This window comes from Mytilus trossulus, chromosome 13 (genome assembly GCF_036588685.1).
Source record: "Mytilus trossulus isolate FHL-02 chromosome 13, PNRI_Mtr1.1.1.hap1, whole genome shotgun sequence".
In the NCBI taxonomy this organism is placed as follows: domain Eukaryota; kingdom Metazoa; phylum Mollusca; class Bivalvia; order Mytilida; family Mytilidae; genus Mytilus; species Mytilus trossulus.
In genome coordinates, this window is record NC_086385.1 from 14850088 (window position 1) to 14922176 (window position 72089).

Below are 72089 nucleotides of genomic sequence, written 5' to 3' on the forward strand. Positions count from 1 at the left end.
TGTATGGTTAATGAGTTATATCACTATAGGCATGATTTTAAATATAAGATGGGCGAAAACTCTCATTTATTGTTTACGCACCCTTCCAACCAAAATTTATAAGTTACAACATGTCGCAACTCACAATTTAGTAAAAGGAATTTGTCGATATCTTTCACGGTTGTTGAAAATAAGAGAAAATAAGCCAAAATCAAAATTTAGAATATGACCTTGACCTTTGACCTTGACCTTATTTTCATTTTTTTGGACCAAGGACCTCAAATCTAAAGACCCTAGGCCTATATCACTGATGGTTTACCAGTAAGAAACACATATCACTTATATCAAATGCATAAGGGGGAATAACTCTCATATGGAGTCTCCGGATAGCTTCAGTCCAAAGGAATATTCTAATCCTGAAGACGTAACGAGCAATTTGGTAAAATAAATTTGTCATAATCTTTGACGGTTGCGAAGGAGTAGTGGCCACAAGAAAAACAGTGTTTAGGGAGATAACTCTTACAATGTTAAGTATTTTGTTACGCAGTTGTAAATTTTAAAGCGTATAAACTATACGATACCATATTCCAAATATCTAAGCGACATCTTTTGAAACATCAATACTACGCAAGAAAAAAAATTAGGCGGAAGAAAAAAAAAAAAAATAATAATAATAATAATCAGAACAAATTCAATAGGTCTTTCCACGGAAAGGTGGAAAGACCTAAAAATAATAATAATAATAATCAGAACAAATTCAATAGGTCTTTCCACGGAAAGGTGGAAAGACCTAATAATAATCAGAACAAATACAATAGGTCTTTCCACGGAAAGGTGGAAAGACCTAATAATCAGAACAAATACAATAGGTCTTTCCACGGAAAGGTGGAAAGACCTAATAATAATAATAATTAAAAACCAATTGTTCAGAGAACAATTGCAGGTCTTTCCACTAATAAAGATCTATTTTGATATTGAAATATGAAAAATCAGTTTAAAATGTTAGTTCCTATGTCTTTATGATGTATTTATATGAATTTAAAGCAAAGGTCAAAATCTGAAACGTCGTATTAACCTATGACATTGACCTCAATTTCAAGGTCACCAACCAAGGACCTCAAACAAAAAGACCCTAGGTCTGTAATATGTATGGTTACTGAGTAATACCACTTTACGCGTAATTCTAAATGTAAGATGGGCGAAAACTCTCATTTATTGTTTACGCACCCTTCTAACCAAAATTTACAAGTTACAACACGTCACAACTCACAATTTAGTAAAAAGAATTTGTCAATATCTTTCACGGTTGTTGAAAATAAGAGAAAATAAACCAAAATCAAAATTTAGAATATGACCTTGACATTTGACCTTGACCTTATTTTCATTTTTTGGGACCAAGGACCTCAAATCTAAAGACCCTAGGCCTATATCACTGATGGTTTACCAGTAAGAAACGCATATCACTTATATCAAATGCATAAGGGGAAATAACTCTCATATGGAGTCTCCGGATAGCTTCGGTCCAATTGAATATTCTAATCCTGGAGACGTAACGAGCAATTTGGTAAAATAAATTTGTCGTAATCTTTTAAGGTTGCGAAGGAGTAGTGGCCACAAGAATAACAGTGTTCGGGGAGATAACTCTTACAACGTAAAGTATTTTGTTACGCAGTTGTAAATTTTTAAAGCATATAAACTATACGACATCATATTCCAAATATCTAAGCGACATCTTTTGAAACATCAATATTACGCAAGAAAAAATTTTAGGCGGAAGAAAAAAAAAAAAAATAATAATAATAATAATAATTAAAAACCAATTGTTCAGAGAACAATTGTAGGTCTTTCCACTAGTAAAGATCTATTTTGATATTGAAATATGAAAAATCAGTTTAAAATGTTAGTTCCTATGGCTCTATGATGTATTTATATGAATTTAAAGCAAAGGTCAAAATCTAGAACGTCATCTTAACCTATGACCTTGACCTCAATGTCAAGTTCACAAACCAAGGACCTTAAATCAAAAGACCCTAGGTCTTTAATATGTTTGGTTTATTAGTAATATCACTTTACGAGTAATTCTAAATGTAAGATGGGCAAAAACTCCCATTTATTGTCTGCGCACCCTTTCAACCAAAATATACAAGTAAGGACATGTCGCAACTAACAATTTATTAAAAATTATTTGTTGATATGTCAAAAGGTATTTGAAAATAATGAAAATAAGCCAAAATCAAAATTTAGAATATGACCTTGACCTTTGACCTTGACCTCATTTTCATTTTTTTGGACCAAGGACCTCGAATCAAAAGACCCTATGTCTTTATCACTTATCGTTTACCATTTAGAAATGCATATCACTTAATTTAATGGAAAAGGGGGAATAACTCTCATATGGAGTCTCCGTAAAGCTTCGGTCCAAATGAATATCCTAATCCTGAAGATGTAACGAGCAATTTGGTAAAATAAATTTGACGTAATCTTTAATGGGTGCGAAGGAGTAGTGGCCACAAGAAAAACAGTGTTTGGGGAGATAACTCTTACAACGTAAAGTATTTTGTTACGCAGTTGTAAATTTTTAAAGGGTATAAACTATACGATACCATATTCCAAATATCTAAGCGACATCTTTTGAAACATCAATAATACGCAAGAAAAAAAATTTGGCGGAAGAAAAAAAAAAAAAATAATAATAATAATAATCAGAACAAATTCAATAGGTCTTTCCACGGAAAGGTGGAAAGACCTAATAATAATAATAATAATAATCAGAACAAATACAATAGGTCTTTCCACGGAAAGGTGGAAAGACCTAATAATAATAATAATTAAAAACCAATTGTTCAGAGAACAATTGAAGGTCTTTCCACTAGTAAAGTTCTATTTTGATATTGAAATATGAAAAATCAGTTTAAAATGTTAGTTCCTATGGCTTTAGGATGTATTAATATGAATTTAAAGCAAAGGTCAAAATCTAGAACGTGCTTTAACCTATGACCTTGACCTCAGTTTTAAGGTCACAAACCTAGGACCTTAAATCAAAAGACCCTAGGTCTTTAATATGTTTGGTTAATGAGTAATATCACTTGACGCGTTATTTTAAATGGAAGATGGGCAAAAATTCCCATTTATTGTCTGCGCACCCTTTCAACCAGAATATACAAGTAAGGACATGTTGCAACTAACAATTTATGAAAAATTATTTGTCGATATGTCATAACGTATTTGAAAATAAGTGAAAATAAGCCAAAATCAATATTTAGAATATGACCTTGACCTTTGACCTTGACCTCATTTTCATTTTTTTGGACCAAGGACCTCAAATCTGAGGACCCTAGGTCTCTATCACTTATGGTTTACCAGTTAGAAATGCATATCACTTGAATCAAATGAAAGAGGGGGAATAACTCTCATATGGAGTCTCCGTAAAGCTTCGGTCCAAATGAATATCCTAATCCCTAAGATGTAACGAGCAATTTGGTAAAATAAATTTGTCGTAATCTTTTACGGTTGCGAAGGAGTAGTGGCCACAAGAAAAACAGTGTTTGGGGAGATAACTCTTACAACATAAAGTATTTGGTTACGCAGTTGTCAGTTTTAAAAGCGCATACGCATTACAATATCATATTCCAAATATCTAAGCGACATCTTTTGAAACATCAATACTACGCAAGAAAAAATTTAGGCGGAAGAAAAAAAAAAAAAATTAAAAACCAATTGTTCAGAGAACAATTGTAGGTCTTTCCACTAGTAAAGATCTATTTTGATATTGAAATATGAAAAATCAGTTTAAAATGCTAGTTCCTATGGCTTTATGATGTATTTATATGAATTTAAAGCAAAGGTGAAAATTTAGAACGTCCTATTAACCTATGACCTTGACCTCAATTTCAAGGTCACAAACCAAGGACCTTAAATCAAAAGACCCTAGGTCTTTAATATGTTTGGTTAATGAGTAATATCACTTTACGCGTAATTCTAAATGTAAAATGGGGAGAATCTCCCATTTATTGTCTGCGCACCCTTTTAACCAAAATATACAAGTAAGGACATGTCACAACTAACAATTTATGAAAAATTATTTGTCGATATATCATACGGTATTTGAAAATAAGTGAAAATAAGCCAAAATCAAAATTTAGAATATGACCTTGACCTTTGACCTTGACCTCATTTTCATTTTTTTGGACCAAGGACCTCAAATCTGAAGACCCTAGGTCTCTATCACTTATGGTTTACCATTTAGAAATGCATATCACTTAATTCAATGGAAAAGGGGGAATAACTCTCATATGGAGTCTCCGTAAAGCTTCGGTCCAAATGAATATCCTAATCCTTAAGATATAACGAGCAATTTGGTAAAATAAATTTGTCGTAATCTTTTACGGTTGCGAAGGAGTAGTGGCCACAAGAAAAACAGTGTTTGGGGAGATAACTCTTACAATGTTAAGTATTTTGTTACGCAGTTGTAAATTTTAAAGCGTATAAACTATACGATACCATATTCCAAATATCTAAGCGACATCTTTTGAAACATCAATACTACGCAAGAAAAAAAATTAGGCGGAAGAAAAAAAAAAAAAATAATAATAATAATAATCAGAACAAATTCAATAGGTCTTTCCACGGAAAGGTGGAAAGACCTAAAAAATAATAATAATTAAAAACCAATTGTTCAAAGAACAATTGAAGGTCTTTCCACAAGTAGAGATCTAATTTATTATCAAAATATTAAAAATCAATCTAAAATGTCAGTTCCTATAACTTTATAATGTATAAATATGAATTTAAAGCAAAGGTCAAAATCTAGAACGTCCTATTAACCTTTGACCTTGACCTCACTTTCAAGGTCACCAACCAAGGACCTCAAACAAAAAGACCCTAGGTCTGTAATATGTATGGTTAATGAGTTATATCACTATAGGCATGATTTTAAATATAAGATGGGCGAAAACTCTCATTTATTGTTTACGCACCCTTCCAACCAAAATTTATAAGTTACAACATGTCGCAACTCACAATTTAGTAAAAGGAAATTGTCGATATCTTTCACGGTTGTTGAAAATAAGAGAAAATAAGCCAAAATCAAAATTTAGAATATGACCTTGACCTTTAACCTTGACCTTATTTTCATTTTTTTGGACCAAGGACCTCAAATCTAAATACCCTAGGCCTATATCACTGATGGTTTACCAGTAAGAAACACATATCACTTATATCAAATGCATAAGGGGAAATAACTCTCATATGGAGTCTCCTGATATCTTCGATCCAAATGAATATCCTAATCCTGAAGAAGTAATGAGCAATTTGGTAAAAATAAATTTATCGTAATCTTTTACGGTTGCGAAGGAGTAGTGGCCACAAGAAAAACAGTGTTTGGGGAGATAACTCTTACAACGTAAATTATTTTGTTACGCAGTTGTAAATTTTTAAAGCGTATAAACTATACGACATCATATTCCAAATATCTAAGCGACATCTTTTGAAACATCAATACTACGCAAGAAAAAAATTTAGGCGGAAAAAAAAAAAAAAAAAAATAATAATAATCAGAACAAATTCAATAGGTCTTTCCACGGAAAAGTGGAAAGACCTAATAATCAGAACAAATTCAATAGGTCTTTCCACGGAAAGGTGGAAAGACCTAATAATAATAATAATAATTAAAAACCAATTGTTCAAAGAACAATTGAAGGTCTTTCCACAAGTAAAGATCTAATTTATTATCAAAATATTAAAAATCAATCACGGAAAAGTGGAAAGACCTAATAATAATCAGAACAAATTCAATAGGTCTTTCCACGGAAAGGTGGAAAGACCTAATAATCAGAACAAATACAATATGTCTTTCCACGGAAAGGTGGAAAGACCTAATTATTACTGGTAGCTTATTAAAGGATATTGTTACCACACATTACTTCAAACCTGTACTAAGTTCGTCCATATATACAAAGATCTGGTTTGCAAGTTTGGTAATTATACGTTTAAATGACTTATTTTGGACGAAAAAGCACATCTTAATTTTAGTGTGATGTTGTTTACCAAGCCCTAAAATTCATCTACGATCCATGTAAACATATTAACTCTTGAAAATAGTTGATATACGTTTAAAATATTAATGAATATTACATGTAACTCACAACTACCAACTACCATGATCGCCATACTTCCGAATCATACATAAGCAAGTGAAATTCTTTAATATCGTTATTTTTTATGCTGGACTTTTAGAGGCAGAAATACAAAAACTGAATAATACCATCATCTCTTCAGTAAAAGAATTCTTAAATATAAAATCGTTGACACACCAAATACGTTCAGGTACTTCAAATACCAGCTATTATAGTGATACTATTTGTTTATAATATATATATACATTTCGGCATGACAATGATTACTCTTAAATATTCAATTCACAGATTGAAATGTTTATTTGTAGTTATAAAAATTCAAAGTTCAAAAATAAAAAAATGGCCATCATACTATTCAATGCTGTGATAAAGAAGTTATATAACAAATATGCAAAGTCCTTGTTGAAGGCTACTACAATATTGTTTATCTACTGATTTAATTTTAATCACAGGTTTGAAGTTTCAGGCTATAAGATGGATGTCTGTAATTACGACCTTCAAACAGCTCTTCATATTGCAGTCATGGAAAACCAAGAGCATATTGTTGAATTTCTTCTTACAAAATGTAAACAAACAAAACTTGCTGACACAGCGAAAGACAGGTGAGTTAAAAACAATCTCCTTGTTTCAACTTTGATGTACTGTCACAGCGCAAAACGATTGTTTAATATACAATCTTAGATGTAGGTTTTTTGAGCTAACAGATAAATATCTGTCTCTATCATACAGGTTAAACCAGTAAAAGTCTGAAATGTCCTATATCTGAACCCGACTGTATTGATTTTTACTCAACCAGTCTGAATTTGGTTAAAATTTACCTGGTTTATGGCTGTCAATTTTTAGGATTTTATCAAAAGGTAAAACAAAGCTTAAATTGTTTAGTCGGGCTGAATACAGATTTTTTAGTCCAAATTTAAAATTCTAGCTTATTTAATTACCTATCGATTAAAACATCATTTGACAGCAACAAATCTACAAAATAACCTGTCAGTCTATAAAATCAATTTATAATAAAGATAGCTGAATAGTTTTATGAAATTCCAAGTTAATTTGAAAATATTAAAAAAATTAATTAAAGGTGGCTAACTGAATTTAATCAAATTCTTGTATTTTTTTTTACCTAAGTGGTCAATTGACCCCTTAAAGAATTATTCGCCTTTATAGTAAATTTTTTACAATTTTCATAAATTTTGTAAATGTAGGTAATTTTTTACAAATATTTTCCAGTCACTTCTGAATCAAGTTCATTATAGATAATGATAATTTTAAGCAGCAAGAATGTTCAGTAAATTAAGATCTACAAACACAACACCAACACCCAAACACAATTTTGTCATGAATATATCTGTGTTGTTTGTTTAATAGAGCGACACATACTCTTTAGAGCTTCTAGTTGTGTTTCTTTGTTAAATATGTAGGACTCTAAAGTGCGATGGGGACGCTAAAGTGCGATTGTCCGCGAAAGTATAGACATACGAGACGTAGTTGGATTTTCACGTTAACAGTAGTTTATAATACGAACCAAAAATGAACATGCCGGAAGATGAAATAAAAAACGGAAGCGAACAGAAGCATTTAATGTTTACGTTAAGATATTAATGATTTTATTGAGAGTCGGTTTAAAAAGGTACACGTTTTCACGCGTAAATCATAAATTGTCCATTAATTAAAATATCATGTGTACATTCTCGCATTTTAATTAAAGCTTGTACAAATATATTTTATTTATTCCGACAATGACCAAATTTGGTATTTGCAACTGACAACTTAAAAGGGTGTGTTTACATTAATAGGCTACATGTATGTAAACCATGTAAACGGCAAGCTACACCCAAAACGCCCCTCGTTCTGAAAATGCATGAACTATTTGCCACTGATCCCGTGTTTGTTCTTATTTTGTCTATTGTCGTCTTGGTTTTCGTTTCTTAGCACCATGTGATTTTTAGCGAGATCCTCTATCAGTCTTTGTGTGAAGGATAGTCTCGACAATTTCGGATTATCGGAAGTGTTTTCTTTATAAATAATGTATGCATTTATCACCATACGGTGCATAAGATTAAAAACAACCTTTTTCCAAACCTTTAACGTTTTTCGTCCATCATTGTAACTCTCTGTCATCATGTCAGCCAAATCTACGCCCCACCCCCCATAAATTTATTATACGAGCAAATCATAGCCGGTTTATCATTTTCTTGTGCTGCTTTAGAAAAAGAGGATATGATTCTAACTGGTTTTCGACCATTCCTTCCTTTATATGCACATAACAGAATTCTTCTAATATAAGTGCTCTCCTTTTCCTGCAAAACAGGATTCTTGATTGTGTTTAGCATTTCCCGATTAGCGCGTAATGTTACAGTGAACAATGTACCTTTAGTTTAAACATATTTTATTTGCTGAATTAAAGCAAAATGGAATAGACACAAGTAAATCATACTTATGAAGTCTTTTCCATAATACAATATACGGAGTGGCTATATGTCCGGCTAGCCGGACGAATAGTGCCAGGCCTATTTGTCCGGCCATGGAAATGCGCATGTCATATCATGTGCGTTCGGACGCGGGTGTAATAATATCTTCAGTAGCACCAAGGAGGCGCGTGTAATCACTGATCTTCAATTTTAAGATGGCTGAAAACGGTGATATCAATATTTGTATTAAATATTTTTTGCAGTTTTCGGAATTTGACATGGAAAACGATAGTATGAACTTCCAAGAATGATATAATCTTAAAAGTGACTCTAAAAAATTGAAATCACAAGGAAAATGGAAAATAAAAGATAATTGATCGGTTTTACAAAATTATTCGACTCGCTACAGCTATGTAAATGGTGGAAAATATGTTCAAAGCAAGAGTAGTTGAGAAAGGCCTTTACAATTTTGCATGTCTAACTGAATGAAATTTAGCTTATAGTTTCAAGTTATTCCAAAAATGAGTCTTGCAAGTAGCCTTCAAAGTAGTACATTAGGGAAAGGGGGGGGTGTTGAGGCTACAAACTTGAAGTGGGGATGTTGGAAATATGATTATAAAAAGTGGGGTATTGAAATACACGGGACAAAAAAGATTGGATCAGGAGAAAAAATAGAAAAGAGAAATTTGGGAAAAGGAGCACACCGTGTCACCCAACCCCCTCACGTAAACAAAAAAAAAAAATGTTTTGGGGGTGGGGCATTATAGAAAAATATCTCACCTTTCACTCAAAATACGGATAACTGTATGGCAAGGGGTCTATAATTCTCTTTGACAGCTACAGACATAATAATTTTGTACCTTTTTCAGCTAGACAAAATCCTTTACGTCAACTTAAAATGCACGAGTCAAACACTTCCCAAATTTGTTTTACAAGTTATTTCTTCTCTCTTCTTATAATAAAAATATAGGATATTTTATGATTTTTTTCGATGTATTGTTTATCCACATTGGACTATATAGTATGAAGAAAAACAATTCAATTACTAGTAACAAGATTAGGCCCTAACACTTAAGATTACAAACATGTGTTACCCCCCTGGTGCTGCTGAAGATAATATTACACGCACATACTAATAGTATAGTGACATGCGCATTGTTTTGGCCGGACAAATAGTCCTGGTACTATTCGTCCGGCTAGCCGGACAAATAGCAACTGCCTACAATATAAAGTTACAATAACAGTATAATATAATGGACATGCATATAAAACAAACAGTTTATACAATATAATACTAGCTTTCATAGGTGAACAAAGAGGAGACAAAGTAAAAAAGGAAAAAGAAAGTTTGAAAAATCGCATACTTCTGTGACGATGACTTGTGGATTGATGACAACGATGACGTCCTGTGACAGCAATAATAATAACGCTCTATCAAGGCATAAGAAATCTGTTTGACCTTTTTATGTAATTCTGAACTTGTTTGAAAATTTGAATATTTTGTTCGTTCGAAAGTTCCAAGTGTCCGCAAGTTAATAGTTTTGTATCTAAAACAAAGTTTTCAGATAGCCAGTTAAGGTTATCGAATAAGTTTTTCCTACATAATGTGTATTTTGGGCAAACGAAGAAGTAATGGTAGACATCCTCAATATCGGACCCACAACGACAAGAAGGATCATTTATAATGTTAGCTCTAAATAGGTCATTGTTCAATGGTGAAGCGGAACATCGCAATTGCGTTAAGATAATATTTAATTTCCTTGGGCCGTACAAATAAAACGTTTCAATTTTACATACTAGACTATCGTTTTTTAATTCTTTCTTAAATTTAGAAATAGAGTCGACACTGCGAATTTTTGGATCAAGTTTATTCCATTCACGTATAGTAGAGGGAATAAACGATTCAGTAGTAAGGGAAAGTCTACAAAATGGAACAATAATATCATGACCATTTCGCAACGGGTAGTTGGTTGTACTTTGTACACAAGGAGGTACAAGATTACAATGTACCTTTTGCTAAAAGCTCTTCCGCCAGATTAATTGAGGAGAAAAAACTGTCAGTAAATAAATGATAAGCTTTGTTAAACAATCCTGCGGCATCTAACAGTTTGTTGACTACGTAAGCACCCTGTAACATTCCTTGTGGTGTTGGGTCATAGTGTTTGCCTTTTTAGACACTGATTTGACAAATATAGACACTGACGGCCCCGGCTTATACCCAAAGCTTGAAACCAAATATCGCCGCTTTTGAAGGAATATATTGTATTATTGATGACCGGCCTTTAGATGCGATTAAGCTTTTGTCAATACTTAGGTTCTGTTTTGGAATGTAATGTTGTTTCGACTGTCGATTAAAAAGATCAACGAAGCACTGAAATTTTGATGAAGGTGAATAATTATCGTCGTTCCGATTCGGTATTGTAGTATTATCTACGATATGAAAAAAATTCAAAATGCTCTGAAATCGATTTCTAGAAAACATGTTACGAAACCAAACAGTATCTTGACTTTGAAATTTGGTGTTCAAATATTCTGTAATGGATGGTTTACGTATGAGGCCCATGTTAAGTATTACTGATATAAATCCTGTCATCTCATCTAAAGTTACAGCACCAACTTTAAACCAGAAATGAAGACGCGAAAATCTTCTTATCCTCTGCTGACTAGTGATGAAGTCTTGTGCATACCTGTAAAAAAAATTGACAGTATAATTGATATGAAATATACAAATAGTAACAATAATCTTAGAATTAAAACATGTTAACATTCTCAATGCGTGACTTAATAAATTATTAATTCACGAATGCTCGTAGCCCATTCGCTAATTTTTAGTGCTTTTTTGTTTAACGTCCAGCGTCAAATTAATGTGTATATTTAGGACGAGAACATATTCTCATACTAGCGTAAACAAAAAAATCCTCTGCTTTGTACTAGTTCAGAAGTATTTATTAATGATATATATTACAAGGTTACATAAAGTTCAAATGAATGATTCGGAAACAAGTGTGAAAAAAAACTTATATAAATCCGTCTCCCTAAACTTACTTTTGCCCATGGGATTTTTAAAAGTCATTTTTCATAAAAGTATTACCGAAAAAGAAAATAATATTTCTACGCATAGAGAAGCAAGAGGTCTCAAAATTGTCAATCAATCACTGAAAGACGTCATACCCTTTTACTCAAAATCTTATGACGCGACGTTATTGTTAACGTCACTGACGGCAAATATTATTGTGTACTTTAGAAAAAAACAAGCTTGGCAGTAAACAGAAAGTTGCGGATTTTTTCGTTGCACTGAAAGGGTTAAGGTTTATTTTCAATCCTAATACATAAAACGTACTCGATTATCGGAGAAGTACAAAAGTATCAAATAAAAAAGAAAAAATTGTCACTTTTAATTGTTATTAGGTCTTTCCACTTTTCTGTGGAAAGACCTATTGTTTTTCTTCTGATTATTTTTTTTTTTTTTTTTTTCTTCCGCCTAATTTTGTTCTTGCGATAAACATTTGTTTCGCAATATGTCGCTTAGATATTTGGTATATGATATCGAACAGTTTATGCGCTTTTGAAATTTACCCTGCGTAAACGAATACTTTTCTTTGTAGGAGTTATCTCCCCAAATACTGTTTTCCTTGTTAGCGCAACTCCTTCGCAACTGTAAAATATTATGACAAATTTATTTTACAAAATTGCTCGTTATATCCTTCGCATGATTTGTCCTATTTTGACCGAAGTGATATGAACGCTCCATATGAGAGTTATTTCCCCTTATGCATTTGATATAAGTGATATGCATCTATCTTGTGAACCATAAGTGCTAGAGACCAAGGATCTTTTGATTTGAGGTCCTTGGTCCAAAAAAATAAAAAATAGGTCAAGGTCAAAGGTCAAGGTCATATTCTAATTTTTGAATTTGGCTTATTTCCACTAATTTCCAGAAACCGTATCAGATATCGACAAATTATTTTTTCTAAATTGTTAGTTGCGACATGTCGTAACACGTAAATTTTGATTGCAAGGGTACGTTGAACGTAAAAGTGAGTTTTCTCCACTCTTGTATTTTAAAATACGCGTATGGTGATATAACTGATTAACCAAATATAATTAAGACCTATGGTCTTTTGATTTTAGGTCCTTGGTTTATGACCTTGAAATTGATCTCAAGGTCATAGATTAATTTGACGTTCTAGTTTTTGACCTTTGCTTTCAGCTCATATGTATACATGATATAGCCATGAGACTTTTGGCGAAAGGTATCAAAGCATTTAACCTTGAAAAAATAACCGGAAGTGACCTTGTGTAAACCGGAAGTAGCTTTTTTTTGTACTTTATTAATAAAAAAGTATATAGAACCAGATCTTTTTGGAATCACTGTCAATTAAATATTCAAATATTATCGGAAGTAACATTTTTCAAACCGGAAGTAACAAATTATCTCCCTTATTTAAAGAAAAATGTATATAAACCATATATTTCTGGAATCAGCGTACAATAATCTATCAGTTGACGATTGAAATGACATTTTAAACTTAATTTTACAACTTTCATATTAAAATACATTGTTTTCAGTGGAAAGACCTTCAATTGTTCTCTGAACAATTGGTTTTTAATTGTTATTTTTATTTTATTTTTAAATATTGGAAACTGTATATTACAGAGCTCTCAATTTCTGTAAAAGTATGCATCATTATGAGACAACAAATTTTGTAAATTCAGATATTTATTTCTTTACTTATATGTCCTGCAATTCATTCGGAGCCTGTAACTAAGTGGTTAATTATCGTTTGTTGTTGTGTTACATATTTGTTTTTCCGGCATTTTTATATATGAATATTTATTATGTTTTTCAGACAATTACTTTTCTCTGTTGAATTATTTCACATTAGTAATTTCTGGGCCTTTTATAGATAGCTATGCCGTATAGACTTGTCTCACTGAAGACTGTATGGTGTAATTTATCCGTTAATGGCTTAATCATTTGGTCCATTGTGCAGAGTTTTCTCATTCGTAATCCTACCACTTATTATTTTTTTTATCCGAATATGAGAGTCAACTAAACAGATCAGATTTTCTTCTCCGATTTTCGTGCAGTAAAAGGTTCATTTGAGCCAAACCGCTTGTCTAATATACACTAATCGTAAGTGCGTTGATATTGAAACCAAATTTGATACATAAAATTATTTCAATTTTCGTAAAATAGTCATTAAAAGATTCGAGCATGATGATCGTAACATTAAATGTGTGATAGTCGTTACGTCAACGAATAGTATTTTGGATCATGGTCGTACCCGACACAAGATGGTCGTAGCTTTGAAAGATGACCGTAAATCGAGTTTTAGACGAACTTTATCAAAGTCTTTTAAAAGTTCTGTGCACATAAACATGTTAACAATCTCAGTTGTAATATATGGTTTACTACCACAAACAATATATTGTGTTACTCTCAAAATTCTATGAAGAAATTCAGTTAAAGAATTATTTAACAAACAGAGTTCTAGTGTATTCTAAACGATCAGCATTTCGGAGTAACAAAGAAACTAAGCCGAATAGGATGTTAGGTTTGAGTATTAATATATTTTTCATTGTACGTTTTGGCATCACATTGTTGAATGCACGTGTATGCCATCATATTTAGGTCTTTCCACTTTTCTGTGGAAAGACCTATTGTTTTTCTTCTGATTATTTTTTTTTTTTTTTTTTTTTTCTTCCGCCTAATTTTGTTCTTGCGATAAACATTTGTTTCGCAATATGTCGCTTAGATATTTGGTATATAATATCGAACAGTGTATGCGCTTTTGAAATTTACCCTGCGTAAACGAATACTTTTCTTTGTAGGAGTTATCTCCCCAAACACTGTTTTCCTTGTTAGCGCATCTCCTTCGCAACCGTAAAAGATTATGACAAATTTATTTTACAAAATTGCTCGTTATATCCTTCCCATGATTTGTCCTATTTTGACCGAAGCGATATGACCGCTCCATATGAGAGTTATTTCCCCTTATGCATCTGATATAAGTGATATGAATTTCTATCTTATAAATCATAAGTGATAGAGACCTAGGATCTTTTGATTTGAGGTCCTTGGTCCCAAAAAATGAAAATTAGGTCAAGGTCAAAGGTCAAGGTCATATTCTACTATTTGAATTTGGCTTATTTTCACTTATATCCAAAGACTGTATAAGATATCAACAAATTATTTTTACTAAATTGTGAGTTGCGACATGTCGTAAGATGTAAATTTTGATTGCAAGCGTACGTTGAATGTAAAAGGGAGTTTTCTCCCCTCTTGTATTTAAAAATACGCGTTTGGTGATATAACTCATTAACTAAATATAATAAAGACCTATGGTCTTTTGATTTGAGGTCCTTGGTTTATGACCTTGAAATTGATCTCAAGGTCATAGCTTAATTTGACGTTCTAGATTTTGACCTTTGCTTTTATTCTATATGTATACATGATAAAGATATACAACTTTTAGAAAAAGGTATCAAACCATTTAATCTTGTAAAAAACAACCGGAAGTGACCTTTTGTAAACCGGAAATAGCTATTTTTTTGTACTTTATTAATATAAAAGTATATAGAACCAGATATTTTTGGAATCAGTGTCAAGTAAATATTCAAATATAATCGGAAGTAACATTTTTCAAACCGGAAGTAACAAATTATCTCCCTTATTTAAAAAAAAGGTATGGAAACAATATATTTTTGGAATCAGCTTACTAGGAGCTATCATTTGACGATTGAAATGACATTTTAAACTTAGTTTCACAACTTTTCATATCAAAATACATTGTTTTGATGGAAAGACCTTCAATTGTTCTCTGAACAATTGGTTTTGAATTTTTTCTTTTTTTTTTCTTTTGCCTAATTTTGTTCTTGCAATAAACATTTGTTTCACAATATGTCGCTTAGATATTTTGTATATAATATCGAACAGTTTATGCGCTTTTGAAATTTACCCTGCGTAAATGAATACTTTTCTTTGTAGGAGTTATCTCCCCAAACACTGTTTTCCTTGTTAGCGCATCTCCTTCGCAACCGTAAAAGATTATGACAAATTTATTTTACAAAATTGCTCGTTATATCCTTCGCATGATTTGTCCTATTTTGACCGAAGCGATATGACCGCTCCATATGAGAATTATTTCCCCTTATGCATCTGATTTAAGTGATATGAATTTCTATCTTATAAATCATAAGTGATAGAGACCTAGGATCTTTTGATTTGAGGTCCTTGGTCCCAAACAATGAAAATTAGGTCAAGGTCAAAGGTCAAGGTCATATTCTGATATTTAAATTTGGCTTATTTTCACTTATATCCAAAGACTGTATAAGATATCAACAAATTATTTTTACTAAATTGTTAGTTGCGACATGTCGTAAGATGTAAATTTTGATTGCAAGCGTACGTTGAATGTAAAAGGGAGTTTTCTCCCCTCTTGTATGTAAAAATACGCGTTTGGTGATATAACTCATTAAGACCTATGGTCTTTTGATTTGAGGTCCTTGGTTTATGACCTTGAAATTGATCTCAAGGTCATAGCTTAATTTGACGGTCTAGATTTTGACCTTTGCTTTTATTCTATATGTATATGTATACGATATCACAGTAGCATGGGTTCGAATCCCGGCGAGGGAAGAACCAAAAATTTGCGAAAGCAAATTTACAGATCTAACATTGTTGGGTTGATGTTTAGACGAGTTGTATACATGATAAAGATATACAACTTTTAGAAAAAGGTATCAAACCATTTAACCTTGAAAAAAAACAACCGGAAGTGACCTTTTGTAAACCGGAAGTAGCCATTTTTTGTACTTTATTAATATAAAAGTATATAGAACCAGATATTTTTGGAATCAGTGTCAAGTAAATATTCAAATATAATCGGAAGTAACATTTTTCAAACCGGAAGTAACAAATTATCTCCCTTATTTAAAAAAAATGTATGGAAACAATATATTTTTGGAATCAGTTTACTAGGAGCTATCATTTGACGATTGAAATGACATTTTAAACTTAGTTTCACAACTTTTCATATCAAAATACATTGTTTTGATGGAAAGACCTTCAATTGTTCTCTGAACAATTGGTTTTTAATTGTTTTTATATTTGTTCTATTAACGACTTTTTATTACCTGCAATCATATCGGCAGGTGAAAAGAATAAATGTACAATTTTGAACAATCATATTTAATTTTTTATCAGCTATTGAAGCTCTTACAAACCACGGCCTTCAAATATTCGGCTTTTGGTCGTTCATGATGAAGATAATTCCACAAATGCGCTTCGGTGTCTTAACGTGCTGTCTTTATTTTTTATCGATTGCATGACGATCATGTATTGCGGTATATAATTGATAGTAGTTCTAAGTATTGATTCAGAATGAAAACTGAATCCATGGTGTCGAAATGAACAAGGTGTTAAACTCGAAAGTAGGAATATTTTTGATATATATTTTACACTGATACACGCGCTGAACTTAAAAGTGAAATCAAATATTAGTAGTTCGTAGCCTGGATAATATCACAATGTAGAACTAAATTTCCTTCGGCAACTATAAAATACACATGTTGGTTGGTAATAACTGTTATGTTAAATAAACTTAAGGTGACTCGTGGGTACAAAAATTTTAGCAAAAAATTAAACCTTTATTTTTTCATTACAAATTTTATTTATCACAGTATTAGTTGTAACTTTATGATATGTTACAAAAACAACCCAAAAAATTAATTTGGTTTGGCCCAAGATGACTTTAAAAATTGAAAAAGCTCCAAATTATCTCCCTTTGGTGCAAAAATGCCATATTTTGGCCTTAAATTTGAAATATCTCTTTTAACTCATCGGTGACCTATATTTTTTATTATTGTTTTCAAATAAGCTGTACATAAACTAAATAATTGTAAAATTTAAGCGATTTCTTATATTAGGTTATTTTTTTATTTCGATATTTCCTCTTTTTCTCCTATTAGTTCAACAGAAAAAAAGGACATTAACAAAAATGTATGCTTCTTCCAGAGGCAGATTTTAGCTTAAATGAACGGTGACCCCATTTTTTTATTTCATTTTTCTTTCAAGTATATGATAAAGTTCATTTATGACAGAATATATCGAAATCCTATATAAGGAAAAAAAATCATTTATACCCAGGAGCCCCTTTAAGAATGGAAAGGAGGAATATGTCAAAGAGTCAACAACCCAATCATAGAACAGACAACAGCAGAAGTTTGCCAAAATGTCTTCAATGCAGCGACAATATCCCGCACCCGGAGGCGTCCTTCAGCTTGCTCCTTAACAAATATAAATGTTCTTTGTTTATATTGTATGAATTTATTAAGCTTAATAAGACCAACACGCAAAGTTGAAGCATAAAGTTCTATCTTTTATATATTGAATATTATCCTGGCTCCAAGCTTTTCATACATGTATTTTATTCCATTCTTAAGTTCGTGATAGCTGAGTAAAATTTATATTAACAACCTTCTACGTTCGAAGCCAACACCAGGTTCATTGGGACCCCATGGATTTAGTATTTCAACCCTTGCCAGGAGATCATCGCTTAAAACTGCTGTTGACCTTCTACAGCACCATCATAGAAACCGATTTGATTTCATTCAAAAATTAATTTATGTACTGCATATGAGTGTCGCTTATATCACTGTTATGGTATTAATCATCCATTTTATTTGCTCTGTAGGATGTTTGCATAATTTCAACATAGGCAATTTGGCATGGTACCAATAACCGTATTAATGATTTGCTATAACCACGGATAATTTTCATTAGTGAAATAAGCGACATAGTACAGAGAATAACTATGCACCTAATAATCAGCTTGACTTTACCAAATGGCAATACGACTTCTCTAAATCCAGGCTAAAAATAAGGCTTAAGTTCTGTAATTCAGGTACGGACCTGTGTATTTACAGGTATAGTCTACGGCGTATTCTTTGTTCTTCTTTTTTGATCCAGAAGAGGTACGTTTCTATTTTTTATATTGGGAAGATCTTCTGGCTGTCTTCCACCTCCTATTTTCAAATAGGTGGTTTAGACAACAGAGGAACAAAACAATCATGGCATCGTTTAGTCTTATTTATCAGTTGCTATATTTGATGGCAAATTATTTTTTTTAATTGATCTTCTGCAGAATATCTCCAGAAGAGGTCAAAATTATTTTTTTAGGACTCAGAAGACATCCTGGAGATGTGCAAAAGAGACCAATAAACCACGCCCCTATTCTCGATAACGACCGCCGTACCCTATCAATAATTCAGCTTATTTTGATTCCTTACTAATGCATTTTCGAGTTGAAGTATAACATTTAAACTGTATTTTATTCAAAATTCACCTAGTAGGTACATAATATTTCTTTTTTTTAATTTTCAAAATCTCAAGAAAAACATCCGGATACTTTTATTTCATGTGATGTCCAATTTGTAGAAACACCTTTTCTTAAAAAAACATTTTTTCTTGTAATTAAAAATGATTTGATTTCGCACTATTCCTTTTTGCTTCTTGTTTTTTTTTATACATTATATTTTAAGTAACAGCGACTGTTTATTTCTTTTTGTATTGTTTCGTTATATTTGTTCCAAATGTTTTCCGTTTCGTACCTTACAGGTACATTCTCTTCACCCCTTTAAGGCTTTTTATCATTTGGTGAAATCAACTTCACAAATATATCATATGATATATTCATCATGTTCATATATTAAAAGTATAAAACAGAAGATGTAGTATGATTGCAATGAGACAACTATCCACAAAAGACCAAAATGACACAGACATTAACAACTATAGGTCACCGTATGGCCTTCAACAATAAGCAAAGCCTATACATCATAGTCGGCTTTAACAAGCCCCGATAAGACAATGTAAAACAATTCAAATTAGAAAACTAGCGGCCTTATTTATGTAAAAAAAATTACGAAAAAACAAATATGTAACATTTAGATATATGAAGGTGTGGTGTGATTGCCAATGAGACAGCTCTCCATCCAAATAACAATTTAAAAAGTAAACCATCATAGGTTAAAGTACGGCCTTCATCACGGAGCCTTTGCTCACACCGAACAACAAGCTATAAAGGGCCCAAAATTAAAAAAAAAGAAAAAAAAAGTATAAAACCATTCAAACGGGAAAAACCAACGGTCTAATCTATTTAAATATATTAACAAAACGAGAAACGAGAAACACGTATATATTACATAAACAAACGACAACTACTGTACATCAGATTCCTGACTTAGGACAGGTGCAAACATTTGCAGCGGGATTAAACGTTTTAACGGATCCAAACCTTTTCCCTTTTGTCTGAAACAATAGCATAATATCACAACATAGAACAACACGATAAAATATCAATTGGCAGACTTAGCTCATTAAAAAAAGTATGATTACATACATACATAAACAAACGACAACCACTGAATTAACAGGCTCCTGACTTGGGACAGGCACATACAAAAATAATGTAGCGGGGTTAAAGATGTTAGCAGGATCCCAACCCTCCCCTAACCTGCGACAGAGGTACAACAGTACAACATAATAATATATTAAAAAACACTTTAAAACTTTTGACTTGCCTTAGTTGTCCTATTTAATTAAGAGTTACGACCATCCTCAACATTTTTGTTGTTTAAGGTACGACCAAATTGCTAGAATTTTTTTTTTTTTTTTTTGAAAACTTGAATATTTTTATGTATCAAATTTTGTTTCAACATCAATACACTGACGATTTGTATGCATGAGACAAGCGGTTTGGATCAAATAAACCTTTTACTGCATGCAAATTAGATAAGAAAAACTTGAGAGAAAAAAAGTGTTGTCTCCCATTTTCGGATTGTCGTAACTTTACGTTACGACCATCCGCTCACTACTAATGCAAATGCTCAAAACAGTCGTCTTCAAACAATAAATGTGTAGATATAAAGGTTATGCTAAAGACCATCTGTATTTGCAACGAGTTACACGGATACAATAACAAATCTTTAAAACAAAAAAATTACACTACTATAGAAATGAGTCTCTTTGAAAAAAAAATACACTTTGATAATTCGTTTTATGATAATACGAATTATTATTTGGGAAACACATGCGTAAAAATCAAAGATCGTGGAAAATAGAGGAGTTAAAATTTGAATGCTTAAACACGATTTTTGAGAAGTTGTGCCGTATATTATCATGCATTAAGCGTAAGCAGAAAGAGCAATTGTCGTCATGACTCTTAGTATAAAAGTGCTTATCCTTACACGATTGACAAACAAAACTAACATAGCACAATACATATTAGCTGTAATTTTGGAAGTCAAACTCTAAATCACAAGTTATTGGATTTACTGATTGATTGGTGTTTGACGCCGCTTTCAACACTACTGTACTGTGACGTTGTGGTCCGATTTTATTTATTCTTGAGTGTGCGGACAGTACGACCTTCGGTACGTAAACTAAGAAGCCTAGTCAATTAAGATTATAGCTGAGTGCACCTGTTCTATGCAGGATTCGACCTTCAGTTTTTGCTGGCTAGTATAACAGTAGTTTTGCCACTTAGAACACGCGTCCACCGAGGCCCCTCAAAGTAATGTGGATCGCTAATTAAATTAGATGAACAGCTGTGTAATGTTTAATTGATGCAAAGTTCGTATTGGTTAGTAAAGTATTGATGTGATCATATAATGTTTGTTACTCCTAAATTGCAACAACAAAAGAAAAAAACTAGCATAAAAGGAAAAAGCAAGTGCTTCTGATACAGTCATAATCATTTTTCTATTTCATAACTGATATATAACATTCGGTTTTTACTTCCAAAGTTAGAGAGAACATAAGACGTGATGGTGTTAAACATTTTTTCACAGGCCTAATATTTATGCAACTTTTATTTGCTTACAGATGGAATGTAACTCCATGGGAATATGCAAAAATGTCAGCTCTGCAAAGTGTGAAATATGTATTTTTTGACAATTGCCCGGTAAGTAATGTTCCTCTTAAGCTTTATTGACTCAAAAATAAATGATCAAACGTGTTAAAAAATTTGCCAAGAACTGAGGAATCACTTTTTCTTCGAACTCATACGTCATTTACAAAGCCAAGTCTCATCAATCATCATTGTGCAAAACTACCGGTAAATGCATGTACAGCCACGTAGATTTAAACATTTGAAATGAAAAAAACCTAAACAACCAACTGAATCTAACCGAGAAAAAAAATGTGTATTCTCGCCTTTCTGTTAGTAGTTTGTGGATTTCCGACGGTTTGCTGCTTTACAATCAAAGATGTAACGCTGTCTTCATGCACAAAGTTAATGGCAAATAAACAAAACGTCTTTATCTGATGTATTTGACAAAATGTTATGTCACTTACTGTTACATTGGCAATATTCTAATACATATTTTTTTTTATTATACTGAAGGAAATTTTCAATGATGGTTCTTCTTCATTTTGATACTACGTGTTACACTGGAAACTCAATTAAATTCATTATTTATGGTATTTGCTTGATCATTATGGAATGCAGGTGGTTTAAGAGAAATTGAAAAAATATTGATACCACAACCCCTTTTTCTTTTCTTTTTTTTATGAAAAGGGCTTTTTTAATTTTTTATATGATACAAATATTCTTTCTTTTATATTTACTTTAAATAAAATTGAGAATGGAAATGGGGAATGTGTCAAAGAGACAACGTGGAAACCTTTTATAACGGAGGAAAATTCAATCAAAAGGGATTTTAAAGAAGTAGCCTGTGTCATACTAAAAAGTCCATACAGTAGACAATACATTGTTATGTCGAACCGCCTCAGACTGTACATTTTGAAATATTATGGACCATATAGTCTATATATGTATATAAGTATAGAGGGTAAAAGACACTAATGGAACATTTGAATCTATAAGTCTTCGAAGAATTTCAAGAACATGATTGAGAAATACTTTTTTTTAAAATTTATGATAAAGTGACCGTGAAAGTAACATAACGTATATCTATATGATTAAAGATAATCTGCTACTGCGACTACATTTTGCCTATATTTGTTTTGTCTTAGGAAACATTAGAAAAGGAAAACGATGACATGAAAACATTTAATTTGTTCAATGCAGCGACAAGAGGAGATCTCTCAACACTTAAAAGGTAGTATTACTTGTCGTTTTGATAATTATTTTTTGATAAAACATATCGTAGTCGCACACATCAAATGTTATTCGTACTAGAAATTTTCGAAAACTGTTGAAAACTTGTATGTTTATATTGATAATGACATTTACATTTTATCATATATGGGCCATCTCAAAGTTCACAATGTTGACGAATTGAAAGCGAATATCGCATTCATAAGATTTATTTCAAATGAAATCAACAGAACAAGTCTCAAACCCTGAAGACAAAAGCAGCACGAACATATTCAATTTGATAGAATTTTCTGTTGGAATGTTTGCAAACTTTATCCATAACTCTATAATTCTGCAATTTCTTTCTCAATAGTAACTCTGTTTTTATGAAATATTAGTTTTTGGATACCTCTCTTTAAATTGTCCTGCCACAGTATCAGTTTTTGTTCATAGAGTGCTACAAATGGATATCTATTAGGGAAAAAAATATTATAAACTATCCCTTGAAGATAGTCAAACTACCAGTTGATCACAGTATTGCAATGTCTCGAAAATTGAGGCTTCTTGGCACCAACTAGTGGCCTGCACATTTTTATTGAAATTTAGTCAAAAGCATCCACTTCAGTACAGTTTTTGCACACATGTGCTCTTAATTAATTGAGAGATGGTAAGTATATCAGATTACGAAAATGTTGATAAAAAACACGGATACTCCCTCATTAACTTCATTCAACTTACATAAAAAAAATACGTTAATCATTTGAAATCACGGATATGATCGAACGCAAAGTCTAAAGCATGAAAAGTTTTATTACTAGGTTTAGTCCTTGAGACCTATCAGTTATACTAAGAACGTATCATTACAATTTGTTACAAAATGTCTCTAAGGGGTTTTGGCTATTTCTCCTGTTTTTTTTTATGTATATGTGACAGGAAAACAGTTTAGAACATCGTTCTCCAATCAAGTACCTACAGCATCGTAGCAAGTATTAGATAACTGTATTGTATTTTCAGCTCCAACAGCCTCAATTTATGATTTGATGGTCGCATTTTTTTTGGAGTTTTGGATACGTCAGCCAACACACGTATTTGCGACCATCAAATCACCAATTGATACCGTCGGAGCTTAAAATACAGTATTTTCATTTCTCCATTCTAAGATAACTTATATACACATGGAAAAAAGTATTGAAACACCTTGATTTTTTTAACTTGAAAAATCAGTCTCTTATTATGGATTGAATATTATAAAATATTTGTAAAATAATATTGAAACGTAGTTAATGATAACATTGGCTTTAAAACGAAAAAAAAATGTATGAAAAAAAAGGATTTATCGAACCGAAAGTTTTATAACAAAATGAAGGTATTTTTTGTACAAAAAAAATGCATTTTACAAGTTTTAATATAGTCGAATTTTACAATGTCAGACATTTCAAAATTAATCTTTAAATGATTGTTCACATCATGGTTGATCGTTATACGCCAAAGAATTAGTACATTATTCGCATCATCCATTCAAACGGACAACAACATCTTAACGACTTCTGATTCCTGCCATAAGTCTACTAATTTGTTGCTAAGCTAGCAGCAACTATTTTTGACGAAGGGTAGTGTTCATTTCATGACCTGTTTGAACTGGGGTGTCCTTTGGTGCACTTTACACCCAATAGTGTCCCATATATGCTCGATATGGTTCAAAATATGGGCTACGATAGGTCCAAGGAAGATAAATCGAATTCCATTGGAACAATGGACCTTCCTCAATGACGTTAATTTCCAACTTTGGCAAGCTCTGCATTATATTGGATACGGGCATCTGTGTGTCTGTTCGTAGGCAAAGGTCCTCGAAATGGTATCATCGCACGATAACCAGTAGCGATGAGCCGATCTTGAACAGTTCTTGTTTAAAGGCTCCTGAATGGTCATTATTCTCTTTTTAGGATTGTATTGTTTGCAATGGGTTTCCTTCTGACCAACCTTCATTATGCTTAATTTTCCCTAGCAGATGTTATAGGGGGTCTTTTCGACCTCGGAAGATCTTTAACATCGTTTCTCGCCTGATTTTTATTCTCAAAACGACTTATAGTGGAATGGAGATGACCAACAATACGTGCAATTGTCACAGCGACACACTTGCTTCCCTCATGCTGGATATCTGCCATCTTGCTGCAGTTATGAGTTGTGGATGACCAATTACAAGGTGTAGATAACATAAATTTATAAACTTGATTATTCTAAGTGTTGAAAACAATGAGGATTAAAACATCTGTTTTGCTGTTTACGAGTACAATAGGTGCACGTGTCCAGATAAGAACTGATAGAGTCGATATTTTTTTTTTATTAAACTCAGGTGGTATTTAAATAATGTTTAATTAGTTCTATTTCAACTAATTATTTAACAAAAAAATAAAAAGTATTTTTTTAATTTGGTGTTGCAATACTTTTTCCCAGGTGTGTAGAAAACAACGTCAAATCATAAATTTTAAATATGACATATGTCGTCTGCGGTTGCGCGTATTTTTCATAGCATCAATTGTGAATTGATTCCATGAAAAGAGTGACGTTATCCAATCAAAATGAACGTTACAAACGATGTATAATTCTATATCTAAATAATGGTTCCGAGAAAAAAATACTATTTTGGAACTGTTATCCTTGGTTGAAAAACATATTTTGAAGAACAAAAGAAGCCCTGCATTGTAAAAAAGGGCGATAAACTAATTAACGAGCAACAGACCGAACCCTTTGCTCTAACGACAAAAAACTGATAAAAAACCATATCACTGATGCAGCTTGTAAAAAGGAAACTATTGATATATGAGAAGTTCATGACTAAGCAAATTGTAAAATATTTTCCGTTTTGCCAATTAATTAACCCGAAAATACTTCCTCTTCGTCAACTGTATGTATTGCAATAAGTTGTTGATGACGGCGCATCACATAAAATAATAAAAATTGTTTGAATAAGGTTGATTCTTAAACTTTCTACTTTAATTCGATTTGAAAAAAAATTTCACAATGCATTAAAAAGAAAAAAGAAATAAAATAATTTAAACATCGAAAAATCTTCAACTTGTGACCAAACAACACAAATAATTAACGCACGCGCATTCATAGATTTATGAGTTCCCTTTTCACTAGTTGATTATTTTCTATATTTGAATCATTCAACTAGCTATTGCATAATTAATCATGGTTAAGAAGTAGATGATTTTATTCGGAATACAAAATCTTTTATCTTGTAATTTTCGTTTGTTCAGCATGAAATATTATCAAGATGCTTGAATTCTCTAAAACTGATGTTATCAAAAAATGGAAAACAAAACGTTTTGTAATTTATTGCGTCCGAAGCTCTTTTATGGATTTACCTTCACCAGGAACACTCAAAGCCAAACATTTGAAATCCGAACATGTATAAGTACCGAAAATCGTTGAAGAGCTATATGTCAAATATACCCAAAATTAATAGCCAAATTCGTCTTAAGCCAACTTTGCCTGAGGGAGTTGAAACCTTAGTTTCATAATAATTTCAAAATTTATAAACAGACAATTTCAGTAAAGTTTGTTTAATCATGTCAGTACCAAAGGACTGAATACTGAGCTGATGATACCCTCAAAATGCTTGAATTCTCTGAAACTGATAGTATCAAAATGCTTGATTTTTTTTATTGACAACATACTTGTTACGTTCGGAAGACGTGTTTTTCAGCAGATTATCGGCATTGCTATGGAAACAAATTGTGTCCCTCTACATGACGACTTGTTTCTTTATTATTATGAGGCTGACTTTATACAGAAAATTTTCAGGAAGAAAGATTAGAAGTTAGCAATATCCTTTAACTCTTCTTTCCGCCTTATGGATGAAAAAAATAATTAAAAATTTGGTGACTATGTGCAACGCATCTATCCCAATGAGCTAGAAATAAAGGATACTATATATACAGTTAAGTCGGCCTCATATCTTGACTTACATCTAGAAATTGACAATGAGGGTCGGTTGAAAACAAAAATTTACGACAAAAGAGATGATTTAAGCTTTCCAATTGTGAACTTTCCATTTCTAAGTAGCAACATTCCAGTAGCACCAGCATACGGGGTATGTATCTCCCAATTGAAACGATATTCCCGTGCTTGCAATTCCTATCATGATGTTCTTAATAGAGGGTTGCGGCTAACAAGAAGCTATTAAACCAAGAGTTCCAAATGCTGAAGTTGAAATCATCCCTTCGTAAATTTTACGGACGCCAAAACCAGTTGGTTGACCGTTATGGAATAACCTTTTTACAAATGATATCGGATATGTTCCTTACACCGTAACTACAATCCCTTTCCCTTTCATGAATGTGACCTATTGAATAAAGACTATTTACCGGATTTTTTTATCACATAAGCAACACGAAGGCTGCCACATGTGGAGCAGGATCTGCTTACCCTTCCAGAGCACCCGAGATCACCCCTAGTTTTTTGTGGGGTGCGTGTTGTTTATTCTTTAGTGTTCTATGTTGTGTCATGTGTACTGTTGTTTGTTTGTTTGTCTTTTTCATTTTTAGCCATGGCGTTGTCAGTTTGTTTTTTATTCATTAGTTTGACTGTCCCTTTGGTATCTTTCGTCCCTCTTTTTTAATATAAAACAGAAGATGTGGTATGATTGCCAGTAACGACTAACATAAAGTTTATATGCACAGATGTCACCGGTTTTAATTATTTTTACTTTATGACTGTTTTTTTTTTGGATTCCGTATAACTTACATTATTATACATGATAATGTCACAGAGGATGTAATCAGTTAGAACCGTAAAACGTCATGTTCACTTCTTGCTAAATGTGCACGAGTTTTGGCGGATCAAATATTTGTGCACTATAGAGGCAATCATTGGACCCGTGTAAGCGGAATCAAACACGGACACGTATTTGACAGTAATGATTTCCACGTTTAATTATATTTGATTTAAATACAAGTTCAAGCGAAAAATTTGCGTTCGTGGAATATAGAAAAAGTTCCAAATGTCTTAAAAGTAATTTGTTTTGTTAATCAATCAAACATGTATGAAGTTTTCTTTATTATCATCTATAGACTTTTATAGGTAACATTTTCTTACAATGAGTACGCAGCTATCGTCTATATGTAGAACATTGTCAGTGGATTTCTTATATTTTGAATACACTGTTGATGACATTTCATTAAATTTAATACTTTAACCGACAGAAAGGGGGGGATTGAAGATAAATGTATAAAAGATAAGTTCATGTTTGATTTTATAGCAAAATATTGCAGATATCATCAATAGGGGATGAACAAAGTAGCATTCAAGTGTTGGTCAGTGTCAGATAATAAATAGGATTTTTTTTGCGCGAAACATTCGGCATGTTCAGCCTGTCTAAATTCAGGAGCCTGTCATTCATTGGTTGCTGTTTGTTGCTGCATATTACATTTGTGTTTTGTTCATTGTTTTTTTTTATATGCATCAGACAGTTATAGATATAGGAAGATGTGTTATAGTTTGAATTGTTTAAGGAAGCTGGCTTGTCATGTTTTGGTATTCTGGTCAGATTTTCTGAATCCTCTGGATTTATCCATTTGAATGTATTAACAAATTTAGCCCGGTGACCCCCATTTTTCTTTTTATAATTCTTTCACATGTATAATGATAAGCTGTCTGAAAAAGTGTTTTAAAATTTTAATTACTTTTTAATAGTTTTTGAGGACTTTAACTTGTCAATGATAAAGCTATGAAAAGTCAAGAGAGAACCTTCCCGCCATAATTTCAATGGCTAATATATCGAAAACGAGCACGGTGACGTATATATTTTTTGTGCTCTTCGGATTCCTTTATTAATCCTCTATCAATAAAAACTAGTGTTTTGAAAAGTTAATAACTTTGAAACTGAGAAGCGAACTCCCTTAACATTTGCCACTTTAAAGCTTTGTAAAGCTAAATATGCAATATGAATGTTTCTCACTGTTACATGTCGTATGTAATCTAAATCAATATTTGTTATCATCAATGTTATTTTGGTCTTTGTTTGGGAGTTGTCTCATTTGAAGTCGTACCACATCTGCTTGTTTTGCAATCATCTGAATGTCATTAGTTATCGCATTTAAAAAAGTAACATTTACGTGTCGGTTAAAATTGAAAAATATTAGTGATTTTTCGTTTTATGTATTTAAGTTTTTGTTGAAAAGGCGAGATCAAAATGTTCCAAGAAACAATAAAAATTCATAAATTCAAAGAAAGTAACAACTTCATGGAGACGAAAGGAAATAAAATTGAATAAAACATAAGAACTTTACAACTGGGACCGATCTCAAGTTTTCGGGCTAGGTGACTGATCATGCTCTCCTAATGCCATCCAGAATTTTACTCATAAACATATGTTGCATTAACAAGTCTCTTGTAGGTATCATGAAATAGTTGATTTGGAGTTAAGTCATCTCTGAATCATATCTATATCTTACATTTCCTGATTAAAAATGTTGATACAGTTCCAATATCTAGGTAGTTTCGTTTGATATTTTTTTCTTAAGAGAACAAAAATGTAGTATATTTTATTGAAACACTTCAACGAACTGCACTACGGAGATTATGTCAGGTATTCACAGGATCAGACCACATACTTGGTTCGTGCAATTTTATCTTTACCTCCTTTAAGACGTAAATGTTTCATCATCTAGGAAGGATATTGCTGTGATTATTATTGTATGCATTTAAAGTGAAATTCTGGCTGACCGACGAGTTTTGACATCAAGTCAAAAGGAACTGAGACCAACTTCAGAGAAGTTTTGAAATGTGAATGAAACCAAAGTTATTTAATAACTGCTTCATACTTGAACAGTTCCCTTTTTACTTTTAATTTCAATATTTACAACACTGTGACTGTGACATTTGAACTTATTAGTTCTGTTTGGTTTGTTCACACATCGTTGTCAATATAATTGAATTAAATGCGACTATCAAACAAGGGAAAATTTAACTAATTCTGAAACGTTAACCAAAAATGCAGCTAAGGTTATCTATAATAATTCCTCAACAATAAACTGAAGTTTTTCAAGCAAATCATTATTTTGTATAAAACTGATTAAAAGATAAGACCATATCAGTGATGATTCATAAACCAGAATTGATGATTAGTGGTCCTGCATACTGATTCTGCATTGGTAATTTGCGTCATCATTTTCAATAGGCTAGCTTATACGATGACAATATATATAATATCATACCTACCTACTTCGACACTATATATTTCGATTTCGACTAGTCTTTGCTCTTATCCCTCAATGCTAGGTGATTAACGTAAGCAGCATTTCCCAATTTCATAGTCATTAGTTTGAATCGTCCGGGTCAGAACGCAGATCTTTAGGTGAAGACACTTCCACAAGACAACCGAGGCGGAGTTTATCTCATAAGCTTAACGCTTGGTGGAAAAATGATCAATCAAACTGCACAAAACATTCGCAAATAAACTACAACAGACATATGCGATAATACCTGTTTTATTTTTCGTAACGTTAATGCTTACCTGTATTGTGTTTTTACTTCTTTTCTTACTTGAGGTGATAAGTCAATGACCGTAGCATATTTTGAATGAAGCACTGAGGTTCCTTTCATCGAATCACAATAAAGGCATTGTTTTTTTTTCAAATCTTTATACTAAGACCACTGATATCAACAAAACATGTTTTGAGAGGGAGTAAAAAACGTCCCTTATTGTAACTGGTCAATAAATCCAACCAAATAGTTCAAGCTGAAAATAATGACAAAGAAGAAATGTCCGATACGATTATTTTCAGTTTGATGACTCGAACTTGCAGCAAGTAGTTTCCACTTCACTCGATCCTGACCAACCCCTGTGACGTGCTAATAAGGAAAGCATTTCGATTCAAATATATATATATTAAAAATGAAGATGTGGTATGATAACCTATGCGACATATGTTTACAAGAAGCAAAATGTCTCAGAAATTAACACATATAGATCACCATACTGCCTTTAACAATAAGCAACGCCAATATCGCATTGTCAGTAATTCAAAGTTCCAAAATGACATATCTAAAATCTTTTACGTAAGTGCAATATATAGACAATAAGGCACTATGCCTTGACTTGACATATCAACGATATCAGGATGAGGCTTGGAAATGGGGAAATGCGAAGCTATGCCGAGTTATGCCGGGCCGAATCCTTATATCGTTGATATGTCAAGTCAAGGCACTATTATTGTCTTTATACTGCAATCTAAAAAAACAACATTTTTAACTGTTGTTTAATGTGCTAATGTTGTTTATTTGATTTAAATAGTGGGACAATCCCCCCTTTATAAGGCCTCATATCATTCAAGCGGAGAAATATACAACACGATGAAATTTACATTAATTACCTGTTGAAACTCGCAATCGATCGATGGTGAACGAATTTGTTTGAATATAAAATAAAAAATCAGCAATAAGCATAAAACAGATTGATTTATAGGTTGCAAACAAAAAATATTAACAAGTTAAATATGTTTTTCTAAAAATTGTAAAAGAAACAAGTTTAAGTCGTTTCACTCGTCGTTGTATAAATTAAAAACAAGAAAAGGTTGAAAAGGTCGTATGAATAATTAAATATATTTTCGGCAACTGCGATTTGAATATTCATAAGGAAAAGTGATATCGGGTCAGTGACTGTATATGACATAGAAATATACAGTCAACGCATTTTGACTGCTCAAATAGAACGAGTGCAGTATAAAAAGATTTAACTTCTTTCATCCAGCTATTAAATTTGATAAGTGAGGTACCAAATAGAAAGAAGAAAGATTAATCTTTCAAATAGTGATAATTTCATTATGACATACTTATTACATGATTCATTTTTATGTAATTTGTTGCTATATTGGGATGTCCACACTTGAATTAATTAGTTTCTTTGTTATTCATAGCATCCTAAAATATTTGTGATTTTGATCTCTAAAATGGTCCTATTGTATTTTATTCTCTCATAATCGTTCAATGACGTTTACACCATTAATTCATAATAGATCACTATATCTAATTTGAAGAAGTTTAATTACAAAAATGTACACATTTCATTTAATTTTTCAATATGGAATTTATTCATTTAGTTCATAAATTATATAGCTTGGTTTTTTTGTAACATCAAGTTAGTTATGCATGTACACAAAATGATCATTTGGTCAGTCTAGATGGTCCTGATTGGAAATTTCTAGAATTATAATTCTATACAATGACAATATAGGGTTTTACACATAGTAGATTTTTTGGATTTTTTACTTTTGCAGTTTGAAAAAGAAATACATAATTTGATTTTTCTTTTCAAAAGAGTTCATATTTATTCATTCTCTTCAATAAGTTCTAGTACAAAAATCGGAAACATTGTTTTTTTTCTTATTACTTTTGTTATCTATATCTGTGCATTTATATTTTGATTCCCGCTTCATTTCCTAATTTTTTTTTGTTGGTTTTTTTCTTCTGGCAGCTCAAATATAGAAGTGTATTTAAATCGGAGTTCATTATCTTACTCTGTTAATTAATCTCTGATCCACTTCTTTTTCAAATCTTTTTTTTTTCGGGTAATGATCAATGGTCATGATGCTATGAAATGATTCTAGATACAAATTACTGTCCAGGTGATCTTATTTTGAATCAGTCTAACACATGTATTTGTTTATAAAACTAATTATAATCAACACTCCAGAACAGTGCATGATATGTAAATATATTTCTTCTGTGGTTTTGTAGTACAAATGTAATAAGAAGTGACAAACACTGCTTAAAATAACATTTCCATAAAATTAAGTTGTTTTTGTATTGGGCTACTTCAAACGAGAAAACTGACGGTAAAATTTATTAGTGAGACCATTTTGAACTCAGTGTACTGAAGCATTGAAAATGTGATATTATATTATTTTTGTGCTTATTCAATAAATTAAAAGTTTGTATATATATAGACAATGAAAGATAAAATAATATATGTTACACAGCAAAAAACTACAGCCATTGAATAACAGGGCTATATTTATGACAGGCACATACAGCATTCGGCAATTTTTAACTAGTAAAAGTAAATTAAACAAGAAATTACATTTAACAATATCCTTTTCAGAAATGTGTTTGTATTATGCTAGACAAAACGACCAAGATTGAATGCATCATACTGATTTGAGCTGGATTTATTATACCTCGGAGAAAGAATTCAATACGCCAGCTCAATTGGTTTTTTTTTTGTATATGTAACTAGAACGTTTATGTATCCGGTTTAAAAAAAAGGAACAACAAATATTTGAATGGTGTTCATTTTCCCAGTCAACTAAAACTGAATGAATCAGTGAAAATGAAATCAAACACTGAAATACCAACAGATTATAGTTGTCAATGTCATTATCTTTTTTTGTCTCTTGTGGACAGTTATCTCATGGGCAATCATACCACATTTTTTTTTATAGTTATAACTTACGAAATTTTGCGTACACACTTTTTATATCTGATTTTTTTTATGAGCTTGTTTTATCTGAATATCTCTTATTAGTTATGAAAGGTACCAGGGTTATAAATTTAATAAGGCAGAGGCGCACTTCGTCTTCATAAGACTCATCAGTGACGCTCATATAAAAAAAATTATAAAGCCTAACAAGTACAAAGTAAAAGAGCATTAAGGAACCTACTTTCAAAAAAAGTTGCGCCTAATAAGACTAAGGTAATCTATGACTTGGATAAGAATATCCTTAATTTTTCGAAACATTCAAAGCTATGTTATTTATTATTATTATTATTATTATACAGTATTTATAATAGCGCATTATATAATATCAAAAATTACCCTAAGCGCGTTACAACATATTCATACAGATATACAAGTATTAAACAATAAAATATGAAAGCCCATGTTATGAGATCCTAAAAACAAACATATCTAAAATAAATGGCATATAAAACTATACTATTAGGTTTACTGATCAACAATCAAATTTAAAATAAAGGAGACATTGAACCCGTATGAATAAAAATAAGTTAAAAATATTTGCTTAAAAATTAAAAAAAACAAAATTATATATTTGCTTAAAAAAATAAATAATATATTAGCTTAAAAAATTCAGAAAATATTTGCTTACAAAAATCAAAAATAAAGTATTTGCTTAAAACTTTCAAAATTACAGTGATATAAAATATTTTAAAACTATGAAAAAGCATGTTTGAATAAATGAGTTTTCAGGTGTTTCTTAAAAGCGTTAACAGGAAATTTATAAATATGACCATATGATTGATAATTATACCAACACCAAAGTATCACAACGAAAGTTTAAGCTATACCTTTTATTTCCTTTAATTTTGGAATGATCCAGTTTTGTGAAGATAATTTTCATGCATTCATCTATGATCTTTTTAGCCTATGTTCAGACTGTTAAACAGTTGGAACTTGCCTGTGCAAACCACGAACGCATTAAACAGTTCGCAAATAAAAACCAATGAATACACAGGATGAAACGCAAGCAACAAATCTGAACAGTACTAAATTTAAAATAGAAACGTTTCTGAAATATGTCAAGATGAAAACAAATCGTTTTAGACTGACTTTCATTCAGTTTTACACTCATTTTAAATACTCCAATGATATATATTTTTTTTCAAATTAAACGTAAAAGAAACAGTAATTCGGAAATTCAGGTACCAATGTATTTACACTGTATCATAGTATTTTCAACATCATATTTATTTGAAACCTAATCATAAAACTTTAATAACTTAAAACACAAGTACGTTATTGTTTGCAGGACAATACATTGACTGTTAAATATTTGGTTTTAAATTATAATGTTGTTTATAACTGTAAGACCACATCCACACAAAATTATAATTCTTTTCTAATACTATCTATTCTCTTACTTGAAAGTTTACACAAGGAAGATGTTGATATGAATAAAAAGGATCACAATGGAAAAACTGCATTACATTTCGCTGCGAGCGCAAAGAAGACAGAAGCAGTGAAGTTTCTGGTTTATGATGCGAACGTTGACAGTTTAATACCAGACAGGTATGCAGTTCTGTTTAATGAATAAATGTATAGAGAGCTGCAAAAGTACACAAAATTGGTATACGACTTTCTTATATATTGGTAACTTTATATGTTCCTTCTAAACTTAAATTTTCTTTGGTACTCATTACTGTTTTTTTCTGATATCCGTCATTCGTCTGAATTAATAATTAACAATACTATTGGTATAAACAGACAGATAGTACTGTTCTATTATTATAAAATGAGTATAAGAATTGTAAATGCGTTTCACTTTAATGAAAATTTCGAGTAATTACTTCTGACATATAACAAAACATGTACTACAGATTCCAAGAGAGAAAAAAAGCATTTAACAACTTCATGACACTCAATATATTTAAATGGTTATGTTTTCAGATGATTATATGTGATCCGAAACTATTTTTGAAGGTTTTGTACTCTTTTAGAAACATGCTGTAATATCTGTTTTTAAAGTATCAATTTTGATAACGGATCGTCGCCTTCGTGAGAATGATTGTTAACTATAACTAAGTTGTTTCGTGGTATATATTTAACGTTTATTTTAGGTATAATCGGTTTCCAATGGATGAAGAAATGAACGAGGGAACCAAAAGCATTATAACAAAATATCAGAATGCTCCCAAAGAAAATAAAATGGAGGTAAATTGTAAAAATACTTACATATATATTTGTTTTGAGTTGATGTAAGTTATGGTATCAGATTCAAAAATGATTGTATACTTAAACAGTCTATGTTAAATTATTTCAATGTGCTAATAACCTCATAGCAATACCGACGTAACTACGCGATTAACCAAAATCATCACATTAACTGTTCCACATGCTTCAACAAAAAACAAATGTTTGAGAAGAAAACATAGTTGTGCTGCTACTATTGGTTTTTGCTAGAATGTAGTTTACAAACCATTCCTTATTCTAAATTTGAGATTGAAATGATTACATAATAGTCGTTTATAAATGATACTCAATGAAAGAAGTATCACATATGGGTTATATATATAAAAAAAAGACAAAGTACGACATTAAACTCTATTAACGTATACGTACAACATACTCAATAAGTTATAAATGTCAGGAGTGAAAGCAATGTTATAAGTTTGATATGTTAAATAAAAATTTGATCAGCACATATACCTCAGCTTTTTTAATAGTGAAAAAATTGCAGAGGCTAGTGCAGAAATCATCTGAGTGAATTTGAATTCTTCAACATGAACAAAACCTGTTGATTATCTTGGTTTGCAATAATAATTATCATTTAATTAATGTATAAACTACACTATAAAAACTATTATTACCACCATACTTATATTTTGTCGTGTTGAAGATATCCTGTACACGACAGTATCTGGGGTAGCCTGTCAAAGAACGAAATTGAGAAAATCGTGACATGAACTGTTATGTTATGATTTCCATATAATGCTATGCATAGCTAACAAGATTAAGAAAGAGGATAACCCCTAGTTATATTTTTGCAAATTATATCGACATCATAACATTTTAAAATTATTCGTTAGTTCACATACTCACGATTTTTCTAAATTTCGTCCTTTGACAGGGTACCCAAAGATACCGTCGTGTACAGGATATCTTCAACACGACAAAATATAATTAGCTATATATAGTGTTGTCGCTACAATTTACACGGGTCAATGTTAACTTTGCAATTTCCTTCAATCCAGATTATTTGTAACCTTAGTTTGTAAAGGCTTTTATTCTATTTATTTTTTGCAGAAAACTAAAATCCACGAATGAAAAAATCCACGAACATGTTAATATTGCACAAATCACGAAAATTGATACCAACGAATTAAAGTTCTTTCATAGTATTTATTAGGTCATTAACAATGGTAGTTGTCACTAATTATATTTCTTATATTTTGTTGTTGTATGGTTGATTTATATGCAGCTAGCTAACCTTGTTAATTGTTATTTTCTTCGGAGGAATTTGTTTGGTTTCTGTTTTCTAACACTTTAATTTTTTTTTGATCAAATGTTCGTTCCATTACTGTAAGCTAACAGAAGGGAGGTATGAACTGATAGTCTGGGAAAAGTACGATCATAAACATTATAACCGTAAAAACCAGCATTAAACTGGTAAAGAATGTTTTACTTACTGGCCGAATTTTGTCCATATGTAGATTCTTTTCCCCTATGTAGCATGTTATGCTGATGTGGCATACAGCTGTCAACAATAAATCAATCAATACATTTTTATATATGTCTGTTACAAATTAGAATCAAGTCGATATTTGATTTTTTTCTTGTTTGTATCGTTATTTTTCTCAAAGGATTGATGCTATCGTTTTACCTTCGGACTATATATAGCCGATCACACGATTAAGACTTTTCTCATTCTTGAAGACCGGACAGTTGCCAATGATAGCTGCTTCTTCAGCTTCATATCTTTGTACAAATAAAAGTATTATATGAAATTAATAGTTTCAATGTTGCATGTAAATGAGGTATGGTTAGATGAGTTCAACCACTAGAACTGAACCTTGTTCACTGATCAATGAAATGATGTCGGTGTTAGGTGAACCATATATGACTGATATGTAGACCTTTCAAGGATAGTATACATGTATATCAATAACATCACGAATAAAAGCTATATATTTTTTATAGCAGTCAGTTAATAAAAAAATGAGGTCACGTAAAATTTTTATAGGACAGACGGGAAACCATTTTAGGTTGAAACAAGCCAGGAATATTGTATCAATTGGAATATATATACCATGTATGCAGGCAGTGTTGGAATGTTGCTACAAACAAATGAAAAGTTCACAATTGGGAAGCTGAAATCATCTCTTATGTCGTAAAATTTTGTTGCAATCGACCTTCATTGTCAAATTTTAAATGTAAGTTAAAATATGAGGAAGGCTTACTTGTATCTGTTGGTTGTATCCTTTATCTCTAGTTCGATGGAAGAGATGCGTTCAACATAATCACCATATTTTGAAATATTGAGTGATTGGGCAGGCAATTTATCTATTTTGTGTCAATTTGATGTTGATAAATTTAATTTCAGTTAATTATAAGCACATGTATGCACAATAAAGCACATAGTTGTGTAAGATGGAGTATTAATCTGTTTCTAATTGTTATTGTGTTTTCATAACTTTTAAGAACAACTCTCCCTTTTTTCACCGTTTGCAGTCTTTCTTATTTCTTCAGAAATTAAAATATGTTCAGAACCACTGTAAATTAATATCACGTTATTTTTTTAAATAAGTACAATTGTATGTGCTTCCACACTCACCAATAGAAAACTGGATGTTTTCCCAAGAAAACCTTCTATGAAAAAACCATTAGATTTTGGTAGGGACACTTATATATGTTGAATAAATATAGTAATTCTCATCGTATAAGAACAAATGTCAATCTCGGCAACAGAAATATCAAATTAGTCCGAAATATGGAAATATTCGATTTTCGGATATAAACGCGAGTATGTCATGAATGTAGGAGCGATTAATTGTCTATACGTGACTCAGCGTTTTTCGTGGGTTTTTAGTTTTGACATTTGACCTTTTATTCCGTTAACCTAAATCGATAAAATGTTTAAACTTGGCACCATACTTATATTCATAGCACTTGAAGTAAAATATACCATAGCTACAATTGGTACTCCAATAAATACTTATTGTTCACCACTACTAATCAATTTTCTGCTATATTGAAATGAAGTTAATACAATACAATACCTTCGCAAAGAATAATTAGGCATAACAACTGGCTTCGTACTAAACTTTTGTATACATGAATAATATTATGTCACCCAGTAACTACTATGAGTGCTATAATCCCATATATTCCAGTATATTGGATATTCTAGTTGTCATCTTAAATACCAATAATAAAATCTTGACAATTCTCTCCATATGGATACAGAATTTAGACTACACAATTAGACAAACGTTAAGATGTTAAAATTTACACTGTTTTTTAGGAAAAAAAACCCTTCTGTTCCCTTTGAGATTGCTAAATATATCTAATGCATACACACTTTTTTAAAGTATGTCCACATCGCAATGTCTATTTTATCATGTCATTATTGTGTTTACATGGTATCCTATCTGTACATATGTAATGTACCTTTGTATGTATACGTTCATTTCGTATACATTACAATGTTAACAATATCATGTCAAGGTCGTGTTCATATTGTATATCTAGTTTATTTTTTGTTTACGTCTTTCATATCGTTTATATCACAATGTTAACAATCTTGTTTCAACATCGTGTTGTATATCTAGTCAATATATTTGTATTCACATCTTTCACAGCGTAGTATGTGGTTGACGATATCGTTTTTACATCGTTCATATCGTTGACATAATATAAAGTATTGTAACTTTGTAAGTCAATGTCTCTTTACAGCTTGCACATCGTATACATCGTTATATGAGCAAGATCGTAACAACATCATTTTTATATAGAATTACTTAAACCAGAAAATATTATTTCAAGAGTTTAACAGGAATGAGGACAGGTTAACTTTGATTGGCATGAAATATAGGACACAACTTTATCATCATTCAGGATAAATAAGTAAATACATATTTATGTCGCATCTTTTATATTTAAAGAGCCTTTTTGTTTCTTAATATTTGCATGTGTAATACGAATAAGGCAATATTATTGAAGTGTATTGATCAATATTCTATGTTGATTTTGTGAGAACTTGAATTCTCCCCGATTCTTGTTCTTCCCAAATTCATTTCAAACAGACATATTTTTTTACACCTTCAATCTCATTTAAGTGACACTTAGTGGTAATCAGTTGATTAGTCGTGGTCATAAATAAGTGTAATGTATGTAAACGAATATTTTTAACAAAAATGAGCTTAGCAGAAATGCTGACTGCTATTATTGAATTTATGAAAATTTGATGTGTTCTGTAAAAGTTTATCTAAAATAAATCAATATGAAGGCAACTGATAAAAATATTTTGTCTTATTTTTTTCAGTTAAAAATGTCAGCACAAGAAGATGCATTTGTGCTTGTTATGAAGGCATCTTTCAAAGGAATACTGCACAAACAAACGGATCCTCGGTAAATATACCAACATTTTTTTTCTTTTAAAACTTGTATCTTATTGATAATAATGCCGTATTGAGTTATGTGTATTACGTATCTATAATACCAAAATTACGAGGTCCAATTTGTCAGCCGTCATCACGTAAAAACGACGAATCTCAAATTCAACTTTATATATAACTAATATAGTATAAAGGTGTAGATTAAAAATTACACCACGCCGGGCCCTTTAATTGTTTTCCACGTAATTGATATTGCCAATAATTCAGAAGTTCCGGGTCGAGTCCGATACCGATACCAATAGTATATTTACCTGTTACCTATTACCATTATTGTACGTTTTGCATCTAACGGGTGCACCACCAAACGTTGTATTTAGGAATAACATGCTATATACACGGATCAGAATCACAGGGTTGACGCTACTAAATTGTCAAATTGTTACCTATTGTAGTATTATAATCAGTAAGACTTTATAAGATAACAATATGAATACTACAAATCTGGACTAAAATTAAGGTACAGTTTTCAATTTATTAGTGGGCAAGAACAGCGAATCAAAGAATTGAACTATTTTTATAACGCTGTTGATTAAAAAATACTCCATTCCAGGACCTTTCGTTTTCCAAATAAGTAATATTACCAATAGTTCCAGTTCGACGGGTTCAGACAGAAAGATTTGAAATCAGAGAAAAACTGTGTATCTTATAATCGGCATGACTTTATCAGATGACAATGCTCATACTAAAATAAGGCTTGCGCATAGTTATATAATTTAATTTAGTCACGGACCCGTGATATCACGGATGTGTTCTAGTACATACTATCTTTCCATAGTATTTTATATAAAGTTTCTCTAGAAGTTCATTTAATTTATGATGTGAAAGAACATAGGATTGCACAAGGCATGCAAATTAGAAATCACGCCGAGCAGAAAGGTATTACAAGAATAGTCCGTCCGAACTTGTTGTATATGCATGTAGTATTTTTAAACAAAAACCTTTTTATATGTTACATTAAACAATAGAAAGCAAATTCAATATATTCATCTTGTGTTTTGTCGTATAAAAAACAAACACAACTCAAACATGTTAACTCGTATTTTCGGTCATTCCCACTATCGATATCACTCTTCTTAGCTATAACTTAAATTACAAATCACGGCTTGATGATGTCAAATACGAAGACCCCGCCTTAACAAAGGAGTAGGTCCGGTAAGGGCCGTTTTCGGCCTCAAATTTCAAGTTCATCTGACGAAAGATTTTGGACACTTTTTTTAACACTTAAATGTCTATTTCAATTGATTCATTTTTTTGTGTGAAAGATTTAAACTGATTCACTCATTAAAACGCTCCGATTCTAGCTTAAATATGAAAAATCTATCCAATATGCCAAACACTGTCACTTTTCAGATGGTTTTTGTCAAAAATGAAAGTGGCCGCATCCGTGTTCATCATCGGTCTTTATGTATGTTATGTATTATCATCAAACACAACTTATATTTCAATATAAAGAATGAACACGAATGCGCCCATTTTCATTTATGACGGAAACTGTCTAAAACTTAACAAAAATGCTGAAATTTTGAAGATTTCAGTAATTTAGCATGATTTACTGATGCAAGTACCCAACAATTGTGTATAGTAATGCCAAAAACAGCCAATATTTATGTAGCAGAGGCATTTTACTTTTCAAGAAATGACTAAACGTTTACATTTAAACAATTTTGTAAAACTGCTATATTTTTGGGCCAAAAAGGGGTCTTATTGAACCTACTCCTTTGATCCGGTCTTTATGTCGTCATAATGTTTTAATTGACGTTGATAAGATTAAAATGAATTTAAGAAATTATCTTCAGATTTGCTAGTGAACAATGCAAACACGTCCATAGATGAAAAACAGCCCAAACGATTATCATTATTCTATGTTACTTGACACAATAGGAAGGCCTTTAACTCGTTCAATACTTATTAGATATTTTTGGTTCTCAATACTCTTCAATTTCGTACGTTATTTGGCCTTTTTACAATTTTTATACGACCGCAAAAATTGCATTTTTTTTTGGTCGTATATTGGTATCACGTTGGCGTCGTCGTCGTCGTCGTCCGAAGACTTTTAGTTTTAACTTTAGTAAAAAAATAGAAATCTATGAAATTATAACACGAGGTTTATGACCACAAAAGGAAGGTTGGGATTGATTTTGGGAGTTTTGGTCCCAACATTTTAGGAATAAGGGTCCAAAAAGGGCCCAATTAAGCATTTTCTTAGTTTTCGCACTATAACTTTAGTTTAAGTAAAAAGAAATATATGAAATTTTGACACAAGGTTAACGATCACAAAAGGAAGGTTGGGATTGATTTTGTGAGTTTTGGTTCTAACAGATTAGGAATTAGGGGCCAAAAAAGGCCCATATTAGCATTATTCTTGGTTTTCGCACAAGAACTTTAGTATAAGTAAATAGAAATCAATGAAATTTAAACACAAGGTTTATGACCATTAAAGAAAGGTTGGGATTGATTTAAAGGAGTTTTGGTCCCAACAATTTAGGAATAAGGGGCCAAAGGGGCCGAAATTAAACTTTTATTTGATTTCATAAAAAAATTGAATAATTGGGGTTATTTGATATGCCGAATCTAACTGTGTGTATAGATTCTTCATTTTTGATCCCGTTTTCAAAGTGGTTTACATTAAGGTCCAAAGGGTCCAAAATGAAACTTAGTTTGATTTTAACAAAAACTGATTCCTTGGGGTTCTTTGATATGCTGAATCTAAATATGTACTTAGATTTTTGATTTTTGGCCAAGTTTTCAAGCTGGTCCAAATCGGGGTCCAAAATTGAACTTGTTTGATTTCATCAAAAATAGAATAATTGGGGTTCTTTGGTATGCCAAATCGAACTGTGTATGTAGATTCTTAATTTTTGATTCCATTTTCTAATTGGTCTACATTAAAGTCCAAAGGGTTCAAAATTAAACTTAGTTTGATTTTAACAAAAATTGAATTCTTGGGCTTCTTTGATATGCTGAATCTAAACATGTACTTTGATTTCTTAATATGGGCCCAGTTTTCGAGTTGGTCCAAATCAGAATCCAAAATTATTATATTAAGTATTGTGCAATAGCAAGAAATTTTCAATTGCACAGTATTCAGCAATAGCAAGAAATCTTCAATTGCACAGTATTGTGCAGTAGCAAGACATTTTACAAATGTACAGTATTGCACAATAGCAAGAAATCTTCAATTGCACAGTATTGTGTAATAGCATGTATTTTCAATTGCACAGTATTGTGTAATAGCATGTATTTTCAATTGCACAGTATTACGCAAAAACAAGAAATATCTAATTGCACAATATTGTGCAATAGCAAGAAATTTTCAATTGGAGTTATCTTTCTTTGTCAAGAATAGTAGTTGAATCAACTTAAATCATTCATGTATACAATATACAATGTATGTTCTCTTTTACCACCAACTGATAAATCAAAACGATCTTTACCATTCAGTGATAGCAAGCACTTTTTTTTACAATTTAATATTTTATGATGTATTTAAATGAGTAGTTATTGTTGCAAACTCCATTAGAAATTTGAATTGAGATCAGTTTTGAAATAAGGGAAAGGGGGATGTAAAAAAAAATGTTGGGGTTCAATTTTTTTCATTTCAGATTTCATAAAAAAAAAGAAAATCTCTTCAAACATTTTTTTGAGAGGATTAAATAAAAAGAAAATTTCTTCAAACATTTTTTTGAGAGCACTTATATTCAACAGAAGTGAATTGCTCAAAGGCAAAACAAAATTTTAAAGTTCAGTAGACCACATTCATTCAAACTTATGCTGGGTCAACTATTTAATCACAATCCAAATTTTGAGCTGAATCCAGCTTGTATGTTGTGTCCATACTTGCGCAAACCGTTCAGGATTCAACCTCTGCGGTCGTATAAAGCTGCGCCCTACGGAGCATCTGGATTTTTATTCGAACATCACAGATCTGCGTATCTGGCGTAAATATAGAATTTCAATTCTGGTATATTTCATGAGGTTATTTATAATCAATACTTCTGAACGAATACCATTTATGCATGATATTTGTTTTAAACTAGCTTTGCATAGCTGCAGGACTCTAATATCAGTTGTTTGTGTATGCAAATCTGATAAGTTGAATAATATCTATTCCTCCATTTTGTATTCTTATGATGTGCTGTAACATCAGTGTCCCCGGTTATGCGGGGAGGTTAGACGCTCACAAAAAATATTATAAATTTCGACACTTTCTATATGAGCCTCATCCATGTCAGAAGTCTGTTATTCATCGGTTGTCATAGGTTACTGTTTTTTGTATTTGTTTTTCGATAAATTAAGGCGATGATCTTTTCAATTGATTTTTTTTTAGATAATTTTAAGAACGGATTATGTTTATTATTGAAGAACACACAGTGGGTTATGGGTGCTAAATAATACACAATTTAGACATTGTTCTGTATAAAGTATGGATAAAGAATACCAGGTAGTCTTATTCATGTCATGGGCACTCTTAACAACATTACTTCATTTTGCACTATATCTCCCAATACACATTTTCATTGTTATACAGAATAAAGGTACTGTAGATGTATTCTAGTCATTTTCTCCTCAATTTCATGTCTATCATAATGTTTGATTATTTATACATGTTATATGATTGTCTCTAAAGGATCAGTTCGATAAGGTCCTAATATGGCCCCCTTTTTTAGCGTAAATTTCAAATTCGGATTTATCGACCAATATCACGATAAATTATAGCTAATACGTTAACTAGCTAGGATATACACCATTTTGTTGAACAAATTTACGTTTCTGCATTTTATTTTGACGTCACAATTGCAAGTTGTACTCATATTGACTTTTCACGAAAAAGACAATGAAAATGGGTAAATTTCCATAGATTATTTGACAGGAAACATAGAGCGCATACGTCGACAACAAAGATCTTTTAAAATAATGTTTGTGAAGACATTTCACATGTCTAATTTGAATCTTAAGCTTTTCGACGCCTGCACTCTATGTTTCCTGGTCCTTTATTTGGTGTAAATCTAGCTGATTTTTGTCAAATTTCACCACAATCCCTTATCTTGACCTTTTTTGGATGTAAAAATCAGGGTGTTAGAATTAGAACAAAAACAGTTCAGTTTAACTTTCTAACATGTCTTTAAGGCAACTTAAAACATTTATTGTCTTGTAACTATGAACTTTATAATTGGGGCCTAATATGGCCATTACCGAACTTACTCCTTTATCTAATAATAACGCACGAGCTGAACAAAGGTAGACACATGACGAAGGGAACATAGCACTTTTTTTCTTGATAAACCCACAAAGGTTAATATCACAAAACGATACAGTACTGGCGTGATTCTATTTTGAGATCTCGATATTCCACTGTATTTTATGTATTAAACAAATTATTTTAAGATATACGATGGTTCGCTTCATGTCTGAGCATTTCGTTAACAAACTTAAGTATTATAAATTGAAAGAAATATAAACTGATGGGAAACGTTCTTAAAGTCTGAAGGTATTTGCTTTGTTGTATATTATCAGTGTGCATATTTTTCTTGACAGAACTATACAAATTTGCTTATCTCAAAGTATCATATTTGAATAATTAAATTTCAAATGTAACACGTCTTCTGATTGGCTGACGTTAATTTGTTATCAGCCCATAAACGTAATTTAGTCATGTGACTGTGACGTCTTCGACGTTTTATCATGGTTTTCTACGTTTTTAAATGAAATTTAGAATTAAATTACAAGAAATGACTGTAATATTTTTTTCAAATATTTTATTCGAAATAACATAAAAAATGTGGTGCATACTGTTAAATAACCCGCTACGCGCATCATTCATTGTGCACTAAATTTTTTATGTTATTTTTTTCATGGGCAGTTATTCCTTAAGGTCAAGTTACAGTAAATGGGATATGTCACAGGTTTCAGTAAAATTTTGCATACAACTCTGGCTCGATGAACTTCAACTGAAAATCGAAAATATAATGCATTTATCTCAATTATCGTTTGAAATATTACTGATTGAATTCTTACAAAATGGGTAAACATTTGTATAGAAAGCACATAAAATCGTCGAAAACCCTTGTAAAATTTGTATTAAAATCGCCAAATCTCTAATTCTACTCCATAGATTTTTCTTTAAAAAACTAGAAGCGAAAGATATCTATGGAACGCTTATTTTAGTAAGTGGAAAGTCCTTGACAAATAAGTAATGATATGATAAGCAACGAATAATCAAACAAAACACAACTAAGAAACTAACGACAAAGCAAAACGAATATAACTAATAACTTGGGGTGATTTCACATGGATTCACAAAATTAAGTGAAATATTTTTTCTTTGGTAGTACCCATAATAAACATAAAGGTTTTTTCAGTCCTAACTAACCATTTGTTAAAGATTTTTTTTTACCTTTTAACAGGTACAAATATTTTAACATGGAAAGTTGTGATGACGATGGAGACACCCCATTGCATAAGTCGGCTGTCAATGGAAATTTGGAAGATGTTATTTACCTCTTGGGTGGACGAAGAGCGTGTCTATTTGTTCGAAATAAGTATGTAGTTTTGTTAAAAGAATGTGAACAAAATAAAGAATTCCCATTTTATCTTTTTGATAGATAAAACCTTTGATAAACGTTTTTGGCCACGATTGCAACGAGTGTTATAATATTTCTCCACTTACAACAGACACATTTACAGGTGTAAAATCACCATTGATTATCCCTATCTTTGTTAAATTGGCACTTTTAAAAAAAATTGTACAGTATTTACCCTTATTTCAACCAAAGAAATATTTTGCATGTATAAAGTGTAATCCTTTCCAGTGCTACAGTGAAATTTCACACTACATTTCATTGCATATAAGAAAGTAACCATTACCGGAAGTAAACAATCCAATTTTTACATTGTTATTTACTGGTTACCTGCTTTGGTAACTATGTAACTTTAACTTTCCAAAATATGTTAACGACAATCAAATCAAAAAGGAATGATACTTTCAGACACCCAATATACATGTTTATGACTCAGTAAAATTTAAGTGCATTGAAATGCAGGGTTAATTTTCTACAACTGTCAAATTCATTTTTTAGACCTACTTTCGTATACAACCGGATGTGACGTACCATGATTTTGTGGTATTAAACCTACATATTCACAGCGCGAGGCTTACAGAGTTTTTGATATCATTTAGATTTATTTGTTGAGAGTAAAACACTTGTGTATTTGTTTCTTTTATGATTTGTATACTTCCTTTCTAAAGATTTGCAGGAAGTTGAGTTCTTTATGTTACGTAATCAGACATTCTCGCCATATTTATATTCACGGCGTCAATATAAGAAATTAAGAAGAAACCAAGAAAATGGGACGTCAGAGTTAAATTTCGACTATTATTTGCAGAGAGTAAATATTTCATTAGTGAGAAGAACAATTTGTTCACAATCGATTGGGAAATGTGAGAGTAGTGCACACTCAAAAATCCTCTGAAACTGAAATTATCAAGATGCTTGATTTCTTGATTGACAACATAATTGTTACGTTCGGAGGACGTGTTTTTGAACAGACTGTGGGCATTCCAATGGGAACAAACTGTGCCCCTCTACTTTCCGACTGGTTTCATTATTATTTTGAGGCTGACTTCCTGCAGGAACTTCTTAGGAAGAAAGATAAGAAGTTAGCAATATCCTTTAACTCTACTTTCCGCTATATAGATGATGTGCTTTCACTAAATAATTCAAAATTTGGTGACTATGTGGATCGCATCTATTCCTTCGACCTAGAGATAAAGGATACTACAAATACAGTCAAGTCAGCCTCATATTTTGACTTACATCTAGAAATTGACAATAAGGGTCGATTGGAAACAAAACTTTACTACAAAAGAGATGATTTCAGCTTTCCAATTATGAACTTTCCATTTCAAAGTACCAACATTCCAGCAGCACCTGCATACGTGGTATATATATCCCAATTGATACGATATGTCGGTGCTTGCATTTTTTATCATGATTTTTTTTATAGAGGGTTGATGCTCACAAGGAAGCTAATAAACCAAGAGTTCCAAGTGGTGAAGTTGAAATCATCCCTTCGTTAATTTTACGGACGCCATCACGAGTTGGTTGACCGTTATGGAATAACCGTATCGGATATGTTCTTTACGTCTTAACTACAATCCCCTTCCCTTTCATGAATGTGACCTATGGAATTAGACTTTTTACCGGATTTGTTATGACATAAGCAACACGACGGGTGCCACATGTGGAGAAGGATCTGCTTACCCTTCCGGAGCACCTGAGATCACCCCTAGATTTTGGTGGGGTTCGTGTAGTTTATTCTTCAGTTTTCTATGTTGTGTCATGTGTACTATTGTTTGTCTTCTTCATTTTTAGCCATGACGTTTGTTTGTTTGTTTAGATTTATGAGATTGACTGTCCCTTTGGTATCTTTCGTCCCTCTTTTAAGAGGAACTTTGTCATAGCTTTTGATTTCAGACCAATTGAAATGTTCACTTATTTGACGAACTATCAATTTTTAAGGCAATCAAATTCGTCATCTACTTATTTCTACACATCAAAAGTCGTCAATTAAAACATCTCTTCTAGTTCATGATTGTTTTATATATTTTTTTCTTTTTACGAAACAAAATTGCATGCAAATAATGGAAAGAATGAATATCTTCACTGCCAGGGACTTTAACATAAACCATACGAAAGTAATCCGCATAAAATTATTTTTAGAAGCAATATACTTAGATGTACTTTGTTGATCCCACTTGCTATCAGACCGCATTTCTAAATTTGTATTGAAGCAAACTTATTAGGCACCTATTGAAATGAAAATGTTTGTGACTTCAGCATTTGACATGATATTTTATAGAAAATCTGAACAACCATTTTTTTATTTTTTTATTTGAATGTTGTTTGGTAACAAGTAAATCTTTTAATTAACATTTACAACAAAAAGGATTTTTATGGTAAAGTACCTTTCTCCTTTATGCCGGCGATTCCCTTTAAGTCTGTATAGCTTATACCAGGATTTATCTTACCTCCAACAGATTTATGGGGATATAATTGGTTAATGGACTACACGTGATGACTATCTATATTTGAAAAAGGGTGTCACATGGTTAGTTACCACATTAGGTTAGCAACCATATGGGGTTAGTAATGAGTTACTTCCCTTTCAAAACAAAAAAGATGCCACATTCCTTTATAAAAACACACGGTGTTGAGGAAAATCTGAAAAGGATTCTACAAACGACAAAATGACGATAAAAGGTTAAAATAAGATCATAAAACCTAATTAAAGAAAACAAGTTGTTGCTTCTGGGCATAACGGAATAACTTCCCTTTCAAAACAAACAAAAAAAGAAATCTGAAAGGATTCAACAAAAGAAGAAATAAATGCATGTAATACACGATTGACATCCCTTCATATAATAAATTTAAAGCTAACAAGTTGTTATAGTTATTTTTTTGAATATACAAATTGAAGTATAGGATCTTAATATCTTAATACTAAATATTGAAGACTTAATTACTTTGATAGGCCGCTTGTAAAAATATAACATGTGTAGATAGTCGGTAAGATAAACTCATTACGCATTGTGCTAGTGACCTAATCCGCTCTCACCCCATATGTAATTTACTGACCCCACATATCACGTATTAGGTCACTAACACACTATGTAACTAATAATATATATTTCAACTGGTGTCTGTAGCGATATTCGAGACTACAACGACAACATTTTGTATATAAACTTTTAATAATAACCAAGGGGTGTTGTTACCAAATTTAACCCTTTTTTTTACAAATCAAATTTGGGAGATTTGCAAGTATTTCAAAAAGCGTTTCAGAGATGGGCCTTATTACTACGATACTATAGCGTATAGGGCAAATAAATAAACATTGTAGTATATTTCATTTAGTATGCGGTCTATACTTTTATATGAGCATTTCACACATTATACATTTGTTTCAAATTTACTCAAAGTAAGTTGTTTAGTTTACTAAATAGTGTCTTTGAAATGTGGTGTCCTCTTGTATGTGTGTGTTTGTGGGAGGGGGTTCATTGGGAAATATTTGCATTTTAAACGAACCCCTTGATAACTTAATTTTGACAAAAAAAATATGTTCACAGTGAATAATTTCGGTTTCTTAAAATATTGTATTTCTGTTTCAGCCTATTTTAAAACATCAGTTTTCATTTATATACTTTTCATTATCCATGTTTTTTTCCTATTTATTTCGATATTATAGTAGAAGAATGATATTTTTGTTTCTTGAACAAAACAATGTTCAGCCTAATAATTTTCTTATTTGACATAACCCACTAACAGGGATGAGGGATGGATACACAATGTTAATGATAATTTACTGCTTACTTTCATTACTATTAATATAAAACTATTTCTTATGTGGCTTTTTGGTCGCTGGGTTACTTTTGTAATGTAAAATTCCCCGTTTCTCATTGTATTCCTATATTTTAATTTGTATTCGCAGTCATAGGTTAAAACGTTGTTTTAAATTAAGACATAGACGTAAATTATCGGTCGACTATATATTTACTATGGGTAATTCATTTGTTTTAACAAATATAAAATGTAATTTATACAATTGTTCAGTTTTTGGAAAAGACCCATTGATTTGGTAGAGGAAAAACTTATATTTTGGGAACAGAGGAAAAGTCAGACACACAACGAGACCTTGATTAAACAGTTAAACAAGATTAAAGTTTTAATAGAAAATGCAATGGATCAAGCAATAGATCAACATGTAGATATAGTGAGTAAAAACTACTATAGTATAGTGATAGATACTTAATCCTAGTTAAATCTATTAATTTTACATTCTAAAAAGCCTCTGACTTCTATTTTTTTACGATAAAAAAACAACAAGAAATGTATAGATTACATCATGTATGTTATAACATGTTACTTAAAATGTTTATAGTTCCCTAATCAAAGAAATGACACATAATAGCCAAAATGCAAAATCGACGAATGACCCCATCAAACACTCAATAGATTAAGCAATACAAGAACTTCATAAAAGCTCTGATTGAACTCGCTTGCCTTGGAACGGTAAGCAGTATTTGCACATTTTATGGGGACCGTCATTTTGTTTAATTGCATTTGGGAATAATTGCATTTCCGATAACATTTTGTTACTTGGTCCCATGAAAAACAACAAAATAAAAAAACAGAAATGACTAAAAAGTTAAAACATTTGTCATCAAATCATGTCTCACAGTTACAGCTGAATGAACCTGATTGTGTTGCCTTGTTTACTTTATCATTAATAAATGACCCACCTAGCAATAAAAACAACCGTTGTGAAGGCAATTAACTTCAAACCAAAAAGGTAAACAAACTCGATCTAGCTAACACAAAACATTCGCCTTTTAACATCCTCATGGTAACAACAAAAGTATTGAAATGCTCACTTAACTCCATCTGGCAACGAACCGGCCGTATAAACTCTAAACTACCATTCAAAGTTGTAAAAGTACCCAGTAGTTAAATATGTTTTTCGTTAAACGGATGAGTTTGCACCATTATACACTGTAGTGTTATTTAGGTTTTTTTTTTGTTTTATGTTGCAGGAAGAAGATGCTTTTTTTGCGAAACGAAGTCAAAAAGAGAGACTCTTTCTTTTTCAAAATAGAATTTTTAAAGGGGATATTTTGACTATTCGAAGGTTACAATTTTATTTAATTTTAATTCGTTATTAAAGTTTGACATATGTGACAGTCACTCTGAAACATTAATCTCCCTTTATTGTACTTAGAACGCAACTTCCCGGAAACTTTCCACGGTCATACGTGTTAATACCTACATTTGGGCTTGAACAAAATCGTGTTTGTCTATGACTGTTGAAGACCTCTTTACATTTAATTCATTAACTTTTGTATGTGTACTGATTGAAATGTTGGGTCGTCAATGCTCTTTAATTTTGCAATTACTTGGCTTTCGTTACTTGTTTTATCTGAGAGTCACTGGGGAGACTTATGTAGACGAAATGCACGTATGGTGTATTAAATTATAAGTATGATATCTTTGTGAACTAAGAGCATGCCGAAAAAGTCCTATTGTAATGTTTACTTGTGTATTTCTCTTTCCTGAATGTTCTTGCATTTATATTTACAGTAGTCCTGTCATGTAATGTTGTCATTTTAGTATTAAGCCGCAAAATCAGTTTCAGCCCACCATTTTTTCTTAAAATGTCCTTTGCCAAGTCAGGAAAATTGCAGTTATTTTCATTTCGTTTTGTGTGTGTTGCAGTATTGTTTTGATTTTTTGTTGCACTTCAGTGCTTTTGTTGTTTCGCTTTTCCCCCCTTTTAGTTGATGTGTTTACCTTAGTTTTAGTTTATAATTCAGTTTGTTTTCACTCAATCGATTGATGACTTTCGAACAGCGGTATACTACTCTTGCCATTATTTAGTGTCAGATATATTTTTGAAAAAAAGTAAAATCACAAACATAGAGATTTCGGAGGAAAAAAACAAAACCAATAGAAACACGTAAACTATAAGAGGAAAACGTAGGATTTTATTTTGATTTGGTGTTTAAACGCCACTTTGTCCACCACTTTTGTGCTATTTCGTGGCGGCTAGTTTTTATTGATGGAGGTAGTCTGAGTGCTCAGGTAAAACCACCGACATTTGATAATAAAAACTACCAATCGTAGTCATTTAAGATTGTTGGAGTCGAGTGCACCCGCACGAGCGGGGTTCGAACTCACGACCTCCGTGGTGACTGGCTAGTGATTACGTTAGTTACTACTAAGACCTTTCGACCCCGTAACTCTGGGGAAAAAAACCAGAAACAGTAAACTGAAACAAAACAAGCATACGCCAACATATATAGAAGTGCGCTATCGAAACAAGCTATACAAACGGGTTATTTAAAAAATAATTCATGGAGGCTTGAATATATCTTGATTTTACCACGGGTTCACAAATATTTTAATCTGAGCGATAGCGTAAACTTTTTACAATAACATAATAAGATAGGTTTGGATAAATCTGAATAATAAGTGTACTTATATATTTTAAATTTGTACAAAATATGGCTTTTACAACACATTTTAGCATCGTTTGTTAACGTTTTCAAGTTGTGATGATTTTCGATTTCTCAAGCATGTATCTTCCCGAAAAACCCCTACGTCATTGCTCTATGACGTTAAGTAGCTCATTCATAAAAATATATATGACACGGGAGTAAGATCGGATAAGCCTAAACAATATATTCCATTTTTTCCCACGGGTGTGTACTCAAAGATTTTGAAGAACGTCATGTTAGACTTCACTATTTATTACATAAGAAAATGCCTATACCTAGTCAGGAAAATTACAGTTCTTGTCCATTCAAAGGTTCTTTCAGGTTTGACTTTTACTCGGAATTTGGTATTTTTGTTATTTTACTTTTTATGTATATGTGTTGTACTTATTGTTAAGGTCATAGTGTGACCTATAGCTATTAACTTTTACGTCAAATGGTCTCCGGTGAGGGATTTCCTATTGATAGTATAATGTTAGACGACATAACACATCCACTTATTTTTGTATAATGAATCATAACAATATATATTTCTTTAATTTGTATGTTTTATACGTGCTTGTACTGATTTTTTTAATACGGAATACCCGCATGTCCTTTCTTTCGTATCATTTAATTGGGTTTCTCTCTCTTGCTGTGTGGAGGCCGTTTCAAGTTTAAACGTGCTTGAAGTGTATGCGGTAAAATTTTGGTTCTAATAAGTTATGGCGTTATATTCTCGAGATAACTTTTTCTAACGTTTAATTTATAGGCTAGTTTGTATTCGAAAAGTTTGATAAAACACACATCATTGCTTAAAATGTTTCTCAATTTCAAGATTTAACGGAGATAAACCGTTAAGGAAATACATCATAGCGACTTTTTGCTCGAACTTAGTAAATACTGAACTAGGTACTTCATATCTTGAAAACAGGCAATATTTGTCATGTTTGTCCTATTTTCATTGATAAACTTTTCATGAATTAGAATTGTCAATTAAAAGGTTTTATTTTAGGAATTTTGGTCCTCAATACTCTTTAACTTCGTACTTTATTTGGCCTCTTTAACTTTTTTGGATTCGAGCGTCACTGATGAGTCTTTTATAGACGAAACGCGCGTCTGGTGTATATTAAAAATTTAGTCCTGGTATCTATGATGAGTTTATATTCATAGATCACAAGCGTTTTGCCTTTCATTTGATGTTTAGTTACTAATATATATTTGGCTTGTTTGATTAAACACTAAAGTGTAGGAACTTTTTTTGAATTAGAAATTCTTTCCGGTATATTGACTGGTACATTTAAAACAGCCTACTTAAGGAGGCTCGCGGGTATAAGATTTTCAGAAAAAAACCTAACATTTATTTTCCATTTCAAATTTTATTTATTACCTTACGTAGTTGTTACTTTATCATATGGCACACAAATCATCACAAAAAATCAATTCGTGTTGGCCCCAGCTGACTTTTAAAATGTAGATATCATTGAAAAAGCTCCTAATTAAAAAATGCAATGTTTTTGGCATTAAAATTGAAATATCTTTTTTAACTCATCGGTGACCTTTATTTTTTATTGGTGTTTTCGAATAAGCTGTACATAAACTAAACAATTGTTAAATTTAAGCGATTTCTGTACTCTAGTTCTTTTTTTATTTCGATATAACCGCTATTTCTCCTATTAGTTCAACAGAAAAAAAGCACATTAACAAAAATGTATGCTTCTTTTCAAAGGCAGATTTTGAGCGTAAATGAACAGTGACCCCAATTTTTTATTTCATTTTTCTATTAAGTATAAGACAAAGTTCATTTATAGAAAATATATCAAAATCCTATATTAAATAAAACAAAAAAAAAACGGTTGAGACCCGTGAGCCCCCTTAAATATTTGCTCTTTTTCCTGAAAAGTTATCTGATATATATATATATGCCCTGTGGTTTGTCTAAGTGATTGTATTGTTTTTGCGCCATACCTGTGTTGTCTGGCTAAATTATAACAGTAAATGGTCTGATTGATTTTTTCGATTTATTGCCATTACTTTGTTCTTTAATTCCAAGTTTTGGTTTGATTGTCTGTTTTTATGCAAAGACTTACTACCAAACTGGTGCTAGGGGTTGTCTTAAAGAGTGGTTGTTTTTTTTTTACTCTGAGATTCCTTTACTTTTTTGTTTTTTTGTTACAGTGCACTGCTATATACCACAAGTCCTTTCTTTTCTATTATATAAATGGTTCTTAAACATGCCATATGTGTGTAACAAACATAGATGCAATCACGAATGAAATTGAGTCTTTCCTCTAACAAAGAAGAATTCGTTTCGAACGATCAAATATCAAAACTTCAGAATAAATCAGAGAAGAAACTAACTCATTGACGTACAGGCAAGCAACCATGTTGACAGAGCGCTCTTCGCTTATGTTTAATGATGTCTAAAAAAAAAGATATGGCACTCCTAAATGACTTTAGTTGCCACGATAAGGAATGATGATGTAGTCGGACATATTCATATCTACGATATTTATCACACTTTGTACAGGTCAATGAATAAATATAAATTGCAACTCGAAAGACTTCAAATGTCTTGATATAATTTAATTATATGCAACATGATCCCTTTCGGTATCAATTCGCCAGTCTGTCCGTCCATCTCTCGCGCTCTCTCTCTGCGACTGTCATACAAGTGAGAGGTTAAACTAGCTATAAAACCTGGTGTAATTCATCATTTTTAACATAATAAAATACATATACCAAGTCAGAATTGAATTATAAAAGGGTGATCCATTTGTCTGATGAGTTTGCTCTTTTGATTTTGCCATTTTTCTATGAGTTCGGTATGGTTTTTATTTTACGTTTTCGTTAATTGTGTGAAACTTGGTTTTTTTTAAACCTTCAGATTCTTAAAGACAGATGCAACACTGATAGATCGACTTGACTACTATGGCAGGTCTGCATTACACATTGCTGCAGCCGCCGGACATACTCACTTGGTGAAATTTCTCATTGAACAAGGAGCAGAGAAAAATAAAATAGACAGGTAAGAAATTTAATGTTTTTCCTGTATTTTTTTATTTCAAATTCTACATCATGACCTTCTGTGTCAATAGTTTCATTCATTAATACAAAACCTCATGTCCTCGCTTTATACACTATGGTAACGTACGTCTTAGTCCAAATGTCTGCGCACTAATAAACATTATTTTCACCAAGAATATTAATGTATGAAATTCATATCAGTATACTGATATGTAGATTTACTAAATCAGTATCATTATAAATTTAAAAATATTTCTTTTTGTAAGGCAACTTTTCCTTAGATTTGATTATTTTTTTATAAAAAAATGTATCTGTTTTAGCCAAGATAGTCAAATACTAAACTAAAGAAAATGTATGTTTGGGTTGTCTTGTAGCAAGTTGAAGAAAAGGCAAAACTATAAACATTTGTATATTTATATGTATATGTATATTTAAAACTAGTCTAAAAGAAAACAACGTCACAAAAAATTAAACATTAAAACGATCAAACGTAACTATAAATATTTCGGATAACAGATATCCTTCATCAGTATGATCACGATGTAAAATGAATCATATCAAACTATTCTTATTGCAAAACAATAAAAATCTTGAATTCAATACGATAAAACAGGTAAAACAGTTTTACCCGAACATCATATATAGATACGCAAGTACAATACATTAATATCTAAAACACGACGCAGAGATATACCTAAAATTAAAAAAAGTAATTTGCGATAAGAACTGGCACAAGTCTAAAATTACAAAATGACGATAGTTAAGATGTTATAACATGTATAACAACTGCGTAAAAATACATTCCCAAAAAACAGCACTGACGGTAGAATATTTCAAATTTGACAATTGTATAGTAATTTAAACAGAGGCTGCGTATTTAAACATCCAAAATGAAAAGCATTTTCCAAAGTCTATCCTAAATTGAGGTTAACTTAATGGCTTTCAGAATACTTTAGATCCCTCACATCACTGTAGAGACATTAATTGTCGAAATCCGGATAGGGTGTGAAAAAATTAACACCTCATGTATGGTTTACTATCTTTGCCGGCAAGTTTATTGTTTTCCTCTTGGTATTAAATTAATAAAGAGATCCATTTCATTACACCTTGTAGTCAATTTATTTGTCAACCGTCAATGGCAGTCGTCAGGGTTAAAGAACATCAGTTGTTCGACCTGTAAGTCAAATGCGTTTTGTTTAAAATATTTTTTCACTCTTTTGGTCTTTTTGAAAATGTTGTTTGAGCTGTATTAAAACCCCTCTACAACGAAATGTGTTACATGTACACGTATAAAAATTGCTGGTTTTATTCAACGTAATCATAGGTTTCAAAGTTGTTTTCAATTTAGACTTATTCCGTTTGGGTTTGTAATATATTTTATTCCCTCCGGTTAATTTAATCTGTAAATCCTATTTTGACTCTATAAGACTCAAACTCTATTCTAAAATTAGGTAAATTAATTGGCCTTCCAATTACTTTTCGATTCCTAACATAACTGAAGAGACATTTATTGTCGAAATCCGGATAGGTTGTAAAAAAAGCACCTCATGTTGTGGTTGACTATCTTTACCGCACCTCGTGATCATTTTTTTTGGGAACCGTCAATGCCAGTCAGCAGGTTTTAAAAACATCAGTTGTTCGACCTGTTAGTCAGATGCGTTTTGTTAAAAAAAAAAAATGTTTTACTCTTTTTTTTTTTTTTTTGAAAATGTTGTTTATTCTGCATTTAATTCCCTCTTCAACGAAATTTGTGACATGCACAAGTATAAAAATTGCGGGTTTTATGCAACGTAATCATAGATTTGAACGTTGTTTTGAATTTAGACTCTTTTATATATTAACATACATTAAATGATACTTATTATACATCATCATGTTTTCTATTGTGTACGACAGGCGAGTGTTTCGTGATCAAAAGACTCACCCATTATGCTCGGTATACAAAAAGTGAAAAGCCCCAAAAAAGTACGTCTTCGACATAGTTAAATTATTATGAAAGAGTTTCAAAGTAATTTTTTTTGGCAAATATATTTCATTTTAATAATCATATTTTATTACTATTTATACTCATTATTTTATGCTTATTTAGATACAACGTGACACCTTTTGATGAAGCCAAAATGAATAGAGATGACGATATGCAACATATGTTAAAAGACTGAACTCATCGATTAAAATAACATTTTAAATCCAGTTATACCTGAACAAGAACAGAATGTATAACAACTGTGCTATATATTTGACTGGTTTCTGTGTGTGATCTCTGTGTGTTTTCTTGCATATATAATGCATTTTTTTTATAAACATATTACTAATTCTTGTTCATTGATTTGTACGGAATGTTTTTTATGCCCCACCTACGATAGTAGAGGGGTATTATGTTTTCTGGTCTGTGCCTCCGTTCGTCCGTCTGTCCCGCTTCAGGTTAAAGTTTTTGGTCGAGGTAGTTTTTGATGAAGTTGAAGTCCAATCAACCTGAAACTTAGTATTCATGTGCCCTATGTAATGATCTTTCTAATTGAAATGCCAAATTAGAGTTTTGACCCCAATTTTACGGTTCACTGAACATAGAAATTGATAATGCAAATTTCAGGTCAAGGTAGTTTTTGATAAAGCAGAAGTCCAATCAACTTGAAACTTAGTGTACATGTTCCCTTTGATAACATCATTCTAATTTTAATGCCGAATTAGATAATTTATTCCAATTTCACGGTCCACTAAACATAGAAAATGATAGTGCGAGTGGGGCATCCGTGTACTGTGGACACATTCTTGTTTCTTTGAATTTGAATTCTGGCTGACATTTGTGTCAATTAATATTAACTGTGCCGGTTTTAATTCAATTTACCGATAGCTACTATTTAAAGTCCCAAAGTGTTGCTTTTCATAATGAAATGTTTTTTACATGCAATAATGGTACGTGAGCAATACGCAAAAAATGAACCCAGATGCTGTGACAAAAGAAGATAAAGTGATTTCCTACATAATGTTATAACATGATCATTTATTGAAATAACATGAAGTGCATGTGTTACATACAAATAAGCAAAGACATGTTCTACAATTGCATTAACTGTAAATTGCAACCGCTGCAACAATTCAATATCAAGATTTCAATTTTTTTTATACATTTCCTAGATTGTTAAAATTCAGTTGATAGATTCAATGAATATGTGTAGGTTGGTTAAGACTTGGTCGAGTATGGTTAAGACTAGGTCGAGAATGGTTCAGACTAGGTCAAGCATGGCATGCATGGTACAGACTCGTATACAATGGTTAAGTACTGGTCGAAGACAAGTACAGACTGTTAAATATGGTTAAGACTACAGTCAAATATTATCAAGTAAATTTCAGAATAATTCAGACTGGTCAAGTAAAAGTCAGTACATTCGAGTACAGATATAGGCTATTTCAGTCTTTTAATGGTTTGTAGTGATAGAGTTCTTGTATTTCATATATTACGTTAAAATGTATTATACTATTAACAGGTCTGCTTTCTCATATTTATTTTGTTATTTTACTTTTTACCAATTTTGCTTACATAAACAAATTAGTTTATCAATCAAATAACAACATGAACAAAGATTAAATAAAATTTAAAGTTATTTTTAAAATGAACTATATCATTTAGATAACCAAACTTGAAAAAGGGTAGTTTTATACACATACGTACATAATATAATAGTGTTAAGAAAGTAACAAATAATACTTATGTCTTCGAAATAAAAAAAAAATGAAATATGAAAAAATAACCTTAATATACGTTAGCAAATTGTATTACAGTCACGAAATACCATCTGATAAAATATTTTTTCAACTGAAGGTTTCATCGCTCCTTCTGAAAACAAAACATCAAAGGACAATAAAGTGTTAAAACAAACAATACATAATACCGTGTTACGTCCAAAGAAAATCTCTGGGTCGGAATCACAAACTCTGATATGATTAGAAATTCAGTTTTAGAAAACCATATTTGAAATGTAAAAACAGGAAAAAAAGATATACTGTAAATTCAGAAATTTTAAACTGTAAAAGTAATTGGTACAATCGTTTAATACTTGATAAAGAGTGTACTTTTTCACAGTAAAAAATAAACAACCCACTACTATGTTGTTAAGTTTGAGGAAAGGACATTTTTATAAACCAATTGTATGGTCTTGTATGTATTTTTTCCTAAAATTGATCAGATGATGGTTAATGAGTTTCGCTTGTTAATGCAAAGAGTTGTTTTAATTCATCAATAATTGTTTGTGAAGTTTAACTTACTTTACCAAAAACACCTCTGATCAGACAATGTTTTTGGTTTGGTATGTGTTGCTTTAGTTTTACTTTTCTATCTGATTTATCTTTTGATCGTTTTTAATTTTTTTAAATAACATTGTCAGTTTGTTTTCAAGCTCTCTATCGAATTGCTTTTCAAATCAGCAATTCTTATATTATAAAAGGAAGTAAGAAGTTGACACAAAACAATAGTTATTTTCATTTCAAGTTCCTCAGGATGAATGCGATCATCATAAATATGCTCTTTAATCAGTAAACATTAAATTGTTTTACGCATGATAAATTTAAATAAATCTGATTTATCGTTTTATTTGAGTAAAACTGTTCTTAACATCTAGATGACAGGTAATTCGCCGTTGAGTAAGGTAAACAAAATCAGTCGTCATTCGAATATGTTTCTTCGAAAGTAAAGCTTACATGTACCGTAAGTATAACCAACAAACTGACTGGCAAATAACATTTTGAATTAATTTAGTTGTATATAATTTTATGTAAAATAAAAACCAGTTGAAACTGAAGCGAGGGTTCAAGATACCTTAAATAGAACATGTAGAACATGTAGAAGAAAAATAAAAAGGTCTTCTTAAATAAAATAAAGAATGACATTAGATTTTATTACCTTAGCTGTACTTTTGCAAATACTTGTTACTCAATAATCACTTAATATTTGGTCGTTGCACTTTCTTGATTCGAGCGAAGTATCTGTCATCTAGATGTTAAGAACAGTTTTACTCAAATAAAACGATAAATCAGATTTATCTTAACCTGTGTGAAATATCTATAATAAATATGATAAGAGTTAACTATTTAACTCTTAAAATATGTACCTGTCAAATATGTATTCCCCAATTTTCTCAATCAGAACTGAAATAAAAATACAAAAAGGTTTACCAGTACTACCTGGTTATACGATGAACTTCAGTATTATCTTGTAACGTTTTCATTGCCCAACCCGGACAGGTTAGTTGAGGACTGCAATATCTGAACATTCAACGCCGTAAACCCAACGTCATAAATTTATAGAATTGCACTCATCAAAATATCTAGTTTACTTTAACAAAACAACCCTTATTTATTCCTATTAAAATTAGATGTTGATTGAGTGTTGATTCGCCTTGATTTATAACAGACAGAAATGGGTCTAATTACTTTCAATGTAATTGATTACTAGTAAATTAAAATAACTTTGTCAATTGTACGTTTGGCATTTGAAAATCTCTGTACTACGTCAGTAATATGACAGTTGTTGACCATTCGTTTTTGATGTGATTTGTCATTTGATTTTGACACATGATTCGGCACTTCTCGATTTGGTTTTCCACTGAGCTCAGTATTTTTGTGATTTTACTTTGAACTAAATTAATTATTGTTTGATTTATCTAATGATTACATTGGTAAGCAGGTAAGTAATCATGATTACATTTGATTACAATACAATGAATTTCAAAATAACTTATTAGAATGAATGTAAATGAATACAGGTTTAATATAACAGCATTTGTTTTCACAGAAATCTATATGAAAATACATAATAACTTCAAACTCCACCAATTTGAAAAACCACAAAGATTCACAACATTTATACATGATCATTTTGTCACTAGCTATGACCCATTATATTTTATCATCATGTTTGTCTAAATTGATTTGAATGCAATTGGTGTACGTATGTATTTTCTTTTTCAAAATCAATACAGCTTATTGGATATAGGAAGATGTGGTGTGAGTGCCAATGAGACAACTCTCCATCCAAATAACAATTTAAAAATTAAACCATTATAGGTTAAAGTACGGCCTTCAACACGGAGTCTTGGCTCATACCGAACAACAAGCTATAAAGGGCCCCAAAATTACTAGTGTAAAACCATTCAAACGGGAAAACCAACGGTCTAATACATATATCAAGTACAATTGATACAATCTTCAAAAAAGAGTGGTTGATTAATGTTTTTTTCTGATATTTTTCACGCCTTTCATGTAATTCAGAATGCAGTCTTTGAAAGTTAGTTGAAGACAAAACTTTACGACAAAAGGGATGATTCCAGCTTTCCAATTGTGAACTTTCCGTTTCTAAGTAGCAACATACCAGCAGCACCTGCATACGGGGTATATATCTCTCAATTGATACGATATTCCCGTGCTTGCATTTCCTATCATGATTTTCTTGATAGAGGGTTACTGCTCACAAGGAAGCTATTAAATCAAGAGTTCCAAATGGTGAAGTTGAAATCATCCCTTCGTAAATTTTACGGACGCCATCACGAGTTGGTTGACCGTTATGGAATAACCATTTCACAAATGATATCGGATATGTTCCTCACGTCGTAACTACTATCCCCTTCCCTTTCATGAATTTGACCTACCGAATTAGACTATTTACCGGATTTGTAATCACATAAGCAACACGACGGGTGCCGCATGTGGAGTAGGATCTGCTTACCCTTCCGGAGCACCTGAGATCACCCCTAGTTTTTTGTGGGGTTCGTGTTGTTTATTCTTTAGTTTTCTATGTTGTGTCATGTGTACTATTGTCTTTTTCATTTTTAGCCATGGCGTTGTCAGTTTGTTTTAGATTTATGAGTTTGACTGTCCCTTTGGTATCTTTCGTCCCCCTTTTAGATATACGTGAAAAGAATTTACCATTTAAAACATATTTTAAATTGAAATAGAATTATTTAAAAGTTTTGAACCAAATTTAAGTACAAAAAATCGTTGCAAATTACATACCAACATTTTTTTTATATCTAAAACAACATATTTGTCCCACGTTTTGCTAGTTAATAAATAATTCATGGAATCCATAGATTTCTTGGAAATTTACACATGGCCTGGGCCGTGATATTCGAATTTTATTCTGAGCGTTAGCAAGGGGATAAAATCAACAAATATTACGACCAAGGCTTGTGTAAATTTACAACAAATCTACGGCTTCCATGAATAATTTCGATTTTCTTGATTTATCTATACTTAGCGCAGACTCAGAAAAATACATAAAACTGGATGATGAAATTGTCCTCCCACGTATATCTACATGTATTGGAAACTATTTGCATACTCTTTGTCGATTTTTATGATCAAAGACGATCATATAAAAACTGAAGCAAGGGTTGGTATGCCATGTGTGTGGTTGTTCTTTTTTACTCCCTGTTTGATAAAGCTCAAATACACTTATAAACCTGTAGTTTGAATGGACTATTTCGTGAAAAACCACTAGAATAAATCTGTTTGATTATTTTCATTCTCTAACCCAACATTTGCCATTTTTAATTTACATGGTTGTTTTGTAAGCTACTGTGAATTCCAAAGTTGACATTTCGCAACTAAGAAGCCGCCATATTTACTTGCTGAAATCAGTTAATATGTGAATAACGCAATATAGTAGAAAATAAAACAAAACGTAAATCAAAATTCCATATTAATACATTATTTTACGAATTTGAATGTTTCACGTAATGGCAAACCTTCAACTCTAGCGTTTCCATTTATATGACGTCATGTTTTAAAATTAATTAAATACGCCAAAAACATTAGTACACTTTCGCGGAATTTTATTTTATTTAGATTTTGTAGATTTCTCCGATTTTGTGTGCATTAATTCTTTTATTATGCATCGGAATAGGAATATAAGTTCTTTGTCTTGTTTTCAATTTTGGTTTTTTAAAACGATAAAAATCGACAAAGAGTATGCAAATAGTTTCCAATACATGTAGATATACGTGGGAGGACAATTTCATCATCCAGTTTTATGTATTTTTCTGAGTCTGTGCTAAGTATAGATAAATCAAGAATTTTATCACGTTGTTGTTTACAAAGCGAAAGAAGCTCGTCATATAAGAATGCTGATTAGATTAATTGTCATCTATCATTTATCACAGATATTGCCCCTCACTTACACATAGTTGGTAATTGCAATAAAACCAGAACTATGATAAATAAATACCATAATGACTTTATTTATTTTTTTAGATTATTTTCTTACATGTATGTCAAATCGATAGACGGTACATGTTTTAAACTTACTTTTCCTTTTAACATTTTTTGATGTGCAGTGTCGTTTTTAAAAAAAACGAGGTGTTTATCTTTTACGCTTGCTATCTATATTTCCTGTATATTCAAAAATATTTATTTGACAATATTGAATGCAGTCGGTTTAAGTTTTTGGTAACATTCGTGTTACTCAGTCTGTAGGTTTGATGAAGGTTAGTTGACATGCTGGTATTTGCATTGGTATTGCTCTGTCATGGTATTTTTTATTATCCAGTGTGATTGTTCCTCAGTAAATTCCAGCTTTTTTTAAAACAAGCGTTATTGATGATAATTTAATAAAGAATTTATCGTGTCTTCTGATTGTCAGACAGTGCTTTGTCTATTAGCTCATAGACATAATTTTCCCACGTGACCGTGACGTCATCAATGTCACGAATTTAGAATTATAAGGAATAACTCTAACATGCCATTTGACTATTCGAAATAACATTGAAACTATGGTGCAAACTTAAGAATAACCCGCTATATTAAAAAAAAAGATGTGGTATGATTGCCAATGAGAAAACTATCCACAATAGACTAAAATGACACAGACATTAACAACTATAGGCCAACGTACGGCCTTCAACAATGAGCAAAGCCCATACCGCATAGTTAGCTATAAAGGCCCCAATATGACAATGTTAAACAATTCAAACCTTATTTATATAAAAAAATTTAGTATGCATCCAATGTTTAATGTTATGTCTTCATGACAGACAAATATTACAGTCAATCTTTAAAAAAATGTACAATAGTGCATATTCTAATCTCCTGTGTTAACCATAGACTCCATTTGGAGGAAAGCAATACTCAAATTTTCTTCACGGTATAATATGTATAGTTTTATAATCTCCGTGTAATGTTTTCCTGGTAGAAAGGATGATTAATATTCGTGGAAAATATGAATTCTTACGTTGCATTGATGATAAGATAAAAGGTTCACATCACGTGAAATAACGTATAATCTTTTTATCTGAAGTGCATGAAGTGCATCCTAGTCAACAGTGTTAGGCGTATATAATCCTATTTGAGACCAATGTCCTTGACATTAAGATAATTTATAAAAGCTATATCTTCGTGTGCTGTCTACAAATATTTATATTGTTGTGTCCGAGATCTCAACCACTGGTGTTTGAATTTTTTTAGAACTTTGTGCATCACCTGTTTTCCTAACATTTTGATATTTGCATGGGCTTGTGTTTTATATAAAAAAAAATCAATTCTGCACAATTACAGACAGTTATCAGAACCAAATAAGGAAGATATTTTACTGCTCAAAGGATGTTATTAATTTGCAGATAATATTCAGATGTTGTATGTTTCTTCAAAAGAAAATGTGTGTTCCAAGTCAGGCATATGGCAAATATTATCCATTCGTTTTATGTGTTTCAGCTTTTGATTTCGAGATCTGATTAGCGACTTTCCTTTTTGAATTATCCTCGGAGTTCAGTATTTTCGTCTTCTTTATTTTGTATTTAATAATAATACATCGACCACATCTTATATTTGGTACTTTCTTCTTCTGTTTTTGTTTACTTATTTTTACTTACTTTTACAAGTCTATGTGTTATTAGTATTTTAACTTATTAGTTATTTTAGTTATCCCTTATTCTAAATTAGACGGATTTATTGTGATGCCTTTAACTATGTTTTGATAAAAATGATTCTCCCATTTCTGAAACTATGAGTTCTAGAATACATTTTTAAATCCACAATAACTAAAATGCTACGATTGTATCTATTGTACATAATTATAGTGTAGTCTTATGTTTCTTTTGAAGTCGTAAGTATCAAATGTTATTAGAACAAAAAATAGATTTTGATTTCTTCTATTCTGCCAAGGACTTTTGATTTTTTAAACACAGGTTATAGATGTAAAGGTGTTAATTTAGAATGTAACACATTGTAAAATTAAAAAAGATGTTTTCATATAAAGTCATCTTCATTAAGTCTTTTTTGTCTTAAAGATGGTGGGATTCACCTTCACAATGCTGGGCCATACGAATTGCACAAGTGTTTTAGCATGCTATTAGAGATTTGCAGGACCTGTCATATACATAAAATTAGGATTACGATTATACCTTTAGTGCCAATATACATATCGGGTTGTCTCAAAGTATAAATATAAACCGTCATCCCAAAATAAACCATGGCTCCTAATATAAGATGTTTTTTTTTTGTAAAAGTGAACCACGGGGTATTTGTAAGTAATGTGAACATATTGAATAATGTTCTTTACACTAAATACTGTGATATGGATGGAGAGTTGTCTTATTGGGGCTCATACCACATCTTCTTATATCTATACAATAAACGAATAAATTTGATAAATGACACAATTTTAATACACCATTGATAAAATAAGAGGTCTAGATTTAAACTCATGTCAGAAAGACAACCTTAACGTTAGAAAAAAAACCGACAAAAAGAATAATGAACCCAGGTCAATGAATGTCTGGAATACAATTGAGTATGTCAATATATGTTACAAAATAAACAATTTTTTTGTTCATAGTACGGTAATTTATCGTCATACTTAACACTTCAAAGGTGGAAAATATTTTCAGTTTTTATTCTGCAAGTATTAGTATTTTGTTATCTCTGTTGCAACAATACTGTTTGATTCATTTAATCGCCTTTCCCAAATCAGCAGCGTCTTCCCGTGGATGGTCTTTAATGTTTTGTTCTAAATTTAGTTCATTTAAATGTTTTGGAGTTTACAATGATGCTCATTTTTTCTGAACTAGTATACATTTCTGTTTTAGGGACCGGTAAAGGCCGCCTCCAGATGATATTTTTTATAGCTGTGTCGGAGACCTATTAATGGCCTTCGACCGATTCAATTTTACTCTTTTTGATACATTCGTCATTTCCATTCTCAATCTTATTCGTATACAACATGTAAACAGATAATAGTGTTTTACAAACATTTACTCCGGAAATGATTTTCATATCAACGTATAGCAAAAAATGGTAAATCAAAAATTGAAGTCTCTCGAATCAAGAGGCTTATATATGAAGAATATTTTTTAATATATATATATACATATCAATTGCAATTATTACTTAAACAAAGTTAAATCCAGTTGTTACTAAAATACAACTCTTTATAGAGACAATGTTCAAATACAACTGCGCATTTACGAGAAGAATTATCATCTGACAGGTGTGTCTCAAAATTCTTAGCCACGGCACTAGTTACGGCTATCAAAATGTCCATTAAATCGATGTGATAGCTTTTGTTTGACTGACGAAGTTGTTCGTCTACTGCTTTATTCAGACAAACAAGCATCCAACCACCTAATTTCACTCTTCCGTAAGAATACTTTTCTGAAAATATAATAAAAAAAAACAGAAATGAATTAATGTTATACGAATATCTTCAAATGTACCTAAAATCAACATGATACCTAATAACAAAAATTAAAGATGCATTGCTGTTTTGTACTTAATTAAGATTAAAATGATGTCATGTACCAGTATTGTACTGGTTACAGACAAAGAAAATAGAATCATAATCACCATAGATATCAGCATATAAATTTCAAACGCCAGTCGCCCATTTCGTCTCCAAAAGATCGTTAATTGCGCTCGAACAGAAAAATAGTTTTAAAAAGTGCAAAATTAAGTTTGAAGTAAAAAAATAAAGATGTTAATATCTCAAAATGCGTTTTATCAAATTGACAGTTTGATATTTAATCCGACGGCATAATGTTTGTAGTATCAAATTGTTTTAACAGAGTTACAGGTTGCATTTCTGTAAATATTAACAATGCATTTTCCCATAGGAACTAATTTTTCGGCTAAAAATGTACTACTTTCACTATGAAGTTTAGATAAAAATCTTAGAATCCTAGAATTGAAAGTTCAAATGCACCATTATTTTTTTCAAAGGTCGAAATTAAGGGCTGTGCGGCATATTTTTAACGTTTATATGCCCTGAACTTTTCAGAGTTTTAACTAACACTAATATTCTTAACTACCCCCACCTCGAATGAACGGTTACCACATATTGCAATGTAAACAATATGCACATGTATAGCTACTGGTAACATTCCCAAGTTATGTCTCTGTGAAATGGAACAGAGAGAGCATAACTTGGAACCAGTATGAAAACAAAATTTATTTTCTATAAATATTCAAGATCTCCCCAAAAGAGGTGTGTTTTGAGAAACAGCTGTATTTACGAAGTCCAACCTACAAGGAACTATTCAAATTATTGAAAACATAAAACATAAATCTCAATCCTTCCGTCCATATATAAATCGGTTTGCATGAATAAGGAATCTATTTTGACTTCTCTTTTAATTATAAAATCACTTCATGAGTTTTCGTAAAAACAAATGAATTAACCATTTCTAGTTGAGTAGATAATTACATGTAAAATAAATTGTCCATTTTATGTTACCTGAAGCTGTTGAATAAACGACAAGGGTATCATCAGTACATGATTGGTCTAGAATGGATATCATATCCTCTGGTTCAATTATCTTCTCTGCATCATTTTTGTTTAAACCAAACAATTGACCGAGTTTGTGGAAGATACTTGCTTCTGCGTTATCCTTCTTTTCTGATATAATGCCATGGTTTGCCTTCAGGGAAGGTTCGTTTTGTGTTGGACACTCAGGAAATGACTGCTTATAAAACTCATCAGTGCAATCAGTTGGACAATTTCCATGTGAAGCACTATTGATATCAATTGTATGCCCATGTTCTATACCGGATGTTGTTATATGCATTTGTGTGCGTGAGCGACAAGCCTATAAATATGAGCATAAATGTATATGCAAAGCAAGCAAGTGCTGCTCTCAAATCGTTATACATTCATACTGGGGAGAACAAAACGGACATTATATGTGTACAACAATTTGACATTACCATGAAATAAGTAAGATGAAGTCTAAAATCTGTTTGATTTTTTTAAAATCCTGATCCCGTATCAAGTGGACGATACATGATGTGCTACTTAAGGTTAAAAGCATTTCATATCACCTTTACAGAGAAAACTTTAAAAATAAGATAAGAAAAGTAAAAGTAAAATTATGTCCTTGAAACCAAATTTTAACCCCTTGACTCTACAAAATTAGAAAAAAACAGTTTCTGCCGAATGAACGTTATAAGTTACTTTAGATAGATTAGAAAAACAGCGTTAATAATATTTTTAAAAATCTACGGATATGGATGCGCTAATTTTTTTTTATTTTTTAGATTTATTTTAGATAAACGGGTGTTTAGGTGTACCCGTATTTTGTTTTTCTCAATCGATTTATGAATTTGGAACAGCATTATACTACCATCGCCTTTATTTATCACCATCGGACCGGAATCTCTGCTGGTGGAAAATCTGTCTCCGTTGATTCTACCGATCCGGTACTCTAACAACATGAAAACTAGTAGAATATTTTTTTTATACTGGATGACCTGCCGCTCAGGATAAAAAGATGTCAATCGGTCGTGGTCATAGACACAAAAACATCGATTTTATTTGATGTCCCTAGGACCATGTTAAATGATGCACCCATTTTTTTCTCTTGAAGTATGAATTTCAAACAGCGGTATACTACTGTTGTCTTTATTTGGCTAGCCATGAAGCCAGGTTTAACCCAACTGTGTTTTTCTTAAAACATTCTGTACCAAGTCATGAATATGGCAGTTGTTATCAAATAGTTCGTTTCTATGGATGTTGATGTTTGTTGTTCTTGCTTTTCAGTAATCCTCTTGTTCTTGTATTTTCCTCTGTTAGTTGATGTGTTTCCCTCAGTTATAGTTTGTGAAAAGTAAAATCACCCGTTTGGTTATTTCTCGATCGATGTATGACCTTTGAACACTGATATACTACTGTGGCCTTTATTTACCAATTAAATAATGCACTCAAATAGTGCTCGGGTTATTAATTAATGACATCAACGTAATTCATTGTTCATATTTTTTCACGATTTTGAATAATTCAATCTATTGATACAAACCTGAATGAAAAAAAGCTTCGGTTTATCTTTTAATGCTTTAACGTCGTTGATTTTTTTTATTATAGCTTTCGTTGTTATTGGTTTATGGTCGACTCCATATAAACATTGGTCTCTCAAATCCACTAATGTCGGTTTACCATTCGAACCTCTTGATTCCTCGCCACCATGACTTGCAAGAACACATGCGAAACAGTCTGACATTCGATGAAATCCAGGTTGTTTGCATGCTTTATAAAACAAAACTATAATTACATGTCAATATCTATAATCAACTTTGTTTTTCTTTGAACAATTTGTTTATCAATAGATAGTTTTCGCTGATGGAGAACAAAGTAATCTGTATAGATAAATTTTAAACAAACACTACAGTTATTATGAAAAAGAAGATGCGGTATGATTGCCAATGACACAGAATATAACAACTATAGCTCACCGTACGGCCTTTCACAATGAGCAAATCAAATATCGCATATTCAGATATTGTGTTTATCTTCTATTCAAATGTGTCTATAGTAAGTATTGTATGATCATCTTATGCATGATAACTTGATTGACAACATATTTGTTACATTCGGAGGTAGTGTTTTTTCAACAGACTGAACGGAACTTCCTAGGAAGAAAGATAAGAATTTAGCAATATCCTTTAACTCTACTTTCCGCTATATAGATCATGTTCTTTCACTAAACAATTCAAAAATTGGTGACTATGTGGAACGCATCTATCCCATCGAACTAAAGATACAGGATACTACAGATACAGTTAAGTCGGCTTCATATCTTTTACTTACATCTAGAAATTTACAATGAGGGTAGGTTGAAAACTAAACTTTACGACAAAAGAGATGATGTCAGCTTTCCAATAGTGAACTTTCCATTTCTAAGTAGCAACATTCCAGCAGCACCTGCATACGGGGTATATATCTCCCAATTGATACTATATTCCCGTGCTTGCATTTCCTATCATGATTTTCTTGATACAGGGTTGCTGCTCACAAAAAAGCTATTAAACCAAGAGTTACAAATGGTGAAGTTGAAATCATCCCTCCGTAAATTTTATGGACGCCATTACGAGTTGGTTGACCGTTATGGAATAACCGTTTCAAAAATGATATCGGATATGTTCCTTACGTCGTAACTACAATCCCCTTCCCTTTCATGAATGTGACTTACCGAAGTAGACTATTAACCGGATTTATAATCAGATAAGCAACACGACGGGTGCAACATGTGGAGCAGAATCTGCCTACCCTTCCGGAGCACCTCATATTACCTCTAGTGTTTTGGTGGGGTTCGTGTTGTTTATTCTTTAGTTTTCTATCTTGCGTCATGTGTACTATTGTTTTATTGTTTGTATTTTTTTCTTTTTTAGCCATGGCGTTGTCAGTTTATTTAGATTTACGAGTGTGACTGTCACTTTGGTTTCTTTCGTCCCTCTTTTATACAAATCTACTATACTATGTGCGTATTTATAGTTATAGTTGTTATACCAAACAATTTGATGATCACGTTAATGTTGGAAAAATGAATGTGAAATCTTGATAGAAAATATTTGTTCAGTTACAAAATGATACAATAATTGCACGAAGACATAGGTAAATACATTTCTAAGATGTACAAAAATACATGTTACTTTGTGAACGTTATTTATGTTATAAACTATTTAAAAGGGTAACCATTTTTTTTATGTTTCTCAATAAAAGCGGAAATGAAAATAACTTATTCGACACTTTTTAATATTTTTTTCAGAATAATTAATTTCTCTCATAAAGATTTTTTTTTGTCATTTTACAATTTTACAGAGTAAACATCAACAGACGAAACGAGTGTTTCTGCCTTAACACTAAAAAATGATCCAAGACAGAAAACTGTACATAAAGCCACCAATCCTCAACGACATACGAACTAAACGTTTAAATACTCTGTTCTTTGCATTTGAATCATTTGAATGATGACCTGTCTCAGGTTAAAATTATATACCTTATAACAAGTTTCAT

At 31.5% G+C, this 72089-nt stretch overlaps 2 protein-coding genes across 2 annotated transcripts in view; one reads left to right on the forward strand and one right to left on the reverse strand.

Annotated features, from left to right (window-relative positions):
• Nucleotides 1-6587: 6587 nt before the first annotated feature.
• Nucleotides 6588-57981, forward strand: LOC134694113 (serine/threonine-protein phosphatase 6 regulatory ankyrin repeat subunit C-like). The gene is made up of 7 exons (XM_063555109.1): nucleotides 6588-6715; nucleotides 34520-34660; nucleotides 35209-35302; nucleotides 39633-39718; nucleotides 46170-46304; nucleotides 55680-55820; nucleotides 57909-57981. The coding sequence occupies exons 1-7, from the start codon at nucleotides 6588-6590 to the stop codon at nucleotides 57979-57981; spliced, it is 798 nt and encodes a 265-aa protein (XP_063411179.1).
• A 9224-nt stretch (nucleotides 57982-67205) lies between these two features.
• LOC134694114 (uncharacterized) overlaps nucleotides 67206-72089 on the reverse strand; it is a 6976-nt gene continuing 2092 nt past the window's right edge. Inside the window, exons 4-6 of the mRNA XM_063555110.1 lie at nucleotides 70096-70337; nucleotides 68538-68889; nucleotides 67206-67459 (exon numbers count right to left, since the gene is read on the reverse strand). Of these exons, the coding sequence (XP_063411180.1) occupies nucleotides 67206-67459; nucleotides 68538-68889; nucleotides 70096-70337 (848 nt within the window). The remainder of the gene's footprint in view (nucleotides 67460-68537; nucleotides 68890-70095; nucleotides 70338-72089) is intronic.

Coding starts and splice junctions, on each gene's coding strand:
- LOC134694113 (XM_063555109.1), top strand. CDS start 6,588: ATGGATGTCTGTAATTACGACCTTCAAACAGCTCTTCATATTGCAGTC. Junction 6,716..34,519: donor GCTGACACAGCGAAAGACAG/GTGAGTTAAAAA, acceptor CTTACTTGAAAG/TTTACACAAGGAAGATGTTG. Junction 46,305..55,679: donor TGTCTATTTGTTCGAAATAA/GTATGTAGTTTT, acceptor TTAAACCTTCAG/ATTCTTAAAGACAGATGCAA.